Here is a 68,389-nt window from a genome sequence, read left to right as displayed (position 1 = left end):
GAAAGATGAATTGAGTGATTAAAAAACAATTAACCTTTGAAAAATAATTCAAATGAATTAAAAGGTGAAGGTTAGAAGGATATCATTGAATGATAAGAGAAATGCCAAGTAGAGCATAGCTAGGTTATATTGGTTCGGTCCACTGCTTGACAGTTCTTAGAGCTCCTTTGAGTTTCTGCTATTAACTCCAAGATTTCAATGGGCTCTTGATGTCTCAATAAAATAATTAAATTCTATCAATCACTCATCCTTACTACCTATAAGATTATATCCTATTTAAGATTGCCACAATCTTTAATATCTCAATAAGTAACAAAAGTTTTTATAAACCTCTCTCAAAGAGTAATAAATGATGATTGAACCTCTAAGATGAACTAATAGAAAGATAGAGTATTGAATACGAAATGAATGCAACAATGTGGTAACTCAGGTTCATTCAATCATTCATTGAATGCTTATTCTATTTATAGTTGATCTCTAAAAGTTGTTCCTTAGACGCAAAGCTTTGTATCTATTGGAGATGAATCAATGTAGGTTAGTAGCTATTGAGTTGCATTTAATGCTTCTGACAGAAGTTGATAACCAATATTACTTTTCCATTAAGTGTTTAATCCTGTGATAAGCTTATTTGAACCAAGTTGTTAGTGCCTTATAAACTCATAATCATTGAAGATAAATAATAGCTTGGGTTATATCTTAAAATTTTAGAAAGTGAACATGAGATCAAAAATTGTTAAACAGAAACTGAAAAGCTTACTCGAGTAGTTGCTTGAGAAGCAAATAGAAAGATTCAGCATTACTCAAAAGTTTTCTTGAGTGTATGCTTACTTGTGTATGTTTTCAAAAGGAGACTGAAGAAAGCTTAAAGAAAAAAAAATACTAACCATTCCATAGAGTGCTTATCGCTTCAAAAGGTACTTGAGAAAGTACAAGATATATGAATTATTTTTTGAGAAAGTATTCGGGTTATTTCTGAAAGATAAAAAAATAAATTGATTTGGATCAATAAGGTGCTTGAGTAAACAATTACTCAAGAATATTTTCAAGCACACTTAGTTCAAAGGTTTTTTAAATATTCAGAAGACTTCTTTTACTTGAGAATATCTATGAGAATATTTGTTTTTCATATAAAGATATTACTCAAGAAGATGATAAAAAATATTGACCAAAAAAAGATCTCTTTCAAGCAAAAAGGGCCTTTACTCAAGAAGTTTTTGGAGAAAGATTGGAAAAATATTCCTTACTCAAGAAAACAAGCCAGTAGAGAAATAAGTAAATTTGAAACTAAAAGACCTTTACTTGAGTATATTTTCGAGTAGAGAAGCACTTGAGAAGTTTGTCAAGTAAAATTAGGGAAAAAATTTTTTTTGATTAAGACAAGATTTTTCTTTTAAAACCAAAATGCTTGGGGAAATTATCGAGAAACCTATTACTCAGAAAGTTTATCAGGTAAGCACTTTGTGAAACATTTCTGACAAAAACTCAATAACTTACTTGAAAAATCTAATTGCAAACAAGAGATGCAAACTCGAGTACTTGCTCAAGTAATGGAAGAGGAAAAGCTTTTAAAACCGGAACACTTTGTCATCATCAACAAATTCCATGCAACTAGCAAATTAATTTGTTCACAGAATCAGCAACTAAAGTGAAGTCCAACAATGAATTTGTTCAGCATTTTGAAGTTTTCTTAGATGGACTCGTATGAGTTAATGGAGTGTTAATTACTTCCTTGGCTTGTGGAATTTCTAAGATTCGATTTTGTTGCAAGGGTCATAGGGTTTTGTGATTGGAGAATGCAAATTTTCATTTGATTGTGACTCTCGTCGTTTGTGATTGTCAAGTTGATGCACTCGAGCAAGATTAGGTGTGGTAGATTTTTTTTTTCCCCCAGAGTATCCCTCACTCGAACAGTGAGAAACTAATTTCTCGGGGTACTGTCAGGTACTGTAACGGGGACCCCTTCTAATAGTGTTTGTTTTATACACACCGCTTTAAGAATTGAACCCAAGACATAATATTTAAGGTACTCAAGTCTCTTCTACTTAGACCAACACTTGTTGGTAGGTGAGGTAGATTTGTTCACATTGGTATCCGTCTTACATAATGTGCCTACCTAATTTAGCAGCCTGCGTAGACTGCCAGTGTTGCAGATGATTGTGTGGTAAGACGTTGGACCGATCATGGTATGAATAGCCAATCTGGTTTGCTGGGCCAAACCAATGAACCTGTTTCTTCGTCGGTTCGGTTAAGAGCTTAAGACCGATAAATCACGTCAGATTTTATATATTATTTTTCATTATTGAGTTTAAAACAACACTGTGTTGGATTTAAAAAAATAGTAATCTATTATATTTGTGCTTTATTAACTTTTTTATTGGACCATGTGTGGTTTACATGTGAGTTACTTATGAATTAATATCTTTTTATTTAAATATTACTCTTTTAATTGTTTTAATAGTTACATGCGAATATTTTTGTATATTATAATTAAATTATATTATTTTAAATATCCAGTTTGATTCCGAGATTAACCCTCATTTAAACTATTGTCTCAACTGATTTATAGACTAGTCTAACTTTAGTACCTTGCCTTTGATTAAATAAAGCTAATAAAAAATATTTATGTACAAATTTGGACTTACCTTAATTAAAATCTAGGGCTTAAACATTTTGATATGAGGATCAAAATCAAGATAGTTCAGCTAGAAACCTGTTATTTGGTTTGAATTATTTATTATTTTTAATTAATGTGTTTCTGAAAACAATTAAATTGTAGAGTAACTTATCATTTTAATTTGAAAAATAATTTCATTTTACTTGCTTTAGTTCTACAACTCTTTGTTTTTTTTTTTTTAATTTTTAACTCATCACAACCCAAAGGTAATCAAAGTCGCTTGTGAATAAATCCAGGTTAGTTTTGACAGGAAAAAAAATGTTAGCGAGGCAAAAGTCCTTTAACTAAAAGTTATGCAGACATTTGTTAAAAAAAAAAAAAGCTTTCCAGACATGCCAAGAGAAAAAACTGCTTCAACCAATTTTTAATACATAAAATAAACATAAAGTAATTCTTTTTGGAATATTTAAAAGGGTTAAGGTGCGCCCAGCACCCCGAACTATTTACCTAGGTGCGTCCAGTGGCCTAAAGTAATTTTGGGTGCATTCAGTGTCCTAAACTAATTAAAATGGTGCGTCTATATCCCAAGCTAACAGAAATGTTATGTTTAACTGTTACTTTCCTGACTCAGCTTAAAGTTGACCTCATATATTCTACATGGTAGACACATGGGTACCCGATGTGTATTATTCTTACTCAAAAGTCAATTTATTTAGAAGAAGAGGAAGGAAATAAATTCAATTTTGAGTAAAAATAATACATATCAAATGTCTATATGTCTACCATTTAAAATATCTGGGGTCAACTTTAAGCTGAGTCAGGAAAGTAACAGTTAAACATAACATTTTTGTTAGCTTGGGATATAGACGCACCATTTTAATTAGTTTAAGACACTGGATGCACCCAAAATTACTTTAGGCCACTGGACGCATCTGAGTAAATAGTTCAAGGTGCTAGGCGCACCTTATCCCTATTTAAAATGACAAAAAGGATCATAATTGAAACCTAGGAAGATAATATACTCTCACATGATCTCATATCAATATGATAAAACAGAAATAAGAATTTGAATATTATACTTCCGATCCTTAATATAAGAGCTAGTTGACTAATTTGAGTAGATTAAGAAAGCTTGTTAAGTTAGTTATTTGTGATAAATAATTGTTTTCTTTCATATAATAAGCCTTACTAATCATGTATATTAGCTAGAACTACCATTTGATGGAATTTTTAACATATGGAATTACTACAAAGACTACTTCGAAAAGTATGAATAAATATGAAAAACAAAGTGGATTAAAATTTTATATTTAGAATCAAATTAAAAGTCAAAGTAGCTCTTACATTAAGAACTGGAAGTAATATATATATATATATATATATTCACAAGTATTTAATCAAGCTCTAACTATCACAAGTTTTAACTAGATATGTTAGTGGCAGTTTCACCAAGAGGGGGATGAATTGGATTATATATAAAAATTTGACTTTTTGAAATAAACAAATGAAAAACACAAAGGAGGCAAGTTTAGAAGGATTTCACCGAGGATGAACAGAAGCACAACACACAGGAGTTTACACTGGTTCGGTTTCAACTATTTGACCTACGTCTAATCCTCAGAGTGCCTCTGAGTTTTCCACTAAACCCCAAGATTTAATGGGCTCTTGGTGTCTTAGTACAACAACTGAGTTCACTCTCAATCACTCCTCCTTACTACCCGTAAGGTTACAATCTCTTCAAGAGTCCACACTCTTAAGTCACTCACAAATTTGAGTAAAAAGAATTACGAACTCTCTCACAGAGTATTTATGATAAGCACTAAAGCTCAGTAAGTAAAAATAGAGTAATGAATACAGAGATTAATTTCGATAGTTGGTAGCTCAGTTCCTTCACTGCTTTATTCAATGCTCTTCATGCCATTTATAATTAGAGTCTTTCAAGTTTCAGCTAGACACAAGAGCTTATAACCATTGGGATATCGCTTGCGTGTGTTTAGTTACAACAGTTGTTCGTAATAAATGTTTCTAACATATAGCTTGAGCCTATAAAATGTATTCGTTGAGCATCGTAACCTATGCAAATGTCTTGGCAAAAATATGAGTTTTCTTCTCGAGTAAATATGAATGAATAACAGAAGAAATGATGATTCTTGGATTTGACACAGTAAATGAAAATCATAGAATCAAAAATTAGATAATTAGAGAATCAGATTATCGAAGTCTTGATTGATTAGCCTTTAATCGATTAAGTTATCGATTAAGAGAAAAGCTTTTGGTGTACATAGATGGAATCATTTATCAATGTTATTAGGGATTAATCATTTATGGAACATATGATCGATAAATGATGAGGTAGAGTCAACAAGAATATACATATGACAATCAGTTAAAAAGCTTATAATCTTGAGACATGTGCTTTCTCAGTTTATATAAGTATATAAGATAATTAATGAAGACTGAGAAAAATTTAAAGATAATATAGAATTATATTTTTTGAAAAGTATCATGAAAACCAGATGTTAGAAAATTTTTGTACTTTTCAGAATAGATTATCAATTATCATTTCATCAAACAGATTATCAATAAATTGAATTATCATGGAAAAACATTTTAAACACAATAATATAAAACATTATCGATAAGGCCTTGATCGAACAAGTTATTCAAAAGCTATTGTAAAAGACTTGGACTGATATTACAGAAAAACATGATGTTGATTGATCAAATAATCGATAATTAAATTATCAATTATTGACAGTGAAAACTTGATTATTAGAAAAAGACTTGATCGAACAACAAAGGAGGTTTTGTCAAACAATTTTAGGACAAGTTATCGACAAGAAGATGATTGATAAAGTGATTGATAAACCATGAAACATTCAAAACAGCATGTGAGTTGAAGAGACTTGCCAATTATCTAAAACATATTCGATAAACTCTTAATTGATAAGGTGATCAATTAACCATTTGTCAACAGTGAGGAAGTTAACCTCTTTACCTGATAGCTTATTGAACATTCGAATTATCGATCATGTAATCAATAATTTCCTGAAAATACTTATATTCAAATAGTTTTACCAATGATCAAGTAAGTAACCAAGCAACATATTTTTCTAACAGAATATCTAGCATAGTGATGATTTAACATGTTATCGATAAACCCTAAACAACACTTGAACTCATAATACACAGTCATTGATATGACATTTATTTGATCCACACATATTCGAACATATTTAACAAGCATGTAGAGAAACTTAATTACTCAGTTTGTTATCATCAAAACTTTAAATGTAACAAGATAGACACAAAGTTACACACTCTCTCACTCCCTTCAAGAAATAGTAGATGCTAACTTTCATGCAGGACCAATCTACTTTAATAGCTATCCAAACTAAGCTGTTAGCCTTATAAATGAAAACATCATGGATGTGTTAAAATTAAAGATTAAGCTACATTGTTTTTTGTATGAAACTTGGATCCATTCCTGTTGCCTTGATCTATAGAATCTAATATAAACTCAAGAAATCCTCTAGCTCCTGAGTTTTAATACCCTAAAGAAGATTGTTATACTAAAGAAGATGGCTATACTCCTTTATTCTTAGCAAATCGAGACAAGGTAAACGTTGTCATTCCAAAAGTCATTTAATGATTTTTGGATTCTCCGGGATAAAGAATTCAAATGCAATTTGGATAATATTTTCAATTTTATTCAATTTTGGTGTGTATATATGAGGTTTTTGTGGGTTGAGTTTTTTGAGTTGGTTTGGTGACTCGACAATTTGTTTACTTTTAGGGCTAGGATCAATAGTTATTTGTCTGTTTTTCATGTTTTTAAGAAGCTGAGACAGACACAGGAAATTATTATCTTGATTATATATATAACAACATTAATAGGTAATTATATAATTTATTTAGATGATCTCAATTTACTATTAAATAAATATGATTTATATGATATGACATAAATTATAAGAGCTTTCTAATTTGAAGTGAACTATTGGAGATTGATTTACAACCTTTAGGGTCCGTTTGGTTCAAAGAACCAATTAGAATGGAAAGGAAGGTAGTGAAAAATTTTCCGCTATGGGCATGTTTGGTATGCATCAAAATGAAAAATAGTTTGATAGAAAATACTCCTCCGGTCCTAATTATAAGACCCAATTGACTTATTTGAGGAGATTAAGGAAGTAAGTTAAGTTGGTTATTTATAATAAATAAGTGTTGTCATTCCTAAAATATTCTTGCTAATTAAGTATATTGGCTAAAACTATCATTATTAGAAGGATTATCTTGGAAAAAAATGCATAAATATAAGAGAGAAAATGGATTTGGTCTTATAATTAGGACCAAATAAAAAGTCAAATTGGGTCTTATAATAAAGAACGGAAGAGTATTATGTTTGGTAGAACGAAAATGGTGATAAAATAAGAAGTGAAAATGACCAATTTACCATATTACCCTTAATGAAAGAGTATCATATTATCTAATAAAAAACCATTTTAAAATGACCAATTTTCCTTCGACATATCCCGCGTCTCTAGGGCAACAAAAAAGCATATGGACCCTAACCAAATCAGGAATGGAGAAGCAAGCAGCAAATTCGCTAATTCTAGGGATTAATGTTTTTTATTTGTGAGTGTGATTTCGACGGAATGAAAGATGGGTAGGTGATGGAGGAATTTGAGAATGTCAAACATGTTTTGAACGGAATGAAACATGGGACGAATAGCCAAATTGGAATTTGGTGAATTTGGTGATTCCAATTACGTACACACCAGTCACTTCCAAATCTCAAATTGGGACTGGCATATACAAGTTAATTCTAATTTCACTAAAGGAATCACTCTCAAAGTACCATTACAATGCAATTTGTTTATACAAATTCCAATTTCATTGTCACAATCACTTTGGAAGAACCAACGCATTTGAATTTGTATATACGAATTTCAATTTTATACACTCTATTTTTTACGCATTGAACAGAGAAATTTTTAAAACAGAATTTTGATCGATAATTATACATGGGCTTTGCCGAAATTTACGCTTTCAGAGAAACGACGATGGCCATAAAGCCAACCTAGAGCCCGAAAAAGAAAATGAAGAATCATATATGAAATCTCAAAAGAGGAATAAATAGGGGGATGGGATTTTCTGGAAATCCAACCTAATGCCATCAGATCGAGAGATTAGATGATGATCGTAGGACCCAGAAGAACTCACGCTTGAACCAGAGATAGATGCAGATCCCAAGCCATCTTCATCTCCTTACTGTTCCCAAAACTCTTCGAGGGCGAAATCGATGGTCGAGGCAAGGGAAGGCCTATCTACTTGCAACCGTCAGAACCTAAACACAAAAATCCCGAGGCCGATCCACTAACAGGAGCAGCAGCAGAGGGAGTAAATCCTTGCTGGTTCTGCGTGAAGAAAGCATTGTGATTGAGATATCATCAAAACTACTAGGTTGAAACAGAGCAACCTTTGAAACGGCCTTTTTATCATTAAGCTATGAACAGTGACAAAAAAAAAACCAAAATACTAGAAGTATTTACCGATATGTCACACTGGTATTAAAATCATTTTTAGTAAAAATGATTTCAAGTTTTATGATCTAACACAAAGTAAAATTGCAAAAATGATTTTGAGTTTTGTCCTATAGCGACACACTTTTCAATGTCTTGTTTTGATATTATTTAAAAATTATTTCTAACATATTGAATCATAATTAAAAAAAATTTAAATTCTATTAGTTATATTTAAAAATTTAATAATTTTTCAATCCTATCTTTATTTAGTATATATGCTTTTAAAAAAAAAACAATTTATACAATAACAAATGAATGATACAATTGTATAATAATGTAAAAAATTTAATGACGTAGCTTATAAATATTATTCTAAAATACCTTCTATCTAATTCATAAATATAACCAAATGAATATATAGAGTATATATACCCAGCCTCTCCCCAGGCTCGTCTTCCTTTATTGATATGTAGTAGTGTATTCTATATGAACCTCCGGTCATATTTATATAAATCGAAATGAGAAGATATTTTTTAGTCACATTTATAAGTTATATTAATATACAATTTTGTCTTTTATTTATCATTGTATAAAATTTTATTTTGTTGAAAAGCATATATACACTACCTTTGGTCCTTTAAGAATTAAACAACTAATTTGAAAAGGTTAAAAAACTTAGTTAAGTTGATTATTTGAAGAAAAAAAATGTGTTGACTTTTCTAAATTACCATCTTCAATCATGTACATTGGAACTATTTTTTGGAGGAAACCCCTAATAATCCACAAGAGTATTTTGGAGAAAAAGTTATAAATTTGGAAGACAGAAGATAAAGTGGATTGAAATTTTATATTTAAAACTAGATTTAACAACATAACTAGATATTATATTAAAGACTTGATGTAATATATATATTAAATGAGAATAAAGTTAGAAAGTTATTAAATTTTAATGCATAATCAATAAGATTTAATGTTTTTTTTTAATTTTGGTCAAACATGCTGGAAGTAACTTATAAATAATATCAAAACACTATATAAGAAAGTATGACATTATAGGACAAAACTGAAATCGATTTCACTTTATATCAGATCATGAAAGTTGAAATCATTCTTGTCAATAATGATTTTAGTACAAGTATAATATTTTGGTAAATACTTCTTACCATGTAGCATTTTTTTTGGGGTTACTGTACATAGCATGATGGTAAAAAAGCCAGGGAAACTGAATTTTAAAACGGAGCACTTTTGACACTTGTAAAAGAGTTATCATCATCACTAAAAATATTAGGTTGTCTTGAGCTTTTGCAAGTTTGACTAGTGTTTTTAAATCAAGCTTTTAAGGACAAATAGGTCTTTTGCCATTTGAGATGGGGGACTGAAGCTTGGTTTTCACCAATTTTGGTGAGAAGCTAATTCCATTTGTTTAAACGGTTAAAGAATATTTTTATCCGAAAGGTTTTCAAAAAAAAGTTGTTAGTATTTGAATTTTTTTTTTATACAATTTTTCCCCGAAAGTAGTAAAAATGTAGTAATTTCACCCTATCTTAATAGATCCAAATGTTCAACTAACGTTGACTGAGTTAAAAAACATTTTTGTTCCCAAAAGTTTTTGAAAAAGAGTTATGAGTATTTAGAAGTAGTAAAAATGCAGTAATTTCACCCTATCTTAATAGATCCAACTGTTCAAGTAACGTTGACCGAGTTAAAAAACATTTTTGTTCCCAAAAGTTTTTGAAAAAGAGTTATGAGTATTTAGAAGGTTTTTTTAGTGCAGTTTTGCTCCAAAAGGAGTAAAAATATAGCAATTTTACTCCACTCAAAATTGTCCATTAACTCTTATATATAGATATATATCAATTTATAGGTTTGGCAAAATAGTTTGAGAAAAAATAATAAATATGAGAAGCAAAACAAATTATATGGTAAAAAATAAATAAAAACATAGATGAGTACTCCTTGCTCTTAATATAAGAATTAGTTGGGAATTAAATTTTATTCTAAATACAAGATTTTAATCTATTTTGCTTATCATATTTATCATTTTCTTTTAAACTAATTTACCTAACTTATCAATTGATATATTATATAAAAGTCAAGTGACAATTTAAGATAGGGTGAAATTGCTACGTTTTTACTACTTCTAGGAAAAAATTGCACATAAAAAAAACTTTTAGATACTCACGTCTCTTTTTTGAAAACCTCCCCTGCCAAAATGCATTTTAACCCGATCAGCATTGTTGACTTTTTGGGCATGTTAGGATAACATAAAATTGTTACATTTTTACTGTCTCCGGAGTCAAATTGCGTCAAAGAAGTTTTTGAGTGCCCACAGCTCCTTTTGAAAAACTTCCAAAACAAAATTATTGTTTAACCCTTATTTAAAAGAAAATCACCCTCTCGTTAAAAATGCTTTCCCGCCAATTTTTTGAGCCAAACGGCTGCTACGGCTAGAAAATTCAGATTTCTTATTTTCATCAAACAATTTTCCTCAAACCAAACGGACTTTTACATATATGCATATGGAACAGATTTCTTTTTTGTTTTTTTGGGTAAAGCATATGGAACATATTTAACTGAGTAAAATACTCTAACTTTTTTTATAGTTGGCCTTAATTAGATCAACCTTCTTTTTATTTAAAAAAAAACATTTAAATTTAAATCTTTAACTCTATTAAAAAATTCTAAAATAATGCTTTTTAATTAAAATTAGTATTAAAAAACATTTTAATTACTAATTTATCTTTTATCATACTAAATCTCTAAGTTTGACTAAAATTGTTTTGAAGAATCTAAGGGTTTTCCTTTTTCTAAATAGTTGTTTCTTAAAAATACTTTTATACAGAAGCTTAATTAATTTAATCAATTCAAAAATAAAAAAATTGATTGAAAATTTGAATAATTCTTTAAACAAAAATATACTTCAGCAAATATGTTTATAAATATCTATAACAAAAAATGTGCTTAAAAATTTTACATTATACATTTAAATTATTGTTATTATCTCTAAAATTTACATCATATATATTATATGATGAAAAATATGCATTTAAACTATTTTTATTCATTTAAAATAAATATAAATAAATAAACAAGTTTCAGTAAATAAGATGAAAATAAATTAAATTTTTGACATTTTATAACATCATCAAAATTAATAAATTTGACAACATATTAGAAAGTTTCAAAATATATGAATTAAAATTATTTTTTTGACAACATATTAGAAAGTTTCAAAATATATGAATTAAAATTAGTTTTGTTTGTATAAAAATTAATTTTTTTTGCAACTATAAATGTTTAAATAATTTTTGTGTTAAGGAGGGGTGTTCAGGTCAAAATAAAAGTTTAAGAGTCAAACTTAATAATCAACTAATGGTTAGACAGATAAAAATAAAATCTTCAATGGGATTCGTGTAATATTCATTTCAATTTTAAAAAGGACTTGTATACGTTTTCAAAATCAATGAAATTTTTATGTAATTAATGTCAAATAGGGGAGCGATCCTATTTTACTCAATTTAATTATATGATAAGTTTATTTTTTTTATCCTCTTCATATATTGAGAGAGAGATTAATATTTACTTTTAGCAATATTTTACAAATCAAATTGGTCTTTAAGCTGACTAATATAGTGGTTCATGAGTTCTAACTATGGTCATACTATTTATAATAGAAAATATTTTAATTACTTATTACTTATTATAAAGAAAATAAAACAACATAAATGTATTTTGAATTATTTCAGAATAATAAAATTGAATAAAAATAAAAATGTTGAAAACTATTATCACGGTAAAAGTATGTAATTAAAAATAAGATAAATTTTTAGCATTCCAAAATATATGGACATATGGGAAAATATGCTATCTGTAAAGAATACAATAAAATTTAATAAAAAATAATATCATAGAATTATAAGAGTAAAAAATTTAAATAAATGATTGGAAAAAAAATCATAGTTAAATTATCATCAACCTTGACATGTCTCAAAACGTGTTTTTCAAGAGTTCTCAGGAAAAAAAAATCAAAGATATAGTTAAATTATCTTCAATCTTGACATGTTTCAAAACGTGTTTTGCAAGAGTTCTCAAAAGGTAGAAACTTATTTTCACATGTAAAGTCGCCTCTCATTCCTCCCTTTTTATCTTTCTTGTTCATCTCTGATACCATCATTTCTTATTTCTATGATTCTATCTTTCATCCTCTTCTATTTCTCCATTTTCAACATTTTTTACAAAATTTTAGCATAAAATAGCTAGTCAAGATTTCATCTCATCACAGTGTTGTGGTATATTTATATTTGGAGACAAATCTCTTGTTCGTTGTACACAATTAAATGGGCAGGCAAAACAAATTGTCTATAACTGAATAATATTTTCTTCATTAAACATAATGAAGAGATATACCCTCTTTATTCAAATTAATGTGCCCTGAATTTTAAGTTTCATGCAATGCGTAAGATGCTCATTATTAATTTTATTATCATTTAAATAAAGATAATATTATGGTACTTATTCAAATTAAATGCCAATGATCTAGTTCTTATCTTGAAAATAAACATATGATGCTCATTCATGTGATAAACACCAAATTATTAATAGATATCAATGTATATGTTGCTATTTTCTTAAAAGTTACTTATTTATCATTCAACTGTTTTAACAAAATACTCCATTACTTCAATATTTGTGCACGCATCATAAATTAATATTGATTGTTGACACAATTAATTAGCCATAATATGCTATGCTTATTCAAATTAAATATGAACGATTTGGCTGTTATATCTTGAAGATGAACATGAAACTCACGAGTGACTCATCTCTAGGATAAGCATTGAATTATTGATACATGTTATTAATCTAATTCTTATCCTAAAAATTAACATATGATGCCCGTATCTATGGTAAGCATCAAATTATTGATAAATGTCAATATATAGGGATAATTATTGCTATTGTTTTAAAAGCTATTTATTTGTTGTCTTATTTATCATTCAACTTCCTTACAAAATTCTCCACTGCTTCTAACATTGCCAAAACAAAGACTTTTAACAGCAGTTAATTAAGGTTTTTCATGACAGTTTTGGAGACAAAATGGATATTGCTGATGTTGAAAGGAGAATAAAACATGACGGTTGTAAATCCCTATGAAAATTGAAAAATTGACTTTCCACGGTGGTTTTCTATATGACCGCCATGATAAATGTTTTTAATGGCGGTTACACAAATAACTGCTGTTAAAAAATCAATTTTTTTAAATACTATGTAAATTCTTTTATTACCTCCCTGCAATTTATAGACCCAAATCAACCAGCAGAGCAGAAGCATATGCAAAACAAATTCAAGATGACCATATGAACACTAGCATCCAATTCTTATTGAATCACCCAATATATCAACAAATAATTAACTAGTTAATAATCAAACAATGAACTAAAATGTGAGGAATGATCTAACTATTTTACATTTTCAAAATTATGTAATAGTATTGTCGACAAAGTGTCCCTCATCAAGTTGATTTCCTCCATGTCATATGGCACAGTATTTTGGAATGCCTGTAAATCAAAAATAACATAGTCATTAGTTAACTTGATAAAAAATATGAAAAGAATTCAAGAATTATATGTAATGTAATCTATATTTACCTCATTTAATTTTTCAGTCACCCCTGTCTCAATGATGTCATTCATGTAGCAGATGACATAATATTCGCATTCAACACTCCCGGGTTAACAACAGTACTAACAAAATGAGATATAAAATTGAATATCAGACTTCAATTATAAACATTAACTTTAATTATTGAAAACATTTATAAGTATATATTTAGATCAAAACAACATACTCGTAGGAGAATCCATCTTGGTGGTTTTAGATTTTACTACTTAGCCACAATATTGAAACTATAAAAAGACCTATCAGCAATAAAAAAAATTGATATTAGAGCACGTTTTTATAAACTTTACATGTAATAAATATACAAACATAAACTAACGTGTCAATGATATCTTTGGTTTCTTCGGTTGGACTTCCACGGAGGAAATCGAATCAGTAGATTTTGTTTCAAAAGGGACACAAAAAATTAGGGTCCAATGGTAACTGCAAAATACAAACTATGTTAATTATAATCCTATATATACAACTTGTGTATCTTAAATACAATAAAATACCTACCTTTCCACATAAGGTGCAAAATATATTTTCTTTTTCGCCTGAGTCATTGTGATCATTATGTAGATCGACCTTGCTTCCATAGTATTGACTATTTTTTGCATCTTTTGAGGACTCATAAAGCCATATGTTCCTTCAAGTCCTCCCTACCGACAGATTTGAGTAAAGTGCCTGTTGTTCAAATAAGAAACATTAGGACATGCACAAGTATAACATGAAATAAGAAAATGATATTATAACTTACAAAATAGCCAGCTGCATGAAGACTATATCCAACTCCTCAAAGTTAAGGAACTGAATGAGGTCTTTCTTGTCAATGGTGAAGTCATATGTGACATCTTTGAACCCATAATCCCCAGTGGCATCTTGAAAGTAAGGGGCTTCTCCATGTTTGCCACCATGGAATGAAGAAGCGCCAAACTATAATACATAACCATAATGTCATCAGGAAAAGGCAGGAGGATAGGATCTAATGATACGCTCTTTGTCACCTTCTCCGTTACCAGCTTTCAAACAAGTCTCTTTGGCCAAAAAATGAAATGTCCTTTAGCCTGAGCTAGTAGTCAAACCTCATCAGTAGGGTTAGGCATTGGTGTACCACCTTGACCACTATGGAAACTATCTATCGTCACCCTCGCTTGATCCTTCAGAACTTTGTTGTCATGGATCGTTGTGCCTAAGAATGCTTGACTATTAGCAACATGAATAGCTAAATCTTCAAAGTCCACATAGAGAGCACACGGGATTCTATTGTCTTCAGCAAGGTTAAGGCTAGGGTTAAGGTTAGACACTGTCAGTTGCTGTGTCTAATTATTACTATCCTTCCCACTTTTCATAATAAGTGAACCCTGAAACATAAAAATAAATTAGTTAAGGCACATTAAATAAGTTTAAATGGATCAAATGAACCTTTAGAAGATTTGAGAACATCTGTTATTATTACTTGGAAAGGTTCAGACACTTGGGGCATCTGGAATCGGGTCATGCTCATCATCATCATAGCCTGTTAAAACTTGGCATCGTACTCCTCACGCATCTTTTGCATTTTTGCCTTGTGTTCTTTAGTGAGTTGAGCGCGAACTCTCTCTATTTCTTTCTGTAATTATTGGTTGAACTCCTCTTTAGATACCATGTTAGCAGAGGATGATCCAGTACTTCTTCGTGAACCAAGGCTAAAGAACTGTTTAATACTAATCCCTTTAGAGGCTCCTCTGACTCTGCTGGGATGGTCAGCCTTTCCAATGGCAATAGCTAACATATCCATTCATCCATAAGGAACAAATGTACCTTGGGATAATTGCTCCTCAAGTGTATCCTGTAACATTAAAACAACAAATTCAATTTAAGATAATTGAAAAAAACAATTAATGAAGTATAATACATAAATATTACTTAGAATCCTCTCAGCAACAACAATAAACTCTGGAGTGATATATTGATCCCTTTTAACCCTCACCGCCTTCCATTTTTTTTGGCGAAAAAGACGCTCAATAGGTGGAATATAGCTAATAAGATCTGAAGCAGCATCTATCTGTGTATTCTTTTTCCGCTCCTTCATCATACTTCTTTCCAACCCATCATACCCTGTACAAGATATGGTATGTGGATACACATTCTGTTCAGATATTTGCTTGTTTTTCCTACTCAGTGCCTATGACAATGAAACAAATTCGACAAAGTTAGTTTAGTTAAATAAGCATAAATTGATTAAAAACTAAGTATGAAGAAACCAAACCTGAAATACAGGGTCTAGACGTTGCTTTACAAACCTCTTCTATGCCTTATCACTAATAAAAGAGTATCGATCTTTAGGATGCCCATTCTTTCTTTTTCCACAAAGATACTCTCTTGTAAGCATGGATTTAAAATCCCTCCACCGTTTATTGAGTTGCTTAAACAAATGGTTTCTCATTTTCTCAGTTACGGAATATCAAATTTAAGCCGCAATACAATACAATAGAGTTATATGTAAATAAGCAATTATAATTGAAACAAATAGAGAAAAGAATTCGTAATGTACGAAAATATCCTCTCAAATGGTTTGCTTTAAATCTTTGTCTACCATCCTCCAATTAGGAATGTTAATCCCAATCTTACTGCGTGCGAGATAACCCACATAACTAGTAAATTGAGCCCCTTCAGGACTTACAGCTTTCAAATCATCATCAAACTCTACTGTAATCCTCATGGGTTGCGTGGTCTCATCACGTAAAGGCAACTTCTTCATAGTGGTTAACAGCTTCAGTGTAAGCATTTAACAACTTAAGTATAAGTGCCAACAACAGTATTTCTAGGAAAGATAATAAAAACCCATTTTTACAACTTGAGTATAGTGGTTAACAGCTTCAGTGTGAGCATTTAACAACTTAAGTATAAGTGTCAACAACAGCATTTCTAGGAAAGATAACCAAACCATTTTTACAACTTCTGTATAGTGGTTAACAGTTTCAGTGTATGTGTTTAATAACTTCAGCTTCAAAAAATCCATCTACTACTTATTTAGCAGTAACCATCATCTTACAATTATGATCATTAATGTTCAAGCACCAGTCGTAATTCTCTAGTCAACAAAAGTGGTTTCTCAAGACTTCCACATCTTATAATTATGATCATTGACTTATTTAGCAGTAACCATCATCTTACAATTATGATCATCAATGTTCAAGCACCAGTTGTAATTCTCCAGTTAACAAAAGTGGTTTCTCAAGACTTCCACATCTTATAATTATGATCATCGACATTTAAGCACCAATTATCATTCTCCAATCAACAAAAATGGTTTCTCAAGACTTCCACGGTCCCATAATTTGGTCTATACTACATTAATCATATCTATTAACTTTAAATTCTCATTCCAAACATTTTACCAAACACCCATAGTGCATTCAATTTGACAAGCTCAAAGATATTCCTCTTAAAATCACAGTCCCAAACTTCATACATGACAACTATAATCCAGCTCTACATAATCGCCAAACCTTGATAAAAGTCAAATAAAAAAACAGATTGGAGGAAAACCAACAATTTCCCAATCCACACGTACAATACAACAGAGAAGGAAAAATTAAAAAAAGCAACACTCTGGAAAACCAAGGAAGAAGAAATATTAGAACATACCCTACACAACTCACATATAAGAGAAGGAAAGGAGGTATGACATTCGCCTACTACCCATTAACAAACACAACGAGGGAATGTTAGACAAACTTACCTTTGTCTCAGCGCAAATTGCTCCTCTTCTTTGTTCTTCCCTTTGATCAACTCCTATAATGTATCCCTTCGATTGTTCTTTTCTTTTCTCTTCTTCGACGATGACCACAGCACCACCAATGTGCCCTTCCTTCTTCTCTTCTCTCTTCTTCCATGGCAGCAGCTTCCTCCTCTACTCTCTTCTCTGTTCTTCGTGCCATCAGTTTCAGCCAAGGATGACAGTGTGAGAAAATTGCGCCTCTTTGCCCTTACTTTTGTTTCAAATAATACAGAGGGTAGTTTCGTCTTTCCATTTAAAATGATAATCCCAATTTGGTTTCATGTGATCAAAATGGGATTTCTCAAATTCAGGTGATGTTTTTGGCATTGTGAAGTTATTTATCATTTTTCTGTCATTTTCCCTATTATTTATTTAAGATTAGTTTTTAATATACTTATCATTTTTATTCTAAGATAACTCATATAATTAAAGCATGTTAATTTGAGCATAGCTTGACTGCAATCTAATTATTAAACTTTTAATCAGTATCTCAAGCAATCTAATTATTAAACTTTTAATTATTATCTCAAGTCTCAACTAATTTATTAGTTATTAATGCATTTTTTTTCAATTTGTTGAATTTTCATTCCCATTATTTTCTTTTTGTGATTTTTTTGGGGAAAAATTTCGGAAAAAGAACCCTAAAATTATTATTTCCTAATTTAGACACCTAAAAGTTGAAAATAACAGAGAAAAAAGTGATGTCAGATATGGTATTTTGTAAATATATTGGCAATGTCATTATTAGTATATTTCTTGTCATTAGCTGTTTAACACTTATCATTGGCATTCACAATTTGTTAATTTAATAACTTGTTATTATCAATATATTTTTGTTATTTGCTATTTAACACTTATCATTTTAATAAACTTTTTTATATAAACATATTTTAGTTATTTAACTATATTTGTAAAATACCAGATCAGGTATTACTTTTTTAGATAGCACTTTTTTCTCTGTTATTTTCAACTGGTTGATCTGAAATATTACATTTTTCAACTTCTTTATTTATCATTTTTTCTCTTTTTTTGTTTTTGTTTTTTGCCTTCCCGGAACCAGACCTTTGATTCGGTATTTGGAGGCTGAACTCTGAAGCTCACACGCCACAGGGAGGGACCAAAGAATGAACCAAAGAGAGAAATGAAATTTGAAAACAGAGCTCTCTCGCTTGGAGGTTATGGCGCCAAGCTTGAAAATTTAAAAACCAAAATTAAAAAATCTCTCGCTCCCACTAAAAGAGGGCGATCCGTGTGCTGCCTCATAACCAAATCCTCACCGTCAGATCAATCCTCAATCCTCGTCATCTGTTCATCGAAACCCACCTGGCTCCCCTACTCTCCCTCCAAAAATTTCAATACCCCATCATCTATAAATACCAAAATCCCTCCGCCTCCCCTTTCATAGCTACTCTTGCATCTTTTCTTTCAATTTTATATCGCAGGCAGTTTCAATAGAAGCAAGCTCAACAATGGCAAGAACCAAGCAGACTGCTCGTAAGTCTACCGGTGGAAAGGCTCCTCGCAAGCAGCTGGCCACCAAGGCTGCTAGGAAATCTGCTCCGGCTACCGGTGGTGTCAAGAAGCCTCACCGTTTCAGGCCAGGAACTGTGGCCTTGAGAGAAATCAGAAAGTACCAGAAGAGCACTGAGCTTCTCATTCGCAAGCTTCCATTTCAGCGTCTGGTTCGAGAAATTGCTCAGGATTTCAAGACCGATCTGAGGTTTCAGAGCAGTGCTGTGGCTGCTCTCCAGGAAGCCGCTGAGGCGTATCTGGTAGGGTTGTTTGAAGACACCAACTTGTGTGCCATTCATGCGAAGAGGGTTACTATCATGCCGAAGGATATTCAACTTGCCAGGAGAATTAGAGGCGAGAGAGCTTAAGAACAATTTATCCTTAGAAATCAAGTGGATTGTACCTAGGTCTTCAATGCTGTTCCCGGCAAATATGAGAAAATGAACAATGATCTACTCTCTCAGTAGACTGTTTAATTATGATCAATGAATTTATTTATCGAATTAGATGACTTTTGTTCCTGTTATAATTTACAACTGGCAATTTACTCTTCGCATCCTGATCTGTAAAATCAGGATCGGGCTATCCGGTTTCTTTAAACACCCAAAAATATCCGTGTGATCGACCTTTGAACTCTTTTGGGTAGTGGAGGGCTCTGGAAATATTGAAACATGATTTAATTTTCTTCAGCTTTCTTTCACTTGTAGAGCTTCCAATCAGTGAAGCTTTGTACTTGATTATATCTAGGCATATTTTTGGTTTTATGTATTTGAGACATTGAGGAAAGGGAGCCTAATGCATTTGTATTTTTCTGTGGGGACCCCCAAATATGGTCACACAATTTATTGAGATAGATTAGATGAGTTTAGTTTTTGTTCCAGGTTGAATTTGATCAATTTTTACCGCATTGGGTCTTCCCGACACACTGTGAAATGGGTGGTTTGAAATTAAGAGGTACTGCGGAGGGTCTTGAGGACTAGCTTTTCTCATGCCCAAAGCTAAAGGGAATTCAAGCAGAGAATTGGGAAACTGGAACAGGTTACCTTGCTTTGGTTTAGCTAGTCTTATTTCAGTTGTTTTTAAGCATAGGTCCAATTATGCTCGAAATGGTTGTTTTATTTGACCTCAAATTTTGGTTGTTCCGCCAAGGACGAATGAGCAAATGTCTGGTTCTTAATCTTTTAGTCTTCCATATTTCACCTGTGGTAATTCCAATGGTTGAAGCTTCATATCTGTCTATAGTATGTTCGAAAAGTCATCGTATGTGCTGTTTAAATGTTACTTGCTGTGGTACGATCGATCCCATAGATTAGAGGTGGGACTGCACAGCCTAAATCTCCCAAAAACAAGATTGTAAGTTTCATGCTCTCCCCACAAGTTTCCTAGTGTTGGACAGTGACCAATGTAATTAGGGAGCATGAACCATCAGAGAATTGTAACATTGTGATCTTGTGATTATCCAACTGCTCAATCCAAAAGTTCCAGACAAAATGAATTCCTCATTTGACTGCAAAGATAAAGCAATCTCAGGCAAGCTAGCTTTAGGTACACAAGGTGGACCATGAAAACCTAAATTAAACTTGGCAGAACATTGATGGATAAATTCATCTACAAAATCATTGATACTAATGCCTAACATTTCATCCTCATTGGAATAGCAGCTCGCTTAACAGCACTAAGCATCCACAACTTGCACGGTTGACAGATGGTGCAGATTTGCTTCAGGCTTCATGTTTCTTTCCTTCCTCATTAGCTCCACAAACTGCTTGAAAGCTGCACCATCAATAAATCGTGTGAGCATTATTGATTTTTTAATTTTTTCTTTTTCAAAAATCAAGTGAAAGAAACCATTCAAATTACTTAATAGCACTAATAATTTTTCACGGTATAGCATAATTTTCATCACTAAATGCATCTGAGCATTATGACAAGCTTTGATTCCCCCTTGACATTTGTGTTTTATAAATTGTAATGACTAGTAGTCTCATACCATAATCGGAATCATGAGGTCCTGGAGATGCTTCAGGGTGGTATTGAAGTGACATGATCTTCTGAGCAGGAAATGCGAGGCCGGCACAACTTCCGTCATTAAGATTGATATGAGTAACCTTTACTCCTTCTGGCAATGTTGCAGGGTCAACCGCATAGTTGTGATTCTGCCATTTTGAAAGAAAATATATACTTCAGGGAAATGGAAAGATAATAACCAAGTTTCATTTCAAACTGATAACAAACTTTATGCGACCACAAATATTTGTTTATCATATCAAATACAGGATGCCAAAGGATGAAGTTTTTCCATTAACATTGCTGCTACGCATGGTTTTCTACTTCATAGCTCATAGCAAGACCAAAAGTCTAATCATGCTATCATGGTCCAGTTAATAATTTTACTCACGGTGAAGAATTGCATGTGCTTGGGAAGTCATATATCACCCAAGAAACTAGGAATCATTCCTTTCCATATGTGCTTGTCTCAAAATAAATTTTCAAGAAAAATAACTCAATTATGTACCTGAGCACTAATTTCAACATGGCCCGTTAGTAGGTTACGAACTGGATGATTTCCTCCATGGTGACCAAATTTCATCTTAAAGGTTTTACCTCCCAATGCCTGGCCTAACAATTGATGGCCCATGCAAATTCCAAAAACAGGCACCTTTCCCAGAATATTCTTCACAGTGTCAATGGCATAGGGAACAGCAGAGGGATCACCAGGACCATTACTGAAAAGAATTCCATCTGGCTTCAACTTTAAAGTATCTGATGCTGGCCATGTAGATGGTACCACAGTAATTTTACAGCCATAAGATGCTAGGCGCCTAAGTATATTAAGCTTGATTCCAAAATCATATGCAACAATCTGCAATTTGGTCACCAGAATGATGGGTAAATTAAACTACCTCATTGTCAACAATAAAGAAGTGGATCAAACAATGCACTATAGAAAATTACATGGAAGGTCTCTCTAGGGCTTCCATTGGAGTTAAAACCCCATTCTTGAGCTGTTTGGTCAACCCATTCATAAGGTGCTTTGCATGATACTCCACTTATTAGATCAATACCTGAATAAATGAAGCAGTAGTGATGAACTTCTACTGATTGAACTGTTTCTACAACCTCAAAGGTTTGCAAGCTTACCAACAATATCCCATGAACGAGACATCTGAAGTAGTTCATCATCTGTTTTAGAATTGTCAGTGCTCAAGACACCAATAAGACTTCCATCTTCCCTTAGCCTGCGTGTGATTGCACGGGTATCAACATCATCTGTTTCATCACAAAGGAAGCACCGAAATGAATATCAGAACCTGAAATCATGCACAGACCAATGATCTTCTAAAAACCACTTCTGCAGTTACTATATAAAAACTTACAGATTCCCATGATATTCCTTTTTGCTAAATAATCGCCCAGTGGTTCTGCGCATCTCCAGTTTGAAGTGCTGAAAAATATTTACACGAAAGGAAGAAAGTGTCAGTACACTAAGTAGAGTTAAGTCAAGGGAAATATATTTAGAGCAGCAGAAAAGAACCTAATACTCAAACTTCTGATTACTAGACCAGCAAGGAAGCACTCTCTGGATTCTTCATCATCTGCCAGGAAATGCATTAAAAAAAATATTTAAATGCCTTCGAAGAACTAAAATTCAAGAAATTAAGAATACAAACCATTTGACTCACCAAAATTTACACCAGTATTGCCAATATGTGGATTTGTCATCAGCACAAACTGGCCAGCATAACTAGGATCTGTCAGAATTTCTTGATACCTGCAGTGCATATGCATAACAGATAATGATATGTAGAAACTAATCCACTGAAAAAAGGGTAAATGAATTGCTGCTATGGGTATTCAGATATACACTCTATCTCACCCAGTTAATGACGTATTAAATACAACTTCACCAACTTGGGTTCCTGAAGCCCCAAATGACTTGGCTCTCCAGATTGAACCATCCTCCAGCACAAGTCTAGCATCTGAATTTTTCCAAGGCCTCTGTTCCTTACCTATGTTCCAGGTAGTAAATCTACATCAATTTCTCTACCCTTTGCAATAATATAAGAATTTTCTTTCATTCATATCAGAGGGAAAAAGGGATATTCACTTGAAAAAGACTAGTACTGGAATGACAGGGATTGAAGCGTTCATTTTACAAAATCAAATGGAAGTGCAGTGCATAATTCGGTTTCAGAGAAGAAACACAAGAAAGTAAATTTTGGTTCACATCTTTTTGAGAAACTTAAGTTTCAACATGGGGCGGTAGCAAATATGTTAACAGACCATAAAAATGACGACAAAACTCATCAAGATCCAGAATTTATCAGTGATAGAATTCAATTGATGATGCACAAATTTTCATCAGAACCAGAAAAACGAATCTGAGTTTGAAAGCGTCACTGGTTTCACAGACAAATATTTCTGTATAATTTTTATTAATATGCTTATATCCAGATTGACAAGTTCGTCAGCAGAAGTCAGCATCTGAATTTTCTCAAGGCCTTTGTTCCTTACCTACGTTTCAGGCAATACAACTACATAAATTTCTTTAGTCTCTTAGTGATAATATATGGATTTCCTTACATTTAAAGTACATATATTGGAGGAAGAAAGAGAATAGTTAACTGAAAACCACTATTGATAGAACGAAAGAAACTGTAAGCTTAATTTTACCAAATAAATTGAAACTGTCGTACATAATTTACTTTCAGGGATAAAAATGCGAGGAAGTAAAGAAGCTGACTTCACATATGTCAAGCAAATTGAATTTTGAACTTCATAGCGACATAGCTATCAACAACTATGTTTAAAGAATGTAAAATAACCACCCAATTCATTAACATCCAGAAATTCATCAATGACAGGATTCAACTGCCAAGGCACAAATTTTCATCACAACTAGAACAGTGAATCTGAGTTAGAAAGCATCACCGGTTTTATTAATATTCTTCTGTCTATTGATACGTAATTACATCAGCTCAACCACATAATGCATATGAAAAATTTATTATAACCAGCCAAAGTTAAGCGGCAAAAGAAAAAAATCTTGGCAAAACAGATGATGATCCTCCACCTTTGTGATTAAGAGGCAGAGCAAGAAAATATATGAACGAGATTCGTCTGGGCTCAGAACAGACATAGAAAACAAGAGACGGTAGAAGGTTGCTTTACCAGTGGCAGCAGCGTCAGAGGAGAAATGGACAGAGCATCCAAGTGTGGGAGCCCTTGAACGACAAGGTGAGAACTTCGAATCAAATCGGCTTGTGAAGTCGCAAACAACAAAGCTCAAAGCCTTTGTTGCCATTGCCCTGCTCGCCCAATTAACCAAGATGCTGAAAAGGGGAAAAAAATGTTGTTCACTGGAAGGGGTAGAAGGAAGAAGCGGAAGTAGGGAGAATACGGGAGCAGATCTCCTCAGAAGCACATTCTCTCAGTATCTCTCAGTAGCTGATCTGGACCGTTAACATGATTAATCATAGCCGCCCATTTCAATACTTTTAAAACCCCTTCGGGACCCCCCAAATGCTTCGATCTTCTCCCACTTTTTGGCATGGCTTGGTGGAAAATATTCTGAGAGGCAAAATATGATTAAAAAAACTCATTTTTTGATAAAATATATTTTTTAAAGATTTTTTTCATAGCTAAAATAACAAAAATCTTTATTATACTCCTTCAGTCTAATTATTGAGTTAATTTTGACCTTAAATATAAGACTTATTTATCATATTTATCAATTTTTTCTAAATTACTCCTATAGATCTCCCTCAACCATAATCAAGTAAAAGATGAAGAGAGGATATTAAGGAAGATGATCATGGTGTTTTAAAAAAAACATATCATATTTTTTATAATTAACTAACCTACCGAACTTTCTTAATCTAATCAAATTAGTTAAACAGATATTATATTAAGGATAGAAAAAGTATGAATTTTTGAGATGTAAATTTCTCCCATTTAAAATGGATATTTTTTCGTTATATATGTAGTTCATAGAAGATATAACACTGTACTTGTTTAGTATTGCAAAAGATGTATCTATTATATATTTATATAAATACAACAGATAAATCTTATACAATGTTAAACAAAAACAATATAATATCTTCTATAAACTTCATAAGAAAAATTTGAAATGGGATAAATTTATATCTTAAAAAAGGAGAATAAGAAAAAATACTTTTAAATTTTAAAATTTGAAACCAGTTTTATTAACTATATTTTAATAATAATTGATAATATTTAAAATGAAAATGACAACATATTTTTGTATTCATTCTTGATTTGAAATTTTGAAATTTTAAAAGTATTTTTTTGGGACTTTTCCTCTTAAAAATCTCTATAATGAATAATTTTGCTTATGAAAAAATTCAAAAGATATTACTTATCCGGTTCTTAATATAAAATCTAATTAACTAATTTGAGTAGATTAATAATGTTAATTGAATTAGTTAATATAATATATTAAAAACACCATAAGCATCTTTTTAATTTTTTTCCTCCCTTTCTTACTTGATTATTATTAAGAAAATATTAATGGGTTTAATTTAAAAAAATTGATAATTATATTAAATAAGTTTTATATTTTAAACTAAATTAACCCTCTAATTAGTGCTACCTCTGGTCATTAATATAAGGATTAGTTGACTAATTTGAATGTATTAAAAAAATTAGTTAAGTTAATTATTTATAATAAATAAGTATTGTATTTCATAAAGTATTTTTGCTAATCAACTATATTAGTTAGAATTATTATAATAACTATTTTTAAAAAATAAATAAATATAAGAGATAAAGTAGGTTAAGATTTTATAGTTAGAACTAAAATAAAATTCAAATAAATTTTTGGGAGGAAAGTATTATATAGGACCGGAGGAATATCTTTGATGAAAAATGAGTTTTTTTCCCCCAATTCATATCTTGCCTATTAGAATATTTCCTACCCAGCTGCACCAAAAAGTTGTAGGAAATCGAAGCATTTGAGAGGTCCGGAAGGTGTTTTAAGAGTATTGAAACGGATAGCTACGATTAATCACGATAACGGTCCAGATCAGCTACTGAGAGATACTGAGAGAATAGGATTCTGAGGGGATCTGCTCCCGGGAGAATACCGGCTTTCAACACAAGTAATAAATAATAAGAAAATTTGCCTTTGATTACATGCAACAGGTTAAAGATTGGAAAAATCCAAACAAGACTCCCAGCAAAATTAAACAAAGTCCAAACCAATAAATTAATTAGGAAAAAATTCACCTGCAAATCATAAAAGAATCCAAGAGAGAATGACAAAACTCAGCCGACAAATATAAAATAAAAAAAAGGGTACAAAAAAAAGCTATTCACATAACAAAAATAAAATATGCCAAAAATCAAATTCAAAAAAATATACAAGAATGTTATAGCCAGAGGCGAACAAGGCTGAAGCAGAAGATAACTGAAATCAAAAGCAGCGTTTAAGCGTTGGTGGTTACCCTGAAGCAAATAGGGAGAAATGGAGAAGAGGCACGAACCAGCAGATCTCCTGAAAGCGATCTTGCGATGGAGGAAACTAGCGAGGAGGGAGGAGCGGTGGGTGGTGGTGACGCGAAGCAGAGAATGAGAAGCAAGGCTTATTTGTGGGGGCCAAGGATGAGAATGAGAGGAATGAACACGGAACAGCGTGGTCTCCACCGGACTTCACGAGCCGCCGGACTCACTGCACACGCCCCCAGAACTCGGAGCAGACTTCTGAGCGACACTGATATTTGACGCTAACCACAACTAGCCCCGATGTCAGCTAGGTTTCATGGTTTTTACCGTGCTTCGGCTTGGCCTCTCATGCATGTCCCTTTTGTTTTCACCGTTTTTCTTAGAGAAAACCATATTGAAGGTACCTATACTTTCTCTCAATTTTTAATTTGGTACCTATGTGTTTTTCCCCTTTAATTAAACATTCAATTTTATCTTTTTAGTAATATTAGCTCTTATAACTTTGTTCTATTGATATTTTTAGTCTCTACATAAGGACTAATGATGTTAATAGAGGAAAAATAAAGATTTAGTTAATAACAAAAAACACATAAGTACCAAATTGAAAATTGAAAAAAAGTATAGGTACCTCCAATATGGTTTTCTCTTTTTCTTACTCCTTTCTTTCTTGTCTTTTTTCAAAAAATATTTTCTATCTTCTTACCAAAAAATATACTTTCTATCTTTTTATTTTTAATTTAAAGTTTCCGGCATTAAATGATTGGAGGGCGAGAGAGCTTAAGAACAATTTATCCTTAGAAATCAAGTGGATTGTATCTAGGTCTTCAATGCTGTTGCCGGCAAATATGAGAAAATGAACAATGATCTACTCTCTCAGTAGACTGTTTAATTATGATCAATGAATTTATTTATCGAATTAGATGACTTTTGTTCCTGTTATAATTTACAACTGGCAATTTACTCTTCGCATCCTGATCTGTAAAATCAGGATCGGGCTATCCGGTGTCTTTAAACACCCAAAAATATCGGTGTGATCGACCTTTGAACTCTTTTGGGTAGTGGAGGGCTCTGGAAATATTGAAACATGATTTAATTTTCTTCAGCCTTCTTTCACTTGTAGAGCTTCCAATCAGTGAAGCTTTGTACTTGATTATATCTAGGCATATTTTTGGTTTTATGTATTTGAGACATTGAGGAAAGGGAGCCTAATGCATTTGTATTTTTCTGTGGGGACCCCCAAATATGGTCACACAATTTATTGAGATAGATTAGATGAGTTTAGTTTTTGTTCCAGGTTGAATTTGATCAATTTTTACCGCATTGGGTCTTCCCGACACACTGTGAAATGGGTGGTTTGCAGTTAAGAGGTACTGCGGAGGGTCTTGAGGACTAGCTTTTCTCATGCCCAAAGCTAAAGGGAATTCAAGCAGAGAATTGGGAAACTGGAACAGGTTACTTTGCTTTGGTTTAGCTAGTCTTATTTCAGTTGTTTTTAAGCATAGGTCCAATTATGCTCGAAATGGTTGTTTTATTTGACCTCAAATTTTGGTTGTTCCGCCAAGGACGAATGAGCAAATGTCTGGTTCTTAATCTTTGTCTTCCATATTTCACCTGTGGTAATTCCAATGGTTGAAGCTTCATACCTGTCTATAGTATGTTCGAATAGTCATCGTATGTGCTGTTTAAATGTTACTTGCTGTGGTACGATCGATCCCATAAATTAGAGGTGGGACTGCACAGCCTAAATCTCCCAAAAACAAGATTGTAAGTTTCATGCTCTCCCCCACAAGTTTCCTAGTGTTGGACAGTGACCAATGTAATTAGGGAGTATGAACCATCAGAGAATTGTAACATTGTGATCTTGTGATTATCCAACTGCTCAATCCAAAAGTTCCAGACAAAATGAATTCCTCATTTGACTGCAAAGATACAGCAATCTCGCGCAAGCTAGCTTTAGGTACACAAGGTGGACCATGAAAACCTAAATTAAACTTGGCAGAACATTGATGGATAAATTCATCTACAAAATCATTGATACTAATGCCTAACATTTCATCCTTATTGGAATAGCAGCTCGCTTAACAGCACTAAGCATCCACAACTTGCACGGTTGACAGATGGTGTAGATTTGCTTCAGGTTTCATGTTTCTTTCCTTCCTCATTAGCTCCACAAACTGCTTGAAAGCTGCACCATCAATAAATCGTGTGAGCATTATTGATTTTTTAATTTTTTCATTTTTCAAAAATCAAGTGAAAGAAACTATTCAAATTACTTAATAGCACTAATAATTTTTCACAGTATAGCATAATTTTCATCACTAAATGCATCTGAGCATTATGACAAGCTTTGATTCCCCCTTGACATTTGTGTTTTATAAATTGTAATGACTAGTAGTCTCATACCATAATCGGAATCATGAGGTCCTGGAGATGCTTCAGGGTGGTATTGAAGTGACATGATCTTCTGAGCAGGAAATGCAAGGCCGGCACAACTTCCGTCATTAAGATTGATATGAGTAACCTTTACTCCTTCTGGCAATGTTGCAGGGTCAACCGCATAGTTGTGATTCTGCCATTTTGAAAGAAAATATATACTTCAGGGAAATGGAAAGATAATAACCAAGTTTCATTTCAAACTGATAACAAACTTTATGCGACCACAAATATTTGTTTATCATATCAAATACAGGATGCCAAAGGATGAAGTTTTTCCATTAACATTGCTGCTACGCATGGTTTTCTACTTCATAGCTCATAGCAAGACCAAAAGTCTAATCATGCTATCATGGTCCAGTTAATAATTTTACTCACGGTGAAGAATTGCATGTGCTTGGGAAGTCATATATCACCCAAGAAACTAGGAATCATTCCTTTCCATATGTGCTTGTCTCAAAATAAATTTTCAAGAAAAATAACTCAATTATGTACCTGAGCACTAATTTCAACATGGCCCGTTAGTAGGTTACGAACTGGATGATTTCCTCCATGGTGACCAAATTTCATCTTAAAGGTTTTACCTCCCAATGCCTGGCCTAACAATTGATGGCCCATGCAAATTCCAAAAACAGGCACCTTTCCCAGAATATTCTTCACAGTGTCAATGGCATAGGGAACAGCAGAGGGATCACCAGGACCATTACTGAAAAGAATTCCATCTGGCTTCAACTTTAAAGTATCTGATGCTGGCCATGTAGATGGTACCACAGTAATTTTACAGCCATAAGATGCTAGGCGCCTAAGTATATTAAGCTTGATTCCAAAATCATATGCAACAATCTGCAATTTGGTCACCAGAATGATGGGTAAATTAAACTACCTCATTGTCAACAATAAAGAAGTGGATCAAACAATGCACTATAGAAAATTACATGGAAGGTCTCTCTAGGGCTTCCATTGGAGTTAAAACCCCATTCTTGAGCTGTTTGGTCAACCCATTCATAAGGTGCTTTGCATGATACTCCACTTATTAGATCAATACCTGAATAAATGAAGCAGTAGTGATGAACTTCTACTGATTGAACTGTTTCTACAACCTCAAAGGTTTGCAAGCTTACCAACAATATCCCATGAACGAGACATCTGAAGTAGTTCATCATCTGTTTTAGAATTGTCAGTGCTCAAGACACCAATAAGACTTCCATCTTCCCTTAGCCTGCGTGTGATTGCACGGGTATCAACATCATCTGTTTCATCACAAAGGAAGCACCGAAATGAATATCAGAACCTGAAATCATGCACAGACCAATGATCTTCTAAAAACCACTTCTGCAGTTACTATATAAAAACTTACAGATTCCCATGATATTCCTTTTTGCTAAATAATCGCCCAGTGGTTCTGCGCATCTCCAGTTTGAAGTGCTGAAAAATATTTACACGAAAGGAAGAAAGTGTCAGTACACTAAGTAGAGTTAAGTCAAGGGAAATATATTTAGAGCAGCAGAAAAGAACCTAATACTCAAACTTCTGATTACTAGACCAGCAAGGAAGCACTCTCTGGATTCTTCATCATCTGCCAGGAAATGCATTAAAAAAAGTATTTAAATGCCTTCGAAGAACTAAAATTCAAGAAATTAAGAATACAAACCATTTCACTCACCAAAATTTACACCAGTATTGCCAATATGTGGATTTGTCATCAGCACAAACTGGCCAGCATAACTAGGATCTGTCAGAATTTCCTGATACCTGCAGTGCATATGCATAACAGATAATGATATGCAGAAACTAATCCACTGAAAAAAGGGTAAATGAATTGCTGCTATGGGTATTCAGATATACAATCTATCTCACCCAGTTAATGACGTATTAAATACAACTTCACCAACTTGGGTTCCTGAAGCCCCAAATGACTTGGCTCTCCAGATCGAACCATCCTCCAGCACTAGTCTAGCATCTGAATTTTTCCAAGGCCTCTGTTCCTTACCTATGTTCCAGGTAGTAAATCTACATCAATTTCTCTACCCTTTGCAATAATATAAGAATTGTCTTTCATTCATATCAGAGGGAAAAAGGGATATTCACTTGAAAAAGACTAGTACTGGAATGACAGGGATTGAAGCGTTCATTTTACAAAATCAAATGGAAGTGCAATGCATAAGTCAAACACAAGAAAGTAAATTTTGGTTCACACCTTTTTGAGAAACTGAAGTTTCAACATGGGGCGGTAGCAAATATGTTAACAGATCATAAAAATGACGCCAAAACTCATCAAGATCCAGAATTCATCAGTGATAGAATTCAATTGATGATGCACAAATTTTCATCAGAACCAGAAAAACGAATCTGAGTTTGAAAGCGTCACTGGTTTCACAGACAAATATTTCTGTATAATTTTTATTAATATGCTTATATCCAGATTGACAAGTTCGTCAGCAGAAGTCAGCATCTGAATTTTCTCAAGGCCTTTGTTCCTTACCTACGTTTCAGGCAATACAACTACATAAATTTCTTTAGTCTCTTAGTGATAATATATGGATTTCCTTACATTTAAAGTACATATATTGGAGGAAGAAAGAGAATAGTTAACTGAAAACCACTATTGATAGAACGAAAGAAACTGTAAGCTTAATTTTACCAAATAAATTGAAACTGTCGTACATAATTTACTTTCAGGGATAAAAATGCGAGGAAGTAAAGAAGCTGACTTCACATATGTCAAGCAAATTGAATTTTGAACTTCATAGCGACATAGCTATCAACAACTATGTTTAAAGAATGTAAAATAACCACCCAATTCATTAACATCCAGAAATTCATCAATGACAGGATTCAACTGCCAAGGCACAAATTTTCATCACAACTAGAACAGTGAATCTGAGTTAGAAAGCATCACCGGTTTTATTAATATTCTTCTGTCTATTGATACGTAATTACATCAGCTCAACCACATAATGCATATGAAAAATTTATTATAACCAGCCAAAGTTAAGCGGCAAAAGAAAAAAATCTTGGCAAAACAGATGATGATCCTCCACCTTTGTGATTAAGAGGCAGAGCAAGAAAATATATGAACGAGATTCGTCTGGGCTCAGAACAGACATAGAAAACAAGAGACGGTAGAAGGTTGCTTTACCAGTGGCAGCAGCGTCAGAGGAGAAATGGACAGAGCATCCAAGTGTGGGAGCCCTTGAACGACAAGGTGAGAACTTCGAATCAAATCGGCTTGTGAAGTCGCAAACAACAAAGCTCAAAGCCTTTGTTGCCATTGCCCTGCTCGCCCAATTAACCAAGATGCTGAAAAGGGGAAAAAAATGTTGTTCACTGGAAGGGGTAGAAGGAAGAAGCGGAAGTAGGGAGAATACCGGCTTTCAACACAAGTAATAAATAATAAGAAAATTTGCCTTTGATTACATGCAACAGGTTAAAGATTGGAAAAATCCAAACAAGACTCCCAGCAAAATTAAACAAAGTCCAAACCAATAAATTAATCAGGAAAAAATTCACCTGTAAATCATAAAAGAATCCAAGAGAGAATGACAAAACTCAGCCGACAAATATAAAATAAAAAAAAAGGGTACAAAAAAAAGCTATTCACATAACAAAAATAAAATATGCCAAAAATCAAATTCAAAAAAATATACAAGAATGTTATAGCCAGAGGCGAACAAGGCTGAAGCAGAAGATAACTGAAATCAAAAGCAGCGTTTAAGCGTTGGTGGTTACCCTGAAGTAAATAGGGAGAAATGGAGAAGAGGCACGAACCAGCAGATCTCCTGAAAGCGATCTTGCGATGGAGGAAACTAGCGAGGAGGGAGGAGCGGTGGGTGATGGTGACGCGAAGCAGAGAATGAGAAGCAAGGCTTATTTGTGGAGGCCAAGGATGAGAATGAGAGGAATGAACACGGAACAACGTGGTCTCCACCGGACTTCACGAGCCGCCGGACTCACTGCACACGCCCCCAGAACTCGGAGCAGACTTCTGAGCGACACTGATATTTGACGCTAACCACAACTAGCCCCGATGTCAGCTAGGTTTCATGGTTTTTACCGTGCTTCGGCTTGGCCTCTCATGCATGTCCCTTTTGTTTTCACCGTTTTTCTTACTCCTTTCTTTCTTGTCTTTTTTCAAAAAATATTTTCTATCTTCTTACCAAAAAATATACTTTCTATCTTTTTATTTTTAATTTAAAGTTTCCGGCATTAAATGATTGGAGGGCTCGGTACTATTGTGTTGTTTCATCATTATTTGCTGTCTTGCCAAATGGAATACTTGTCCATTTTTCTTTTGTTTTTGACCTTCAGATGGAGTGCTTATCTGAATAACTTCGGCTGGGCCTTATCTAACTTAAATAATCAAATAAGATTTTTTAAAAAAAAAAAATCTTAAAAACATATACAGTTTAATTGTTAGTTTTTAAATTCATTATTACATGCTAATTGTTTACAATTTTTATTTTTTTTGTTATTTTACTTTCTCTGAGACGGCAATGAGTAATAATTTTGAAAATTAAGAATAAATTTTTGAGAAGGAAAATACTTACATCAAGTTTCTTATATCTGTTATGTCAAGTCTTTCTTTTTTTGAGTATAGTTTGTAATTAAGTGTCAATATTTCAAAAGTAAAATGCATGATCATATGTAATTAAAGAAGTTGACATGATAAATGTGAAGAACTTGATGTAAGTATTACAATTTTTGAAATTACTTCTTTTTATAAATTTGAATAAAACTATAACTACGATGAAATATCATTTTAAAAACTCTACATTGTTGTATTATAAACTACTGTTTTTTTATTTTTTATTTTTGGGGAAAAAATGCGTTTGCTTGAAAGAACCAACCAAACGCTAAAAGAACATCCACTTTAGTGTTTCTTCATTTTTTTTTTTCAGTCTTATTTTTCCTTAACCTTCATCTTTTTGGCCCCTAACGTGTTTGCTCGAAAAATACGAAACAGAGAGAAAAATAGAAAATATATAAAATTAATAAAAGATAATATTTATATGTTTATCTTCAGAAATAAACACAAATAATATTGAGAAACAATACTGTAAATATATTGAATATTACGGCATAATTTTTCTCCTATCTTTCATTCCCCTGATTTGATTCTTCTCTCTTGCTGGTCCCTCTCCAATTATTCTCTTTCCCCTCGGCCACTAGTGGTGGCCTCATCGCTCCACCACTGCCAAATTCATAAAGTTGCTTCATACTACTTCCGATCCTAATTATAAGAGTTAGTTAATTAATTTGAAAAGATTAAAAAAAATTAAGTTAGTTATTTGTAATAAATATGTAGTGTCTTTCTTAAAATATCCTTACTAATCAAGTTAGAAGGACTATCTTGAAAAAAATACATAAATATGAGAGACAGTGGATTGGAGTCTTATATTTAGGATCAAAATAAAAGTTAAACAAGATCTTATATTAAGAACCGAAAGTAGTAGCACATAACTTTGACAGAATTATTAAAAAAGCAACATATCTATATAGCTATCTATGTGTCTTTATATAATCCATAAAAAAGTTAAATACAAAAGATAGAGAAAGTTGCACCATTCAAAACCCATACTATTCATCAACGATAAATTAAGAAACTTCATCAGAGATCCGCAACTTGAAACTGAAAGGTAACGACAGCATATTATCACTAGTGACAAAAATCTACATAACAAAAGGTCTCCCCAAGCCTCTTCCAAAATTTCATTAAGGAATATATTCGTTGACAAATGCAAACGTGTTGAGATCAGACAGAATTAAATGGACTCTTGAATATGCGATGATCCGTGAAAATTGATACCGATTACAATATTTCATGACCAAAATCCTGTTTTTCTCCTCTGATCCATTCGAGTGCTTTTCCAGATGATTTCTGAGCTGGTCAGTTCATCTAGGAAGCTAATATTTGCATAATCAACGCCAAAAGAACCAAAAATAAAAAAGGAATGACAGAAGTTCGATCTGAATTCAAAGGGCAAAGGACCCCAATAAAAATGAAACCTCCGCCTAGTTCTTGCTGTTTTTCCTTCCCTAGACATTTAACAAAGTGAGTTCCAACCACAGCTGAAATACTACAAGTAAAAACTAAATTCTAATTATCTGAGTAACCAACAACTGCGCCTTATGAAGTCAAAGGTGCTTCCTTTTCTTCAACCGAAAATGGAATTGGCTTAGTTGGAGCAGGAAGTCGACCAATGCTGTCAACTTTCTCTCTTTGTTTGGGAGGAGGTCTAGCTGCTTTTGGCAACAATCTTCCCTTCTTCTCAAACCACTCTGGCTTCAGAAGTGCCCGCAGGCCCAGCTTATTGTAATATACCCTTCTCACAGACCCACCGGCTGCTTCAACTGCTTCCTTGGCTCTTACAGTGACCCTTGACACCTGTAAATCAAAGAATTGCAAGACACGCTTTGCATAATTTTTTTTTTTTTTTGGTTGTGCACAAACAGAAGCACAATGCACCGTCATTACATTCAAGTATTTTTAAGAGTTAATCAGAGCAAGGAATACATCTTAGATTTCTTTTAGCAAAAGAAAAGGCTAAATTGGTTATCAGCCAAATAACTCTTCAATGTTTTCAAAATTCCTTCAAAGTTCAAAGAACAAGAAAGATTCAGGGAGAAAGAAAGAATACTGCGATGACCAACAGAAATTAATGCAAAACCCTTCGACCTGATTTCTTTGAAAAATTTGGACAAACTCGAATGGATCTACGAATTTGCACAAAACTTGAGATAAGCCGCACTGAACTGTATAGCCTCTTACAAGTTTCATAGATATATTGATGGTGATTGACGATTATGAGAACTTTCTTTAAAAAGATAGTAAGCAGCTAACGTTGTCTCTATTCTTTTCTTCCACTTTCTAAGAAACCATACATATATACTCTTCCTATATCACCCAAGTTACCAAGGTTAGAATCTGATTATCTGAGTGCTCCTACTGATAAATGGTTTAAATTCCAAATGGTGCAAGGGCTGTACAGGCCCTCTCAAGACATCAACCTAGTAATCATAATTTACTTAACACAAGCAACAATTTGATGAGTGATCAGTGATACTGATTGGGCTAAAAATTGAAAAATCATTTTTAGTTGGGAAGCAAAAAGCATGATCACGATTCTCAAGCACTGGCAGTCCTTATAAAGTCTACCTCCAGATGAATTGGCCACTTGATCTGCTCAGCACCACGTCCCATCAATCTTACTCCATCTTTTATCTGCTTTCCAATTGCCCCTGTATCCTATGGTAATAATTGTGACCAGAATGAGAGGAAGCATGTGAAGTGAATCAATTTAACTCAAAATGAAGTAACAGTGACTAGACCTTGAGGGTTTTCATTGTAATCAGTTCAGACGAATCTATCTTCCCTGCATTTATAAGCTTGGCAATTTTACCTAAACCCACGGGCTGCAAGAAACGATATATGATGAAATTAAAATTTACACAGATAGCTAAATATGCTCGGAATGGTGCATTTTCTTTGCAAGGTGTCACAAAAATGGTGCACATTCTGAATCATATATCCCACTACGTCAAACAGAAGAAAAGCAAAAAATATGAATAAACACAAAAATAAGCACCTGAAAAGTGAGGCTAAATGGATTCTTGAATCCACGTTTTGGCAACCTTCGTCGAAGTGGAGTCTGACCTCCTTCAAAACCCAATTTTCCATGCCCTCTGGCCTTCTGGCCCTTGTGACCTCTCCCAGCAGTCTTGCCCTTCCCAGATCCAATCCCTCGACCCTTTCTGGTTTTCTGTTTTCTTGGCACGTTATCTCTCAGATCATTCAAGCTCAGAAGACTGTAAGCTCTAAGACTATGAGAATACATGAACCCATTATGGTTAAAGGTTGCACGAGAGTCAAGCGATTGGGGATGTCTCAGCAGATGAAATTGAACAGGTGGGCATGCATGACTGTGAAGAGATTTGCTAGCAATTGAATTTCCAATCATTGTTGAGAGAATACATAGTCTCCTTCTCAGCATATTGCTTTCGCTGGTAAAATCATTGTCATTATCAATTTCGTGGTCTAGAGTTTTGCAGGGGAACAAGCTTAGAGATGGCCACTATCCAGGACAGTTGTAGGGTGCATTTCACAATTAGTGTAAAAAAAATCATCTCATACCCATTTCTCACTGGAATCCATGGGGATTGGGGACCTCGTAAAACTATTAATAAGCATAAATATGAGAATCCAATAAAAAACATATTCAGATCGAGGAAATTAAAAAATGCAGCAAAGAAAATCCTGACCCCAGAAAAAGTTACACCATAATTTGATTAAATCAACCTCAATCAAGAAAATGAAATGAAAGTCAAGGGAATTTTCTCAGACAAATGCCAGAATCGATGTAGCAAAACTGCATTTTGAACTCCAATGTAAATACCCATGCACCGTAACTGCAGAGAATTGTTCATATAGGCGGGCCTATATTACACTCAGTGGCGGCATCTGCTCCCACTGAAATCATTGAAATATGCATATTTGATATCATACCTTTTAGTTTTCGTTCCAGATACTCTAACGAAGATGCCTTAGCAAGCCAATTGATTCAGGCAACTCCTCCAAGCCACTGAAGAATGACAATGATGAAAAATTTAAAACAAAGCAAGAAACGGTGCGACGACGTCCGAGGCAGGGTTGACAATTTAACAGATGAGGCGGGGAACAAATTCATATCTAGATTCAAAGCTAGACTGAACAAATAAAGACAAAGCCCTAAAGTTCGTACCTTCTTCAATACTAGTCGCAGAACAACAGCGCAGGGCTGACAACGGAGGACGGCGTCCAACGGCGAGCTCGACCAAGAGTGGAATGCCGAACCAAAAATGAAGCTCTACCCCGCTCACAGTAGAGTCGGATTTGCGGGTTTATAAAATTAATTATATTTTCGATTAAAATGGAATTTCAAATTATTTCATTTTCATATCAAATTCAATTAATTTTTTTTGGCCAAAAAATACAGTTAATTTTTTTAATCAAATTTTTTTGACCATTTTAATTTTTTAATCAAATTTGAACATTTAGGATTTTGTTACTTTATGGTTTACTTAAGTATGATAAGTTATTATTCTATTTATTAGGAAAAAGAATACTATAACATCATTTAATTTTAGTGTTTATTGTATGTTGCAAAATCACTCTTAAAACTTATAAAATACTCCACCGTCTCTTATTATAAGATCATTTTAACAAAGTTATGCTGTTTAAGAAAACAGTTAAAATTAGTTAAAAGTAATTAATGTGTAACAAATATAATTTTTTTCAAATATAACCCTATATATAAATGGGTAAATGTGAAAAAGTAATAATAAGATAAATAAAGAAAGAGAATGTATTAAATGCATTAAATTAGAGATAAAATAAGTAATAATGTATTAAATATTCATATAAACTCAAAGAAGATCTTATAAAAAGGGACAAACTCATTCAAAAAATTGGATCTTATAATAAGAGATGGAGGGGGTAAGATCAGCAATTATTATAAATTTGATGAAAATAAACGAACCAGGTGGCCTTGAAAAGTTGAAATCAATTTAGAACTAAATTTGCAGTAAACATAATTTTGAATTTATGAAGCTATTCCTTCACATTATGCCATATATCAAACTTGAAACATGAATCCCCAAAAAAAAAAAAAAATTGAAGCTAAATTGAAAACCCAGAACGTTAATATAAAAAACAGATTCCACTTGAATGTTTAACCAAAACATTTAAACAATGAAGAAAGAAGTTAAACAAATGACGAAGAGATTTAGGAATTTAATTAGTCTTGGATACATTACTAGTTACATTATTAGAATTTTTTCAAAAAAGAAGAGTACCATTGGTTTTTGTCTTTATGAAGCTTGTTAAGGATTCTGTTTTCCAAAAAAAATTTATAAATAAAAATAAAATACAAACTAACTTACAGACTAGTCTGTATTTAAAGTCTGCGAAAAAAAATTCCAATATAGATATTAATTAGGAAAAAAAGTACAAGTCCTGTCTTACATTTTTATTCTATTAAAAATTGTAAATTTTAATTATTCAATTTTTAAATTATTTTTATCAAAGTAAAAGAAGGAGAAGGAATTAGAATAGTGATAAAAATACTAGATAGGCATGAATATTTATTTGTGCCATCATTTTCATCTTTTTGGCTGTAGTTGCGAAAGTTTTATTCTTTTCCGTTTCGGAGTATAAATCATAAATTGAAGAACCAGAATTGGCGTGACGACTGCGGAAGAACGGGAAGGCCGAAGACGGGAAGAGAGATGGGAGTAACAAAGGAACAAGTTGAAACTTCCTTGACGGCCAAATTGAATCCCTCACATATGGTAAGTTTTCTGAATCCTTTGTGTGCACCGTCGTCCTCTTCATTTCTTCGTTCTGGTTTAATACTGATGGTCCTGGGGGGGGGGGTGGTCCGCGCTGTGTTGTGGATGAAGTATACTTTTTTCGAAAAAGATTAAAAGGAGAGGTATTTTGAAATACCTCATAGGCAGGATAATTAATTCCCAAGGGAGAATGACATTTTCAAAGGTCCTACCAGCTCGAACCCATGCCCATGAGTTTCCGCCGTAGCATAAAACCCATGAGACAAGAGTCAGCCGGTGATGAAATGTGCTTAAAGCAATTACATGTCTCTGCAAAGCTATGACGAATATGAGTAATCAAATTGCAGCGGTGAACTAGACTTTGTTATGGTATTCTCAAGTTTTTATTTTTAGAATGCGCACTGGATCCCACAAACCTGTGCCCCCTACTTCTCCCTTTTCTTCCATCGTAATATTTAAGTGAAATAAAATTCAGTAACCAGTTTTGTAGATATATTGAAATGCTACGTTACCTGACAAACCGATGACTACGGAGCTGCACGTTTACGGTAATTCTATGGATTTTAAACATGAAGTTCTGAACCTGAAGACGTAAAGGAGAAAGAATGAACAGTGAATGCCCTTTCAAAAGTGTTCTATATTTATGGGTTGGGTTGGTTTGGTTGGTTTAGAGTTTAGAATTTATTGGATCCAGTGTGTCTGGCTGCAAGCAGCTTGCTTAAAGATCACAAATGCAAGGAGATTCTCATAGACAAGGAGGAGATTATATTTCACAAGTGAAGTTTGATGTGATGATCAGAAGGTGGGGTTTTGTGTTTATGTTGCAATAACGATCTTGAATAGGAATCTGATTTTCCTCTGTTGCCTGCTGGGTACTATCAACTTCATAGAGACTAAGATGACGGGTCCCTCTGTCTTCCACTTGCATTTATTCACTATTAAATAGGCACCTTTGTTCTGTTTACTTAATCTTAAAACTTGTTCAAGTGCTCGTGCTTCACTACGTGACTACCTCAGTTGGTATTGCCCATCGCCTCATTCCTTATCTGTGTTGACTTTCAGTCTTAAGGAAACTGTTGGATCTAGCCAATTCTACTATGACTTTTTGGGCTTTAATATATCTCTAGTCACACATGCCTTGCATCTTGTCTTATGGCTAATTTTTTTGCACGATGGACTTGCAAGTTATTTGAAGATTTTGTTGTTGATAGAATACAATGGTGTCTTGTGGTCGTGTAACCAACCTCACTTTAGGATAAGACTTGTGGTTTATTTGTAAGTTGACCTTTTGGTTTTTGCTTTGTGGAACAATATGGCACTCCTAAGGAAATTGGTCTTCAAATTTGCAACCAACCAGTCTGTTTGAGTGTTAATCAACCTTATTGCTCAGCTTGGGCTGGTGCGTAATTTCCCACACTATGGTAAAGCATCCCAAAAAGGCTCACACAGGCATCTTCTCCCTCCACCCTTGCTTATGTAAAGTGAAATCTAGAATTAAAGTTAGAGTGTCACCTGTAGTCTGCCACATTATATTGGTCTCTGTCTCTCTCTGTCTCTCTTCCTCCTTGATGATAGTGGTATAGATGTGTAAATTAAATGTTAACTATAGCCATAAATTGCAGCGGAGATTTAGGTCTCTCTCCCTCTCTCTGGAGTTTATTATTAGCCATCCCGTTATATGGCACTATTCTTGTCTATCTGATATCTTGATGAAAACGTTCCTATGAAGAACTATACACGGATCAAATTTGAAAAGGACTTGAATTTGTAGTTCATTCTTGAATGATTTCGCTGGGACTACTGTTATGATGATGGAGACATAATTATAGGAATGTTTTTTTATCTTCATTGTTTTCTCATTAGTAGGAAAAAAATGTCATGATAAGATGGAAACGATGCATCTCTGCAATTCATATATGTGTTTTAATTGATTATCCTGTACAAAATTTTCATTAAGATGTACCCATATGAGACGTTTTCTCCGCGACTTAATCTTTTTCCATCTGTGTTTCAGGAAGTCATTGATACCTCTGGGGGGTAAGTTTTTCCAACTAAGAGATCTACTTTGTACTATATATAAATATATATATATATATATATATATTGTTTGCCTTTGGCTCATCCTCTATCTTACTATAAAATTTAACTGATGCGGCTATCAGGTGCGGAGCTAGCTTTGCAATTGAGATTGTATCAGAACAATTTGAAGGAAAGAGACTGCTTGAGAGGCATCGAATGGTGAATGCTGCATTGGGTGAGGAAATGAAAGAGATTCACGCTCTCTCTATAAAGAAAGCTGTGACCCCAGAGCAGTGGAAACAACAGCAAGAGTCCACCAAATCTGATGCTACTTCGGCTTAGCTTTGATAAATGTTAAAAGATGAAAATCTAGCTGCTTTATCATGCTTATCAGCTACTGTAATAAGAGTCCCAAGTTTGTGGATTCTAGTTATGTGGAACCTCATTAATACTCAAGTATCTACCTACCAATGATAATATACTAGCATACTAGTATTTTAAGTTGCAGAATGTCTGATTTTTGGTAAATTAAGTTGTCTGAGGCGTACAATGTCACACCTAAGCAGAGAAAGATTGCCCCCAGTAGTGTTTTTTAAATTGAGTTTGAGTGCATACAGTGCTACATGTAAGAGATACTGCTACTTTTCTGATACAATTGAGGACGGTAAAAAATGAGAGGAAAAACGGTGAAAAGGTAACTCATTGAGGAATCTTGCCTGTGTGGATTGACTGTGTCGCTCTGTTTGAAGCTATTTGGCTGCAGGCTGTAAAAAGACTGCCACCCTAGTGACTTATTACCCCCTCTTTTTTTGACCTGGATTCCTCTGGTCCTTTACAATATGGGGAATGACATAAGCTTAAAAGATCAAGCTAGTGACAATTCGGTCCTGAAAAATTGATTAAAATGTGAGTTGTGAGTATGGATTCAAACCGTTATAAGAAAAGGAATATCAGTTACAAAACGAGAGTTTCATTTGAAACTTAAATATTTTATTTGCAATTAGTACTTTTATATTTACCATTGTCCGAATTACTATTCGCAACTCATTTTTTAGAAAATTTTATTCATAATCTAATTATTATTATTTTGATCTTTGGGTGAAGGGAAGAAAGCAAACTGGCTGGTTCAACCAAAAAACTGATCACTTGACCTATGGTCCGGTCTGGTTTAAGAGCTAAATTGATCATACAGTAAACCGATATCTACCTAGTTAAACCGATTGAATGATATGTTACTATTGATTCTATTTTTCTTATTCAGCTCATAATATCTTAGTCACTATAGATTTGAATGAACTTTATTGATATTTTGATATTAATTTTAGTTATTGAAGAATCGTAAATAAGAATATTTTTAAAATTGTTACACTTTGTTATGATTAAAATCAAACTATTATTGTATTTATTTGTATTTTGTTATTAGTGATTATTAATGTTGTATTATTTTTAATTAAATTATATTATTTTAATATAATTGGTTTAGCCTATTTTTCTTTAAACTACTACCTCAACTGTGGTTTATATTCAGTTTGGTTTTATGTTCCTTGTCCTTATTACCTAATTGTCATTTGCCTTTACAATTCGGGTTGAATTGAAGTCATGTGTGTGATCATTTAATAAGTAAATCAAGTTAAATATAATCATAATTTTGTGGCCGATATGGCTAACCTTTTCTTGCGCTCCTTCTTTTGCAATATAATTAATCAGATGTATTCTTGGATTCTATCTATCCTCCACACGACATGTCTAGACAATCAATTCATTAGTGGACTTTTACTTGTTTTATTGGAGAATTCTTAAATTTTGTTTTACGCTTGAAACGTTCGTTTGAAGGACCATGCCCATAATCAAGGTCGCAGCTTCTTCGCACTTGCCGTCAGCTGCCCAAAATCACCACTTCCTGTTGTCTTGTAATATAAGATAATATCAGAGGTTGGTTAGACAAAAATATATTTCAAAATATAAGATGTTATTAAGATAATTAATATAATTTTTTCACTTTCGTCATAGATAATAAAAGTGTGACACTAAAGACAATTTTATCATTTTTCAAAGATAAAAAAAAAAATTCTACTATTTTAGGACAAATTTAATGACTAAATTTTCATTTATTGGTACGTGATAAAAGTTAACAAACTTCTTATATTATGGACAAGTATTGCTCATTATTAATTTACAAGTATTATCTTAAATGATTACATTTAAATTTAATTTTAGATTCTTGCATTTTACTGTCGAAATATGCAGTTTTTGAAATGGGCAATCAAATAGTGAAGTGTAACAGCCTAACAGGATCTCTCTCTCTCTCTCTCTCTCTCAACCCTCACAACCCCCACAATAATGACCGGGCAAAATCTCAGCCACATGTCTTGTGGTCTTTTTATCCCCAACCTTCAACTTAAAATAAATGTCTGCTTTGAAACTACCATCACGTTTCCAAGTTCCCAGTCCCTTCAGACTTCAGAGCCAGAGCTTTCTGTAAAATGGCCGCTAAGCTAGTTCCCCCATCAATGGCTGATTCCCATCTCAACCCTCTTATTTTCAGAACCATGAACATCCCAAAGCTCCAAGGATATGTCGTATCAAGCCCTCGTTCAAAACCATACACTTCATCAAGATTTGCAGAGACCTCTTTTGGATTCAGACCCATCACTATCACAAAAGCTGCAGAACGAAGCTCTGCTTTGCTAGGTGATGAAGCACTTTCCCACTGCAAAACTGCACTTTATGAAGCTGTGCAAGGTACCATACTCACTTGGATTATTCTCTCTCTGTTTTTTTTGGTCATACGATGCTTCTCATTTTCTTCCATGGCCTGGAAAAGAGGAGAATGAGGAAATATGATTGATGCATATATGAAGGAATTAACAGGGGAATTTTTGGAATCACTTCTGCCAAGAAATCTGAGATTGATAATATAGTGAAGCAGCTAGAATCTTCGAGTCCAACTCCAGATCCAACTCACAATTTGGACAAGGTGAATTGAATTCAATTTCCAATATTGATTAACCGTGCCATCAGTCACATTCATTTATGAGCTTTCTGTTAAAATTGTTTTCATATTTGGAAGATGGCTGGGTGCTGGAGACTTGTTTACAGCACAATCACAATTCTGGGTTCCAAGAGAACGAAGTTAGGCCTCAGAGACTTCATCTCATTGGATGATTTCTTCCAGGTTATTGATGTAGCTGAGGTGTGTGTGAATATATATATATATATATATCATAAGTTTTCTCTCTAAGAATTTGGTTTTAGTGTTTGTTTGTTTATTTGACTAATTAAGGATGAACATGTGTGATTGCAAAAATGGAGAGCAAAGCAGTGAATGTGATCAAGTTCAGCTCAAAGGGGTTGAGTTTGTTGAATGGACAACTTAGTATTGAGGCCTCTTTCAAGATTGCCTCCTCAACAGTTAAATCTTCCTCACTTTATTTCCTTTTGTGATTGTTGCGATTTGGAAATTACTACTTAGCTGATAATATATATTACTGACATTTCGATTTTTGATCTGATTCACAGAGAGTTCTCATTAATTACGAAAACTCTACTATCACTCCTGACCAGGTATGGAAGTCATTTTAAGAAACATGTTCGTTGAACTTGAATGGGTTTTCTGTTAATTAGTCATAGTTATTGAATTGAATGTTGTGAATGCACAGTTAATGAATGTGTTTCGGAAGAACTATGATGTTTTGTTGAGCATCTTCAATCCAGAGGGATGGCTGGACACCACGTATCCTAATGCAACATTATGTTGATTTTGCCTTTATTTTCTCATGCTTCCTAAGAATTTACCCCAATTTCGGTGCAACTTAAACTCATTAGATCTAAACCATCTATATCTCATTTGGATAGTCATGATTTTTTTTTATTTGTTCAAAATAATTATTTTAATATGGGTAAAATCCAAAATAAAGACCATCTCTTAACTATCATTTTTTTAAAAAATAGTTTTTTCTATTTAAAATAATTAGTTAAAGATTTCAAATTTAGACCATTCAAATCAGATATAAATGGTACAGATTTGATGAGTCTAGAGTACTTATCAAAACGATGAGTACTGAAATTGGTTTTTTTGGCTTGTAAGAATAATAGTATTTCTAACCCCTATTTTCCTAAATCCAAACATAGCCTTAATTAGATTCTTTATTAGTAAAATGACATTTAGGTCTCCTGTTTTTTTTTTTTTTTTCAAGTCTATATTAACAATTCATCTCTTAGTAAGAATTTTTGACACCTACTTATTTTTGAATTTATTTTTCGGGCCTGAGTGTTATTATTTCACCTTCTTTGTTTCCACTAAATGAGTCCTATACATTTACATGAAGCACAAAATGAGCTGTATCACGATGATTTCCTACAATCTTTCTATAATAATTTACATGAAATTTCACTCTTTCTTTATTGTTTTAAATAGAACCAATTTGATTTTCTTAAAAAAAAAAAAAATTTGCTTGAAATGGGGATTGGTTCTTCTGTTGTGATTGTTTCTTGCTATGATAGATCCAATAGATATGTGGATGACACAATGAGGATAGGAAGGGATGACAAAGGCAATATCTTTGTACTGGAGAGATTTCAAGATCACAACTCTTAGACTCTCAAACTCACTTGAACTCAAATATTTTTCCTTTCCTTCTCCAACTTCTAATTTTAATTACTGATCGATGTACTCAGGTGGCATTAAGCTAAATTCTCTCTTACTATGCACAGATTGTACAATTGAAGACAGAAAAACTTAAAAGCTCCAGGATAAATAATTTGATTGGTGACAAAATTGTGATGTCTATCCTTTCTATATATATATATATATATATATATATATAAATTGCATAAATTGTATTTGTGCTCAATAGCATTCTTTTTGGAGTACTCCTTCCTACTAGCAAAAGGGTTAAGACTTTAAGATTTGGCAATTTGAGATGGCTGTCATCGTCAATCAAAAGCATCTATAATGGCAGGTAGATTGAGTGGCAATAGATTTAATATTAATATTAATATTCTTCGACTAAGATTTTAGTTTCAAGTCTTATTGAAAAAAAAAATAGTTAATCCTTCTAGATATCTAATTTTCCAAGGTTAATGAAATTAATTCAATTAATTGTTTGTAAGAAATTGTGTTGATTTTATTTTTTTAATCGAATGGTTTTTTTTCCAGAAATAAATCAAAGAAAGAAAAAAGAGTTAATATAATATTTGATTTTAATTTTAATTTTGGTCCCATAATTTTAAATTATAGAAACTTGGACTATTCTAATCTTTTAAGGAATCAAAACTTATAATTATAAGACTTAAAATGAAAATGAAAACAAATTAAAATGACTGAAGAAAAACCTATAATCCAAGAAAGTACTGCGGGTAACATGAAGCGACAGAAGTACAGAGTAAACAAAGAATTCCCGTGTCGCTGGAACCTCCTGTGTTTAATATGAGAAATAAATAATTAATTTAAAGAGATTAAAAATATTCATATAGTTGTTTATTTGTAAAATTAAATTATGCTATGTAATTATATATATAAAACTATTTTTCAATGAAAATTTTAATATCTTATAATTAATAAGGGTATTTTGAAAAAATTATAAATTTGAGAGACAAAATATATTGATATTTTATATTTGGAATTAAATTTAATCTTCAATTAGTTTTTATATTTAGGATCAGAAGTAGTATAGGATAAAGTTGAAATATTTTTTTCTCGTCAACAAAATTGAAAGAAAAAATTCTAGAACATGAATCTTGAAATTATTATTTCCCAATTCAAGTACCCATGAGTTGAAAATGACAAAGAAGAAAATGATATCTAATTTGGTATTTTGTAAATGTAGTTAAATGAAAAAATATCATTGTATTAGATTTTTAAAAAACTATTAAACTTATTATTACCAATACATTTCTTGTTATTGGTTGTTCAACACTTATCAATTCATAACTTATTAATAAATAATTTATTATTATCAATATATTTTTTGTCATTACTATTCAAAACTCTATAATAAACTTTTTTATATAAATATATTTTAATTATTTAATAATATTTGTAAAATATTAGATTAGATACCACTTTCTTTTACGTCATTTTCAACTCTTAAGTGCCTGATTTGAAATATCACATTTTTTCAATTTCTTTATTTTTTATTTTTCCATTGAAATGATATAATTATAGTATTAGTTAAATTAGCTGGTAAAAAAATAGTGTTAATTAAAATAATATGATGACCAATTTGATAAGTGAGATCGAAAAGAATAATTTACACATATTATTTAATGGTGGTAATTTTTATTAGTATATATTTTTTTTAATAAAAATAAAAATTTTATGAAGCCGAGGTACAACGTAAGATCTCGTCACCTCAAAACCGTCAAGTCAGTCTTTTCCCCTTTTCCCCTCCGCCGCCGATTCACCCGTCCTTTACTACAGCACTCGTCGCGGCTGTAATCTAGTTAAACGGATGTTAGAGAACTCGACTTCGAGTTTACCCGAAAACTCCATTCAACAGCGGAGGCACGCAGAGGAGGATGGTGGTAAGCCTGTCTCTGATGGACACCAAGACGAAGACGTTGACCGGAATGTCACCGGTGGCCGGTGGCCTCCAGAAGAGACTAAAGCTTTGCTCCAGATAAGGTCTGACATGGACGCTGATTTCAGGGATACCTTACCCAAAGTTCATCTTTGGCAACAAGTTTCCAGGTCAGTAGTTCCCATACATCGCTTCCTGTTCGATAAAAGTCCCCAGAGAGCTGCAAAATTTCAGCCTCTAAAAGATTATGGTTTTACGCGCTTCAAGTGTTAATTTGTGAATGTGAATTGTAAGTGCAATTTTCGTCTCGAATCTACGTCCTTACTTGTCTCTTACTTGTCTCTTCCGTTTTCCGTTCCGCACTATAAAGTATAGTCTTTTTTCTGTCCACTCCTCATCGAATTCCACGATTTTTTTTGCGCTGACTGTTACACTGTTATTCTTTTAACCTGGTTTATTTTTGCAACGGTTGAGACTTTTTTTTTTTTTTTGGTACAAGTGGTTGAAAATTTTTAGTTAACTGTAATGATTGGTTTTTGGAACTGTTCAGGAGATTACGGGGGCTAGGATATAATAGGAGTGCTAAGAAGTGCCAGGAGAAGTTTGAAAACGTGTACAAGTACTACAGAAGGACCAAGGAAGGTCGTTATGGCCGACCAACGGCAAGACTTACCGATTCTTTGAGCTTTTAGAGCCTCTTATGAACTCTCCTTACCCTGAAAAGGATGAAGAACAAGCGAGAAATACAGCAACAACACACCACAACCCCAATGGATTTGTCCGATGTTATTCATGGTGCTATTCAACATCCTTACCCCCCGAAAAGAATGAAGAACAGGCGGAAAACATATAGCCACAACACTACCCCAATGGATTTGTCCAATGTTATTCAAGATTCATTCCCATTTTCCATTCGGTTCTCTAGTGCCCCCTCTAGTTCAACTACTCCCTCTTCGAGCGAAGAATCAGAGGAAGACATTCGAAAGAAGAAAAGGAAACTGACGAAGTGTTTTGGGGGTTGATGAACAAAGTACTAGAGAGGCAAGTGGAGCTACAGAAGAACTTTATGGAGGTTTTAGTCAAATGCGAACAAGAGAGAATGGCAAGAGAGGAAGCATGGAAGATGCAGGAATTAGCTAGGATTAAGAGGGAACGAGAGCTTTTAGCTCAGGAAAGATCAATTGCTGCGGCAAAAGATGCAGCAGTGCTTGCCCTTCTGAGTAAGTTCACAGGACAAACGGGGACCATAGAATTACCTGAGAATCTACTTCCTAACGATTTAGATAAGGACGAGCAAGAAAATGATAATGCAGGCAGTAGTGTTCTTGAAAAGCAAGAATGTAGAAATGGTGGGAATTTCACACTGACGAGTCCATCTTCCTCTAGATGGCCCAAAGATGAAGTGGAAGCTTTCATTAGATTGAGGACAAACTTGGATGTGGAGAATGAAGGAAATGGGCTTAAAGGGTCTAATCCTATATGGGAGGAGATATCTTGTGCAATGAAGAAACTTGGGTACGATCGGAGTGCCAGGAGATGCAAGGAGAAATGGGAGAATATGAACAAATACTTCAAGAGGATGAAGAAAAAACCAGAAAAAGCCTCAGAGTCAGAGTCTAAAACATGTCCTTATTTTCATCAGTTGGATGCTCTGTATAATAGTGAAAGGCCTAATGAGAAGTTGGAGGATTCAGCCAGTTCTCATAAGGAGGATTCAGCCAGTTCTCATAAGGATCAACTGAAGCCTGAGAAGCCACTAATGCATCTTATGGAGGGTCAGTCCCAGTCATCATCAGAGGATGCTGACAGCGATGGAGGATCAGAATAATGAAATGGTGATACCCAATAATCATGAAGTGGCCATCATGGGTTGAAGAGCAAGAAGAGACCCTATTTTTGTGAACTTGTTCTAAATCTGATTCCACCCATCTCATGGCAGTGTTTTTGTTTGGTACGTCAATGAATATCTTCATCAGATTTTATTCGCTATGCGCTCTCTGCTCTCAGCTCATCATTTCATCATCAAACCCGCCCCAAAAAAAAGTAGTACTACTGCTTCAAAATTTTAGTGAAGAATTAATCATAGTTTAGATTTTTATTTAACAAAAAATTGTAAGTAGAAGGAGTGTTTATCTATAGCTTAAGTTATTTAAATTTTGGAGCACGCGTGCCGATCTAGAAAGAGTTGTGTGGGGGTGAAATAAAAGTCACAGGGTGTGTTGATTAATGTAGTACTATTTAAATCCTTGAATATTGCAACCCCATGATATGTGTGTTGATGGGAACAGGTTAAAGGTGGTGGTTGTAATATTGAAGTGTCAATTTGATGATTTGAAACTTGGAAGGTGCACTCACATTATTTTTATTATTGGCATCTGGAACTTCATCAATTTAAGCCAGATGAATTCATGTGCGAATCTTCTGTTATTATTAAATTTGTGGAATCTCTGAGATGGGCCACCCACCGTCGTTGATCGTTGCGCCAATTAGTCGGATGCTTAAAAGTTAAAATCATGGCAGCAGATGAAGGCGCGATAAGCTTCATTCTCTTTGTCCAAAATTGGATCAAAAGGGTTAAACTTTTTATACTCTTTCTTTTCTTTTCAAGAGATTGGAGATTTTCGGTGTCCTCTTTGTTTATACACCTAAAAGTCTATTTTCCATATTGTTTGTGCATGTAACAATGTAATTGTAAGCCGTCTTGTTTATTAATCGTGCTCCATTCATGTTCTACCAAATAAAGGTCCCACATTGGTCAAGATAGAGGATTTTAATAAAATGATAGAAATAAATTATAGAGTAATACTCCTCCGGTCCTTAATATAAGACTCATTTAACTAATTTGATTAGATTAAGGAAGTTAGGTAAGTTAGTTAATTATAAGAAAAGTGACACATTTTTTCTAAAATACCATAATCATCTTTCTTAGTACTCCCTCTCCCTCTTCTACTTGATTATGGGTGAAAGAGTATCTATAGGGGTAATTTAGAGAAAATTGATAAATATGAGAAATGAGTCTTATATTTAGGACCATTCAAGAGATTGGAGATTTTCGGTGTCCTCTTTGTTTTATACACCTAAAAGTCTATTTTCCATATTGTTTGTGCATGTAACAATGTAATTGTAAGCCGTCTTGTTTATTAATCGTGCTCCATTCATGTTCTACCCAAATAAAGGTCCCACATTGGTCAAGATAGAGGATTTTAATAAAATGATAGAAATAAAATTATAGAGTAATACTCCTCCGGTCCTTAATATAAGACTCATTTAACTAATTTGATTAGATTAAGGAAGTTAGGTAAGTTAGTTAATTATAAGAAAAGTGACACATTTTTCCTAAAATACCATAATCATCTTTCTTAGTACTCCCTCTCCCTCTTCTACTTGATTATGGGTGAAAGAGTATCTATAGGGGTAATTTAGAGAAAATTGATAAATATGAGAAATGAGTCTTATATTTAGGACCAAAACCAACTCAAGAATTGGGTCCTATATTAATGACTGGAGGAGTAATATTTAGTGGGGTATGATTGGAATATTGCAATTAATATATCAAACATTACTTATTATTTCTTACATATAATATCAAATTAAATTAAAATTAAGTTTCTTATAAGACAGAAGGGAGTGCTGATAACATTTGGTAAAATATATTTTTTTAAGAATCCTTTTTATTTTATTTTTGACCCGAGAAAAAAAATCCCTTTCTTTGAAATTAGAAAGAGTTCACGTGTAATTTTGTGAAGGCTGCACCTACACAAAAAATTGTAGAACAATGTGATATACAATCATTTAAATCTAGCACATAATTAGTTAAAGGTAACAATTAAAGAAAAGCAATATCGCACCGATTTTAAAAGATTACAAGAAAAATTGCTGAAAAAAAATTCCTAATTGCAAAATTTGACACTAACAAAATTTGATTAAGAACCCATGTGTAACTTACTTCAAGTAGATGTAGATCTCCTTCAACTGTATATAACTTATCTTTAAATATGTGCCAAATCAAAGACATTTACATATACTTGAATATATTGTATTGCACATAATTAAAAAAAGGTGCGGTTTTGGGTCCTTTAAATATCTCATAGCATAATAAGTTTTAGAATGAGAGAATTTTTTAACAATTCTTCCAAGACCATACAATGCATTGTTTCATAATTCTTTCTAAAGTGCCTGCAATTTCGCTCAAAATATTTTCAATGCAAAAATACATTTTAACTGAATTAGAAAATAACTAACATACTTCATTTTGCCTCTTACTGGTAGAATCAAATTCAGGTTGGGAGGGGTAAATTTTTTCCTTGGCATTTGGAGGAATCAAAATTATATTTTTTTCAATGCAAAAATACATTTTAACTGAATTAGAAAATAACTAACATACTTCATTTTGCCTCTTACTGGTAGAATCATATTTTCAATGCAAAAATACATTTTCTGCAATTAAAGAAAATAACTAACATACTTCATTTTGCCTCTTACTGGTAGAATCAAAATCAGGTTGGGAGGGGTAAATTTTTTCCCTTGGCATTTGGAGGAATCAAAATTATATTTCTTGAGTTTTTATTTAGAAGTAAAGTTTTTCATACTCACAGTGTATTAACCTTAAGTGCTAATATTCTAAACAAATCCTAAACCATCTTCATTCCTACTTACTAAGTGCCAAGAGCTCCAAACAAATCTTCCAAACAAATTCTAACCAGTTTTCGGACTCATTTGAAATAGTTTATAAATAACTTTTAATCATGGTTTATAAAATACGAGATAAATATATTAAGAAAATTTTATCTCAGATAATGTAAAACGTGTTTATAAATAATTTTAATGGTGATAGCTTATAAGTTCTTTATTCGCCTTCAATCATCTTCTCCCGCACCAACAAGCTTTTAAAACGCCCTTTCTTCGTCCGTCGGATTTCCTCACACTCAGATAAACGCATTGAGATCCGAGTATCTCCCCTCCCAGTCTCTCCCTTTCACTCGCTTTAAAATCTAAACCAACCATTCAATCCTCATTCAAATCTTTCACCGTTTCTGATTCACTGCTTTTTACTGCATTACTTTGTCCTACTCTCCCACTGCTGTTTTTTAAAAAATTTTAAAATTATATTTATAGCTCTATATCAGAAAATCCCCAACGTTCTTCTTGCGGCTCCTTTGGCTCTTTATCCATGGCGGACTACGAAGGCCACCACCACCAGAAGGAGACGGCATTGCAAGCCTTGAACACCATCATCCAGCTTCACTTCGAGAAGACTCTAGAGAAGAAGCGCGCCATTGATCTCCAGAAGAAGGAGCTTCACAAGCTCTTCCAGATTTTCTTCATCTTCCTCAGCCTCGTCTTCCTGACTCTCTCCAGTTCCTCTCGCCTCCAGTGCCGCCATTGCTGGATCCCTATCTCACTCCTCTCCCTCGCCCACCTCATCTTCTACGTCTCCGTTGCCCAGACCCTCCGCTGCATCAACGCCTTCAAGTACCAGCGCCGATGCCACAAGCTCACCCTGGGCTTAGCCACGGAGAAGCTGAGGGAGATGAAGATGAAGCTGCAGAGCGGGAATGAATTCGACGGAGTAGGGGACGAGGAGTTCGAGATTCACTACCAGGAACCACCAGAGAGCTATTTCGGCAAGTTCAAGAGGAATTGGGCTCTCCATTTTGGCTTCTTGATCTTGATCTACGGCTTTATGGTATCTGCTTCTGTTGTCCTTCTCTGTTTTTAGATCTTACTTCTTCTGTGGTAGATCCCAAGATCCATATATCTGAACTGAATTAAAATATGTATTCACTCTATTTCATTTCCAATCCGGAAACATTAGATCTAGCCATTAGTTTAAGATTGTGAATTTGTGTGTAAGTGAGGGGGAAACAGTTATTATTTTCAGCGAAAACATGCTCTTTTTCTATCCCTCCCAGTCTTCCTCACCATACCTTTTCACTTTTCAGCTTTCCTTCTTCTCTTTTGACTCGTAATCAAATGAACACCTTTCCATTTGGTTGGGTGCCTTTTTGCTTGCGACCATCAAGTATCAGGAAACAAGTGAACTTTTTCTTGTAACAGAAAGCAGAAATACAGTAACATTTACGATACCTTTACCATGATAATTAGTAGCCAGTTAAATAAGTTGAATAGATTTAATAATATTTATTAAATTAATTATTTATAATAAGAGATATTATTTTTAAAAAAATTTATTAATTTATTATTTGTAATAAATAAGTAGTAATTAATAATTAGAGCTGAGGAACTAGCCACACGAGGCAGAGAGGTTCGGAATTCAATCAGTAACTAGCCATATTTATTTGTTTATTTAAACAATAATTTCAAACACTCACTCCAGTGTGCAATCTGAGCAGGCATGCTCCTCCAGTCCTCTTCCTCTTCTTTTAGAAGCATGCTCTTCGGCTGTCATTCTCTATTATTAAATTAAATTATTTAATTGTTTTTTTCAAATTCCAAATATCGCCTTTTTTTATTTTTGAAAACAGGAAAAATATTTTCCGTATTAAAAATTATTATTTCAATTTTATACATTAAAAAATCCATTTTTTTAATCATTATCTTGTGAGTTGACATGTCCCTTGGACCCCGCACAAATGCCGGGAATACAGGAAATCTTTGCATGAAAAATAAAAATGTACACTGAATTTGACAATTGGATGCCCAATCAATAAATACTTACAACTGTTTAATTTTCCGATCTTTTTTTTCCTCCTTTTCTTTTCTGAAAAATAAATATGATAGCATATTAGCACAAGTCTGGTCAGCGATAGAGTTAGCTACCGGCTGAAGCTGTTTCTCCTGCAATGAGACCAAAGCAGCTACGCCGTCGAGATTGCACTGCATAATGACTTGTACGCATTCACGCACTGTTTAAATTTTTCTTCAGCCATCACCTGCAACCAAGTAATTAAAAAGAAGCCCTTTGATGAGACCAGATTCCACATATTATTAAACACATCATCATATTGTTGCAATTTTTTTTTTTCTTTCCTTAAACATTATAGGTGGTTTGATTGGTTTCTAATGCCGATTCTAAAGAATTTAGCATCGGGTATTGTGTACGAACATATTCATCAGGAGGGTCCATCTAACAATTACAGTTCGGTATGGTTTGCACCTCTATTTCCAACTCATGTATTAAAGATGTTGAAAGGCTAAACATAAATATGTCAACCTCACCTGGGAGGGGCCTTGATGCTTATCAGGATGCCATTTCAAAGCTGATAACCGGAAACTACAATTGAAAAGAAAGATATCAGTAATTTATAACTTTTATGTAATGCGTGTGTGGCAAGATCTTGCCCTTTAGTGTTGAGTTCGGTATAAATGATGCCAAGGACCACTTACGCGTTTTTAACATCTTCAATCTTTAAAGGACCTGTGGGAGGCAGACCAAGGATAGTTCTATCGGAAAGCAAACCTACACGAAAGGAATCAATGTCATCATTAGACTCGTCATCACTTGCAGACTCAGCATCACTTTCATTGGTCCACTTTCTAGTTTTCCTTCTATTTGCCCAGCTTGAGTGCTCCCTCTCCCTCCTGTGATCGAATCCAGATGTTGAGTTCTCAAATGAAGACCCCCGCCAATCGCAGAAGGACCACGTTGACGATTTAAAACCAAATCTTGAGCAGAAGATTGTCTCAGGATCATCAAAGTCCTCACAGAAACTCTCTCTTCTGATTTTCCCTGAATTGGGACAACCAAACGCTCATCAATGGCCAGGCAAGTAAAATGCACATCAATTTCAACTTTAAAAAAAATGATTTTAACTTCTTGAATCAAGCTCAAATTATTTTAAATTTGACGCTTAACTATAATGACTACCATGCTCTAAAACTATACACATCATTGGATGTGTTGTTCCTCAGATCTAACAAGTATGATATACAAAAAAATGCTTTTGTTATCTAGTTCTCAACTTATACACAGAGCTTGTCAGACAAATGAGTGGGGGAAAATATAGATGAACACAAAAGAACTCACCTTTTGGTTTTGGGTTCCTTTTTGATTTTCCATGCCACCGACGAGACTTTGGTCGACCTTTATTATCACGGTCACCTGGATTATCTTGATCTCCACACTGATCGCAATCTCCTTCAAGTTTCCATGTTTCTCTCTCCTGGGTAAAAAGTGCAAAACAAAAGCGTGTGAACATGATAATTTGTTGATAGGTAGCATTCGTGGTATACAGAAATGTGTAAGTTATTAAACTCCAAGCAAATGCGCTATTCAATGGTGTCTGTTAGAACATAAAATAAAACCATGCTCTCTAGCATCTCTATGATTGACAGTGCAGACACCCACTGCGCATAGCCCGTCAGGAAGGAAGCTCTTACACTTTTAACAATAGTTAAAATCTGATTGATTAGCTTTACTTAGCTAGTAGTCAGTTTACTAAGCAATCAAAACTGACTACAAAGTTTGGTATTACAATCTATTCTTTGAGTCACAATGAACTGAAGCAAAATTCAACCAATGCCTACATTGGTTTCCCTCTTGCTTCTTTTCTCCTCTAACCAAACCTTAAAGTCACTATATATGGGAAGTGTTAACCATTTGAGGATCAAAGATGCAACTCGGTTGTGAAAATTGTTTTCTGCAAAAGCAGCTCCTTTCTGGACTTGCAGTCCTTGTCTTTAACCCACAAACTTAATCCAGACTCTCACAGCCTCACCAAGAGAATTGAGCAGCCAAGGGCAGTGCAGATGAATAATCATGCAATTGCAGATTTGCAGCAATCAATCAATATAAAAAGGTACTCCGGAACATGGAATAACAAGAATTCTCAACATAATTAAAATCTTAAACAGCATACCTGAGATGAAAATTGGGAGGACCCACTATTGTAAAGGAGATCCTTCAGAGCTTTCTTTGCATCCGAGCGCTTTTCACGCACTACAAATCTGATATGATTCTGAAGTCAAAATTTTGTCATCAGAAATTTTTTTTGGCAATTTTGGCATCAGAAAAATTTTTGGTTTAAGAGTTATGATCTAAGCAGCCAAAATATAATTCCCGTAATAAATATGTTTTGAATTCCATGGAATTCATAGCATTCAAACGCCAGAAACAAACACTAATCTTCAATAACTAAGTGGATGTAACAACAGCAGGATGTCTCATACATTACTTGTAACAAACTTAACATTCAAGAAATGCCTTAAAGCCATATGCTGAAGTTGCACATTGGATGGCTGTTGATTTCTTCTTACATTCTGCAAAAGTATGGTGTTTATCATGCTTTCTAACAGCTACCAAACAGAGCTTGGAAGAAGGGGAAAAGTTACAGGGCCAATGGACAATGGTTATGTAGCAGCACTTCAAGGAAGAAATGAGCAACAAACAAACAACTAACCAATTCGTAGCCGCAAATTTTTACTTTTATTTTTCAAGTCTCTGTACTATGCAAATTACATTTTCAAAATCCAAAGCAACATCTTCTGCGGCTCTCTATTTCTGCATTAAAATTGCTTAGAAGCAGCTTGAGCCAAAACTTGAGCAGAGAAACCCCACCCTAAGAACAATTTGAACACGCAATGCAATAATTTTAGTTCATATTGGATAGAGGCGCGCCCGTTTTTCAAGTGGTCTATTCTTTTGGTCCCATTTTGAGATGAAAAGCAAAAATTGAGAATCTGAAGTCAAGCAAACCAGAAAAATAACAGCTTAAGCAATGAGGGAGATAAAAACTCACAGAGTTGGATTTATTCTTCCTTCTCTGAAACGAAGTGGAATGAAAGGCCGAGGAAGAATGGGTTGGTGCTAGATTCGGTAAAGGAATCAGGTAAGTCTTGAGCGATATCACGTTTCGCCATCGGGATATTTGCATATCGAATCGTCAAGATCGAAGAAAGGCTTGACTTTAGAGAGTTTGACGCAGAATGAGCTGCGATGTATGAATTAAAAGGCGTTTACGAGCGGAGGAAATGGATGCGAGACTTTGAGGTGAAGCGACCCCGAGGGCGTCTCCGCACGCTCCGTTCACCAAAGCAAAAGCCACATGGGGGTGGGGAGTTGCCGCCACCGTAGATTCTCCAACATGGGCCTGACCCGTCATCTAGCCTGCTAGAATAGATTCATTTTCCAACGAGGTGAGTTCACAACGGCATGACAAACGAAAGTTTGGATTTTTATTAAAAGAAATGTTTACTTTTCGTGATTAACAGTGCCTGAATAAAATTGTCTTCAATAAGGGAATAGTGTGTAGAAGAAAAATTATAAAAATTTAGCAATGATTGGTTTCTTGTTTTGAAAATAGAAGTTTTATTCAAAAAATACATTTAAATTTTATTTTTCAGTTTTGTGTTTTGAACAATAGAAAAGTGAAGAATCTCACAAAAATTGAAATAACTAGATTTTAAATAAAAAATTTCTACAAAAATTATTATTATTTACAAGTTCGATTGAAATTTAGTAACTTCAAAGTTTATTTTTATATTCTCCCATAAAAATTAATTTTTTTATAAAAAGCAAAAAAAGTCCGAACATATTTTTAAATGGTTTGTTACTTTTTATTCTATAAAATTAAAGAATAGGTCGAGAACATTGTATTTTCATTAGTGACAATAATACCAACAAACCAAACTATTTTTTCACTCTTCACTTCACCAATATATTATATATGTATATATTAAAATAATATTCAAACTATAGCCTAATTTCAAGTAGGGACAGATAATATCGTTTCTCAGATTTCCTCATTCATATGTCATGCAGCGTAATTCTACAGCAACTACTTAAAGTAACAAGCATTGCAAAGTATAATCCTCGTGCGTGCAGCTTGGTCAAACATCTGCCCAGCACATTTTGTTTTATTCATTTGATGAAGACTCCTCTCTTTCCAGATTTAAAGTGCCAAAGTCAGCTCAAAGAGATTTAAAGTACTCCAAAAGATTTTTTCCTGTCCCAATAAGTACGTTTTTCAGGATTCGAACTTGTATTATCTTCTTTATGAAGATGAGACTTCTTATTTACCATGTCAACAACAACTTATTGGTATTTATACTAGCTCTTTGTAACAGGATTATATGCAACCCTTTTTTAATGGTATCAGACCAAAGAGTCTTTACATTGTGATTTCCTAAAATTGTAGTACCTTCACTCCTAATTAATCTTGTTTATAGACTATAAACAAACTCTTATAATTAGAACAAGAGATAATATATTATACACTATCTCTGATCCTTAATATAAGAATTAGTTAACTAATTTGAATAGATTAAAAAAAAAGATAAGTTAGTTAATATAATTATATTTATAATAAATATGTATTATCTTCTTAAAATACCTTTGTTAATCATGTTTATTAGTTAAAACTACCATTTGATGAAACATTTAACATATGCAACAAACACTCCCTTAAAGTGCCAAAGTCAGCTCAAAAGAGATTTAAAGTACTCCAAAAGATTTTTTCCTGTCCCAATAAGTACGTTTTTCAGGATTCGAACTTGTATTATCTTTTTATGAAGATGAGACTTCTTATTTACCATGTCAACAAACAACTTATTGGTATTTATACTAGCTCTTTGTAACAGGATTATATGCAACCCTTTTTTAATGGTATCAGACCAAAGGAGTCTTTACATTGTGATTTCCTAAAATTGTAGTACCTTCACTCCTAATTAATCTTGTTTATAGACTATAAACAAACTCTTATAATTAGGACAAGAGATAATATATTATACACTATCTCTGATCCTTAATATAAGAATTAGTTAACTAATTTGAATAGATTAAAAAAAAAGATAAGTTAGTTAATTATAATTATATTTATAATAAATATGTATTATCTTTCTTAAAATACCCTTGTTAATCATGTTTATTAGTTAAAACTACCATTTGATGAAACATTTAACATATGCAACTATTACAAAGATTACTTTGAGAAAAAATAGATAAATGTAATAGACAAAATAGATTAGGGTCTTATATTTAAGACTAAATTAAATGTCAAACTAGTTCTCAAATTAAGCACAGGAGAAGATAGTATATATAGATATAATTTGTAAATATATATATATATATATAGATTGATCGATTTTTCCTACTGTGTCATCATTCAATTAATATAAAAATAAATGAATAGCCAGAACGTAATTGGATTGGGATCGTGGGGGTACGTAAAGAAGAGAAAGGTGGAGAAGAAATGGAGGGGTTCCACCAAGAATTAGGTGGTGTGTAGTAGTCGGATCAAATATCCATTCCTACCACCGAGGGCTCCACTGCTTTTCTATCAATCCTGATCGATATTTGAGCTCATATGCTCAGTCCTCCATCAATAACACTAAAAACTACCATGCTCTTGCTATATCTTTAAGAACTAATTAAAGAGAAGAAAAGGCAACGAGTTGGTGTGATTGTGAGCTCGCGGTGATACGTAAGTGGAAGACATGGGAGGTTGTGGGAGCAAATCCCGAGTTCCGAAAGAAACTGGGCAGCACGAGCACAACACAGCACCAGGAGAAGCCGTTGTTGGTCATAATAATGAGGCCATCTCTGAGTCTGGTCAGTCTCAACCTCAAGTTGAAGCTCGTCGTCCTCAACTTTCACTCCATGAGATCCTGGACGTGGATCTCGACCACCAATCCAACAAACGCCCTTCTCTTAGCTACCTCTTCCATCAGGTACCCGCTGCCTCTTATTTCTTTGCTATTTTTTTTTTTTTCTGTCTTCAGTTTTCCAGAATCTTAATAAGCTAAAAGACATGGCTTTTGTTTTTTATTTATCTTTTTTGCTTTTTCATGGCATGATTCTCTTGGAGATCTGTTAGATTTGGTTCAAATATATCCTAAATACAAGAACTAATTGATTGATTTAAATAGATTAAGAAAATAAGTTATATTAGTTATTTGTAATAAACAGATATTATCTTTCTTAAAATATTTTTACTAATCAAGTGTATTGGTTAAAATTACTATTATTAGAAGGATTATCTTAAAAAAAAACATAAATATTAAAATCTTATATTAAGTACTAAAATAAAAGTCTAACAACTAACTACCAGAGCTAGTATATAGTTTTGGTGGAGAGTATCTTTATCGCTGGCAAGTTGTAAATTTGCCTTTTTATTGTTTGTTTTGGTAGTTTTCAATTTGAAACCAAACATACATACTTGGCGTCAGTCACAATCTTTTGGTGGATTCCACACTTGATAACGTTGAGATATATGGCTCAGCTCTACTTGAGATCACTGCAGGAAGGAATTTTTTTAATTTTATCATGCATTATTATAACTGCTGCGTCTACTATAGTTATTTTATATCCCTTTTTTTTTTTCTCTTTTTGCATGATTTTGTTTGTTATAGTCAATACACTTGATTCGGGATAAATCTGCCCCCTTTCCCCTATTATTGCCAATGTATATTGAATACTACTTTCGGTCTTTAATATAAGATTTTATTTGACTTTTATTTTGGTCTTAAATATAAGACCCTAATCCATTTTGTCTCTCATATTTATGTTTTTTTTTCCAAATTAATTCTTCTAACAATAGTAGTTATAGCCAATATACTTGATTAATAAGAATATTTTAAGAAAGACAACACCTATTTATTACAAATAACTAACTTAACTTCTCTTTTTAATTTCCTCAAATTAGTCAACTAGCTCTTATAATTAGGATCGAATATAGTATTTCAAAAAAGTAAATACCTTTCTTAGTAATGGGATCGGAAAAAGAATAGAAAAGATGATTCCTTATTGTATTTCCGATGAGGAAGTGCCCTACCACAAGGATATATCATTTGGTTAGCTCTTCTCAGCCAGTTTTTGATATATTGCCTGGTTAGCTAATAGCTTCTATTTGTTTCGAAGATTCCAAACATCACATCAAATCCAAACTACCTATTTTTTTAATTACTTTTTGTTTTTTTGAAAAATCAAAATTAATTACATAATATTGCCTACCTTAAATATAAGAACTGTTTGAAAATTTAATTTAATTCTGAATGTATACTCTAATTCATTTGTTTCACTTATTTATTATTTCTCTCATCATTTTGTTTCACTTATTTATTTATTTTCTCTCAAAGTAATCCTTATGGTAATGAATCATATTAAATAATTTTTATTCTAATACATATAATTAACAAGAATATTTAAAAAAACAACACTTCTTTATTATAATAACTAAACTAATTTTTTAAATATTTATAACTAAAATTTATAATGTGCATAGCCTTTGCAGGACCCCATTTGTTGGGATCCCATTGGGTTCACGTACCACACTACTGCTAATGCATGCGTCTCTTCATCTGTGGTCTTCATTAAAAGGACTGTTGTGTCCCCAGGGCTACATGATTGATAAATTAAAACTTATACTTTATAAAATTAAATTTAAAAAATACATAATGAGATTGCATGTATGTATAGATGCGTATGCATGCATACATACATTACACACACGCATATATGTAATGTCTTACGAAGTGTTTGATGTATTATAATGAAAACTATAACGTTTATTAATACTTTTATAATTATTATTAAAAAAAGATTCTTATTTTTATTTCTTTTTTGAGTTAAGTATAAAGGAGTGTGGAAAGCACTCCAGATACATAGAACCCTGATTCAAAAAAGAAAAAAACTTAAAACCCATTATAAATACTACTTATGTTGAACTCTTCGTAAGCATGTACTCGGTAATATGAAACCAATATATACTAAAAAAATCTGTTGAGAACGACCAGGCCCTATGCCGGGAAAAAAAAAGGAAAAATCACTAACAGGTCCCACAGAAGGCAATTTATTACTCTGAGGTCCCACGAAATGTCAAAATCACTGACAGGTCCCAAGGGACCTCAGAGTAATATTTTCGTTTTGTAAAATGACATTACTGCCCCTCATATTCCAGATTCACATTTACTCTGTCATTACGATTTACAACCTCAGCAGCGACTATTAACAACCTAATGAGAGGGCGTTAACAACCCTAGCAGTATCCGTTAACAACTTACTTTATAGAATTATATAACCTCTACATAAGAGTAAATTATAACCAAATAATATAATACAACAACTTTAACACTAAAATGGAAAGCTTTTTGATATCATTAAGAATTTTAACTAGATCTAATAGGATTATAGTAATATTTTAATGCAAAGATCCATTTACAATCTCAACAGCGATTATTCACAACCGAATGAGAGGGCATTAACAACCTAAGCAGTAGCCGTTAACAACTTACTTTATAGAATTATATAACCTCTGCATAAGAGTAAATTATAACCAAATAGTATAATACAACAATTTTAACACTAAAATGGGAAGCTTTTTGATATCATTAAGAATTTTAACTAAATCCAATAGGATTATAGTAATATTTTAATGCGAAGATCCATTTACAATCTCAAGAGCAACTATTAACAACCGAATGAGAAGGCATTAACAACCTAAGCAGTATCCGTTAACAACTTACTTTATAGAATTATATAACCTCTGCGTAAGAGTAAATTATAACCAAATAGTATAATACAACAACTTTAACACTAAAATGGGAAGCTTTTTGATATCATTAAGAATTTTAACCAAACCCAATAGGATTATAGCAACATTTTAATGCGAAAATCCATTTACAACCTCAACAGTAAGTATTAATAACCTAAGGAGAATTGTTAACAACCTTAGCAGTGCCTGTTAACAACTAACTTTATCGGATAATATAACTTCTAACTATAACTAACTAAACTATAACTAAATAGTCTTAAAGTTAATCTTATATAGTTGTTAGAGGTTATATTATCCTATAAAGTCAATTGTTAATAGATACTGCCTAGATTGTCAACAGCTCTCTTTGGATTATTAATACTCACCATTGAGGTTGTAAATAGATCTTCGCATTAAAATGTTGCTATAATCCTATTGGGTTTAGTTAAAATTCTTAATGATATCAAAAAGCTTCCCATTTTAGTATTAAAGTTGTTGTATTATACTATTTGGTTATAATTTACTCTTATGCGGAGGTTATATATTCTATAAAGTAAGTTGTTAACTGATACTGCTTAGGTTGTTAATGACTTCTCATTCGGTTATTAATAATCACTGTTGAGGTTGTAAATGGATCTTTGCATTAAAATATTACTATAATCCTATTGGATCTAGTTAAAATTCTTAATGATATCAAAAAGCTTCCCATTTTAGTGTTAAAGTTGTTGTATTATATTATTTGATTATAATTTACTCTTATGTAGAGGTTATATAATTCTATAAAGTAAGTTGTTAACGGATACTGCTAGGGTTGTTAACGCCCTCTCATTAGGTTGTTAATAGTCGCTGTTGAGGTTGTAAATCGTAATGACAGAGCAAATGTGAATCTGGAATATGAGGGGCAGTAATGTCATTTTACAAAACGAAAATATTACTCTGAGGTCCCTTGGGACCTGTCAGTGATTTTGACATTTCGTGGGACCTCAGAGTAATAAATTGCCTTATGTGGGACCTGTTAGTGATTTTCCCAAAAAAAAAGCATGTACTCGGTAATATGTATTGGTTTCATAGGCCTGGTTGTTCTCAACAGATTTTTTTTTTAAAAGAAAAAATTATTTGGTAATTTGTTTTTAATAAGTTTTAAAGAAAAACAGAAATTTGTTTTTAAAAACTAAAAGAACAAAAACAATTTTTTTTGTTTTTGCATTTTTTAATTTGGTATAAAAAAGTTCTTATTTTTTATTTTTTTTTAGGTAAGTATAAAAAAGTGTGGGGAGCACTCCAAATACATAGAACCCTGATTCAAAAAAGAAAACAACTTAAAACCCATGTATTTGGTAATATATATTGAAGTTTCATAAGCCTTGTTGTTCTCAACAGATTTTTGTTTTAAAAACGAAAAAAAAAATTATTTGATAATTTGTTTTAGTAAGTGTTTTAAAAAAAAGAATTTTTTTAAAAAACTAAAAAACCAAAAAGAATCTTTATTTTTTTTTGTTTTTGCATTTTTTTATTTTTTATTTTGGAAAAATTAGAAACCTTTATTCTCTATTCGATATCTTTTTCTCCATTTGACTACTTGAATTCTCATTGAAGCTTCATCCTCTAATATCAATATATTTATTTTCAAATGTAAGTTTTCACAACAATTATCCAAACATATGCTTTTGTTTTGTGTTTCATAAACTTGTGTTAAAAAAATTATTTTATAAAACTGTTTTGGGCGAAAAAGTATTGATGATAATTTGTTCAATAAAGATTATTATGATGGACACAAAACTCTTCCAAACCCCCATGATGATTTGAAGTTGAATGAAGAGTTTAATAACAAAGATATAAAGAACTATATATAACCAAAATCATTATTCATGATATTATATGTCATATATGTGAACATTATTTTTCTCAATATTTTATCATCTCTAGCGTTTATATAATATCAGAGTGAAGATGTGAAAGCAAATAATGTGAAGGGAGAAACATTAGATTGTGAAGTGAAGGGGTCAAATGAAATGGATGAAGGAATGAAACAAGAATCACAAGCAATAGAGGCAAAGGACAAATTCTCAGAGGAAACACAAAGCAGCAACAAGGCAGAGAAATGTGAAGGAAATGAGAGTGAGCAGGAAGCAGAGGCAAAGACATCTATCTGCAAGATGAAGTGAGGACTTTATCACATTCACTGCTTTCCCCATCTGCTAGTCCCTCTATTGTGGTTGAGATAAATCAATATTTATTAATTTTATGTTTTTATTTTGGGAAAGTTACCCATATTAAATTGTTAAATTTGGCTTGTAATTTGTAAATATTAATTTGTCATGACTTAGTTATTATTATTAAATGAAATTTAAGAGACCTATTTATATTTATTTTTCTTGTATAAAAGCTTATGTGTAATTTTCTTTCGTTTTATTTTCAATGCAATCCATGATAAACCGTTAAATTTAATTAAAAAAAAGAAGAGCAAAAAGAATCACCCATGGGTTTATTCACATATCAAGTAACATGATGCACACGTGTATTAATCCTTGTTCTTTGTTTTGATATATCCAATCAGTGGGAGCAAAGTTTTTATTTGGGAAAATTACATAGAGGTCCCGAGGACTAGAATTTATTCATCCAAAATCCCTTGAAATTATGAAATTCTTCCCAAGTCCCCATGGCCTATAAAGCAAAACATTGTAATTGTGAAAAGTCTATTTTGCCCTCGTTGATAGAAAAATAAAAAATGAGGGGGGAGGGGAATGCTTTCAGTTGGTGCATTGGGTGCTGCATGTATGAAGAAAAGAAGCTTCACGAAGAAGGAACAGAGGTCTGCAACCATTTCTATTGTCTCTGTTATTTCAAGCAAGCTATGTTTTTTCTTAGGTTTCATCATTAACAACATCTGTTTGCTTTCATCCACAACCATTGAAAGTTTAATATTGGTTTCAAAAGTTGATTGGCTAAGAGTGTGTGAGTATTAAGGATATGATTCAACTCACTTGAACTATCAAGGGATGCTCATTTTAATTATATGTAGTTTTAATAATCTTAGGTGTGGTTTTGTTATGTGTAGTTAAAGTTATAAAATGATGCTCTGTTTCTAATTAAAATGAATGAAAATGACAGGTTTTTATTGTTATAACCCCTATAATACAAATGATTAAATGTCTTGTTAATGGGTATATCACTACAAGAAAATGTTGAAGTAGCAGCGGAACATTTCTAGCGGTTCAACTAAACCGCTAGAAATTCCAAATATTTCTAGCGGTTTCTATAAAAAGCGCTGCAAAATACAGACGGTTTGACCATTGCCCGCACATTTCTAGCGGTTACCACCTAACCGCTAGAAAATTAGAGCTAGAAAATTCCCCGGGCTTTGGCGGGAACTTGGCGCCAAATTTGTAGCGTTTACTTTCTAGCGGTTCAGGCCAATAAACCGCTAGACACCGAAAAATTCTAGCGGTTGATGCATGAACCGGTAGAAATATTTTTTATTCCCCGAGGAGTTTACAAATTTCTAGCGGTTCGGTCCAGAACCGCTAGAAATTGCTAGCGGTTTGGACCGAACCGCTAGCCAATTCCCGAGGCACATGTGACCGTTGGGAATTCCTAGCGGTTCGGCCCAAAACCGCTAGAAATTTCTAGCAGTTTGGACCGAACCGCTAGGAATTCTCGGTCTATATATACCCCCCCACACTCTCACTTCTTCAATCGTTCTAGAAGCGAAGCTCTGCTGAATTTTCTCCACAAACATATTCGAGTTCTGATTCAGTTGCAGATCCTTATTTTCAGGTAAAAATAGTAATTTATTGATAAATATTTTTATTTTATGTTTTATTTTATTTATTTTATTATGTTATAGCTTATAAATAATTTTTCTTTTTATTTCATTTATAAATAATTACTATTTATTGTTATTAGGATGACTCGTCGACACGGGAAAGACCCATTGATCCTGAGAGAGCTGGACCCAGTGAGGTTCATCATGATGCTGGTGAGCCATTCCCCAGCATTCATGACTACGATCTTAGCGAGGAGGATATCCTCAGTTTTATGGAGCAAGATGATGTTGAGCGGACTGAGGAAGCTCATTTTACTGGGGATGAGCAACCCCATGCTGATGCTGATGCTGCTGACGAGGAGGAGGAGGAGGAGCAGGATCAGGGGAATGAGTATCCCCAGGCTGCGCAGCGTCCTGCTCTGAGACGTCAGGCTGGTTATGAGGTGGAATTTGTCGGTAAGTATTTATTTAACTTTTTAAAGTTTTGATCAGTATTTAATTTATATAGAAATTGTATTAATTTATTGATATATAATTTATTTCTTAATTAAATTTTGCAGACACTGAGGGGAACAGGTCCTATCGGAGGCTGACAGCCAGAGAGCTGTCTATGATGACGAGCGGACGAGTGGTTGTGCCGCTCAATGAGTTGGGCCAACCGACGAAGAAAGGTGGCCAGTTGTACAACAAGTACGTGCGCCTCCTTGGTCAGCAGTGGAACGCTGTTCCCCATCTACGTGCAGGACTGGAAGAAGATCACCTCAGACAAGAAGCAGCAAGGCTGGGAAATAATGAAGGTAATATAAAATTGTTATTTATAATTTTTTTTAATTTAAATAAATGATTATATATTTTGTTTTCAAATAATTTAATTGTTTGATTATAATTTTTTATTTATTTAATTTGTTTGTTATTTATAATATTTTTAAAAGTAGTTAAATGAATATATATATTTTTTATTTAAATTATTTAAAAGTAGTTAAATGAAAATAATTTGTTATTGATTTCATTAATTTATTACTTATAATAATTTTAAATTTAGTTGAGTAAAAATATTTTTCATTTAAATTACTTAATTGTTTAATTATTATTTGTTTTTGATTAATTTATATTTTATTTATAATATTCTTAAATTAGTTAAAAACTAATTATTTGTTTTTTATTATTGAAATTGCTTAATTATTTGTTTAAATTTGTTATTTAGTTAATTTATTATTTTAATCATAGAGTAAATTTATTCTGGGGGAGGAGTTGAGGGCTGACACGATCAAGAGGCTCGGGATGGCATGGAAGAACAGGAGGGCCGACCTGTGGAGGGAGAAGAAAGGTGACGGGACGAGGCCCCTCCAGGAGA

The 68,389-nt window shown here is 33.0% G+C and overlaps 10 protein-coding genes across 11 annotated transcripts; 6 read left to right on the top strand and 4 right to left on the bottom strand.

Annotated features, from left to right (window-relative positions):
• The first annotated feature begins 18,982 nt into the window (after positions 1–18,982).
• LOC114753558 (histone H3.2) lies at positions 18,983–27,484 on the top strand. The gene is made up of 2 exons (XM_028942243.1): positions 18,983–19,462; positions 27,343–27,484. The coding sequence occupies exon 1, from the start codon at positions 19,033–19,035 to the stop codon at positions 19,441–19,443; it is 411 nt and encodes a 136-aa protein (XP_028798076.1). The 5' UTR covers positions 18,983–19,032; the 3' UTR covers positions 19,444–19,462; positions 27,343–27,484.
• On the bottom strand, positions 20,506–26,664 carry LOC114753549 (carbamoyl-phosphate synthase small chain, chloroplastic-like). Its single transcript, XM_028942235.1, has 11 exons — positions 26,545–26,664; positions 24,248–24,408; positions 22,953–23,085; positions 22,759–22,847; positions 22,611–22,671; positions 22,453–22,520; positions 22,217–22,345; positions 22,031–22,140; positions 21,591–21,938; positions 21,066–21,231; positions 20,506–20,848 (listed from the first exon to the last, which is right to left on the bottom strand). Exons 2-11 carry the CDS (start codon positions 24,378–24,380, stop codon positions 20,751–20,753), a joined length of 1,335 nt encoding a protein of 444 aa, XP_028798068.1. The 5' UTR covers positions 24,381–24,408; positions 26,545–26,664; the 3' UTR covers positions 20,506–20,750.
• Positions 27,485–28,384: 900 nt separating the features above from the next.
• Positions 28,385–32,269, bottom strand: LOC114753565 (carbamoyl-phosphate synthase small chain, chloroplastic-like). The gene is made up of 10 exons (XM_028942252.1): positions 32,115–32,269; positions 30,833–30,965; positions 30,639–30,727; positions 30,491–30,551; positions 30,333–30,400; positions 30,097–30,225; positions 29,911–30,020; positions 29,471–29,818; positions 28,946–29,111; positions 28,385–28,727 (listed from the first exon to the last, which is right to left on the bottom strand). The coding sequence occupies exons 1-10, from the start codon at positions 32,245–32,247 to the stop codon at positions 28,630–28,632; spliced, it is 1,335 nt and encodes a 444-aa protein (XP_028798085.1). The 5' UTR covers positions 32,248–32,269; the 3' UTR covers positions 28,385–28,629.
• A 2,452-nt stretch (positions 32,270–34,721) lies between these two features.
• On the bottom strand, positions 34,722–37,819 carry LOC114753571 (50S ribosomal protein L15). The gene is made up of 6 exons (XM_028942263.1): positions 37,714–37,819; positions 37,479–37,554; positions 36,562–36,976; positions 36,305–36,388; positions 36,132–36,221; positions 34,722–35,360 (listed from the first exon to the last, which is right to left on the bottom strand). Exons 3-6 carry the CDS (start codon positions 36,964–36,966, stop codon positions 35,103–35,105), a joined length of 837 nt encoding a protein of 278 aa, XP_028798096.1. The 5' UTR covers positions 36,967–36,976; positions 37,479–37,554; positions 37,714–37,819; the 3' UTR covers positions 34,722–35,102.
• A 1,369-nt stretch (positions 37,820–39,188) lies between these two features.
• Positions 39,189–41,879, top strand: LOC114753580 (protein BOLA2). Its single transcript, XM_028942272.1, has 3 exons — positions 39,189–39,301; positions 41,316–41,338; positions 41,464–41,879. Exons 1-3 carry the CDS (start codon positions 39,239–39,241, stop codon positions 41,660–41,662), a joined length of 285 nt encoding a protein of 94 aa, XP_028798105.1. The 5' UTR covers positions 39,189–39,238; the 3' UTR covers positions 41,663–41,879.
• Positions 41,880–43,784: 1,905 nt separating this feature from the next.
• On the top strand, positions 43,785–46,173 carry LOC114753333 (probable plastid-lipid-associated protein 7, chloroplastic). Of its 2 annotated transcripts, none has more exons than XM_028942027.1 (7): positions 43,785–44,062; positions 44,182–44,297; positions 44,391–44,513; positions 44,633–44,731; positions 44,840–44,884; positions 44,980–45,053; positions 45,833–46,173. In XM_028942027.1, the coding sequence occupies exons 1-7, from the start codon at positions 43,804–43,806 to the stop codon at positions 45,915–45,917; spliced, it is 801 nt and encodes a 266-aa protein (XP_028797860.1). In that variant the 5' UTR covers positions 43,785–43,803; the 3' UTR covers positions 45,918–46,173. The 2 variants fall into 2 exon arrangements, with proteins under 2 accessions (XP_028797860.1, XP_028797854.1); XM_028942021.1 differs by having other exon boundaries at positions 45,824–46,173.
• A 1,585-nt stretch (positions 46,174–47,758) lies between these two features.
• On the top strand, positions 47,759–49,543 carry LOC114753381 (trihelix transcription factor GTL1-like; the record flags this gene model as incomplete). Its single annotated transcript, XM_028942075.1, is given in 5 exon segments — positions 47,759–48,011; positions 48,392–48,495; positions 48,498–48,589; positions 48,675–48,852; positions 48,855–49,543. Coding segments are annotated over 5 exon segments (1,302 nt in total), but the record flags the coding sequence as incomplete, so codon positions are not given.
• A 3,369-nt stretch (positions 49,544–52,912) lies between these two features.
• Positions 52,913–53,775, top strand: LOC114753913 (uncharacterized). Its single transcript, XM_028942619.1, has one exon. It carries the CDS (start codon positions 53,012–53,014, stop codon positions 53,558–53,560), a length of 549 nt encoding a protein of 182 aa, XP_028798452.1. The 5' UTR covers positions 52,913–53,011; the 3' UTR covers positions 53,561–53,775.
• A 644-nt stretch (positions 53,776–54,419) lies between these two features.
• Positions 54,420–57,877, bottom strand: LOC114753713 (uncharacterized). Its single transcript, XM_028942427.1, has 6 exons — positions 57,540–57,877; positions 56,661–56,759; positions 55,829–55,964; positions 55,189–55,531; positions 55,021–55,075; positions 54,420–54,734 (listed from the first exon to the last, which is right to left on the bottom strand). Exons 1-6 carry the CDS (start codon positions 57,672–57,674, stop codon positions 54,660–54,662), a joined length of 843 nt encoding a protein of 280 aa, XP_028798260.1. The 5' UTR covers positions 57,675–57,877; the 3' UTR covers positions 54,420–54,659.
• Positions 57,878–60,174: 2,297 nt separating this feature from the next.
• On the top strand, positions 60,175–65,547 carry LOC114753150 (uncharacterized). Its single transcript, XM_028941820.1, has 2 exons — positions 60,175–60,468; positions 65,213–65,547. The coding sequence occupies exons 1-2, from the start codon at positions 60,235–60,237 to the stop codon at positions 65,432–65,434; spliced, it is 456 nt and encodes a 151-aa protein (XP_028797653.1). The 5' UTR covers positions 60,175–60,234; the 3' UTR covers positions 65,435–65,547.
• Positions 65,548–68,389: the final 2,842 nt, after the last annotated feature.

Source organism: Neltuma alba, unplaced genomic scaffold (assembly GCF_004799145.2).
Source record: "Neltuma alba isolate B1F8T4 unplaced genomic scaffold, ASM479914v2 tig00001210_pilon, whole genome shotgun sequence".
NCBI lineage: Eukaryota > Viridiplantae > Streptophyta > Magnoliopsida > Fabales > Fabaceae > Neltuma > Neltuma alba.
This window is presented reverse-complemented; position numbering and strand designations above follow the sequence as displayed.

Coding starts and splice junctions, on each gene's coding strand:
- LOC114753913 (XM_028942619.1), top strand. CDS start 53,012: ATGGCGGACTACGAAGGCCACCACCACCAGAAGGAGACGGCATTGCAA.
- LOC114753565 (XM_028942252.1), bottom strand. CDS start 32,247: ATGGCAACAAAGGCTTTGAGCTTTGTTGTTTGCGACTTCACAAGCCGA. Junction 30,552..30,638: donor CAATACTGGTGTAAATTTTG/GTGAGTGAAATG, acceptor ATTTCCTGGCAG/ATGATGAAGAATCCAGAGAG. Junction 29,819..29,910: donor GCCCTAGAGAGACCTTCCAT/GTAATTTTCTAT, acceptor ACCAAATTGCAG/ATTGTTGCATATGATTTTGG.
- LOC114753549 (XM_028942235.1), bottom strand. CDS start 24,380: ATGGCAACAAAGGCTTTGAGCTTTGTTGTTTGCGACTTCACAAGCCGA. Junction 22,848..22,952: donor TTTAATACGTCATTAACTGG/GTGAGATAGAGT, acceptor TATGCACTGCAG/GTATCAAGAAATTCTGACAG. Junction 22,521..22,610: donor ATCAGAAGTTTGAGTATTAG/GTTCTTTTCTGC, acceptor AATATTTTTCAG/CACTTCAAACTGGAGATGCG.
- LOC114753713 (XM_028942427.1), bottom strand. CDS start 57,674: ATGCAAATATCCCGATGGCGAAACGTGATATCGCTCAAGACTTACCTG. Junction 55,965..56,660: donor CCTCCCAATTTTCATCTCAG/GTATGCTGTTTA, acceptor CTTTTTACCCAG/GAGAGAGAAACATGGAAACT. Junction 54,735..55,020: donor AGCATCAAGGCCCCTCCCAG/GTGAGGTTGACA, acceptor ACTTGGTTGCAG/GTGATGGCTGAAGAAAAATT.
- LOC114753580 (XM_028942272.1), top strand. CDS start 39,239: ATGGGAGTAACAAAGGAACAAGTTGAAACTTCCTTGACGGCCAAATTG. Junction 39,302..41,315: donor AATTGAATCCCTCACATATG/GTAAGTTTTCTG, acceptor TCTGTGTTTCAG/GAAGTCATTGATACCTCTGG. Junction 41,339..41,463: donor GTCATTGATACCTCTGGGGG/GTAAGTTTTTCC, acceptor TGCGGCTATCAG/GTGCGGAGCTAGCTTTGCAA.
- LOC114753333 (XM_028942021.1), top strand. CDS start 43,804: ATGGCCGCTAAGCTAGTTCCCCCATCAATGGCTGATTCCCATCTCAAC. Junction 44,885..44,979: donor CTACTATCACTCCTGACCAG/GTATGGAAGTCA, acceptor GTGAATGCACAG/TTAATGAATGTGTTTCGGAA. Junction 45,054..45,823: donor GAGGGATGGCTGGACACCAC/GTATCCTAATGC, acceptor TTGCTATGATAG/ATCCAATAGATATGTGGATG.
- LOC114753571 (XM_028942263.1), bottom strand. CDS start 36,966: ATGCTGAGAAGGAGACTATGTATTCTCTCAACAATGATTGGAAATTCA. Junction 36,389..36,561: donor CATTTAGCCTCACTTTTCAG/GTGCTTATTTTT, acceptor CGTTTCTTGCAG/CCCGTGGGTTTAGGTAAAAT. Junction 35,361..36,131: donor AGTGGCCAATTCATCTGGAG/GTAGACTTTATA, acceptor TTTGATTTACAG/GTGTCAAGGGTCACTGTAAG.
- LOC114753150 (XM_028941820.1), top strand. CDS start 60,235: ATGGGAGGTTGTGGGAGCAAATCCCGAGTTCCGAAAGAAACTGGGCAG. Junction 60,469..65,212: donor TTAGCTACCTCTTCCATCAG/GTACCCGCTGCC, acceptor ATATAATATCAG/AGTGAAGATGTGAAAGCAAA.
- LOC114753558 (XM_028942243.1), top strand. CDS start 19,033: ATGGCAAGAACCAAGCAGACTGCTCGTAAGTCTACCGGTGGAAAGGCT.